This window comes from Alosa pseudoharengus, unplaced genomic scaffold (genome assembly GCF_046254945.1).
Source record: "Alosa pseudoharengus isolate Yale_2024_CS ecotype anadromous, Long Island Sound unplaced genomic scaffold, YU_APseudo_1.1 YU_APseudo_1.1_scf_16, whole genome shotgun sequence".
Classification (NCBI taxonomy): domain Eukaryota; kingdom Metazoa; phylum Chordata; class Actinopteri; order Clupeiformes; family Clupeidae; genus Alosa; species Alosa pseudoharengus.
Genome location: NW_027468630.1, coordinates 14,332,856 through 14,395,967, shown reverse-complemented (window position 1 = coordinate 14,395,967; position 63,112 = coordinate 14,332,856). Strand labels below are relative to the sequence as shown.

The following is a 63,112-nucleotide window of genomic DNA, read 5'->3' as shown; positions in this document are numbered from 1 at the left end:
GGCCCTTGAGACCAACATACCATAAAAGATTCTTCATCCTCGGTGCCACGGTTCAGGTAGTTATTTAGGAAAAACTGCTTTTTTTGCGGTTCGGGGAGCCCAGCACGGGGGGGGGGGGGAGTGGACCCCGGGGACGAAACAAAATTTTTCCGTAAAAGTCTAGTGGGGCTACATACCCACCAAATTTCATGTGTCCCGGTGGTTCGGTGTCCCGGGTATCGTTGACCAAAAATTCAGGAAGTAGATGACGGGGAAAAAAAAAAAAAACTTTGACAATCCCTATATGACCGCTTCGCTAGCTTCGCTAGCGGCGGTCATAATAAACACAGAACTAAATACATGTAAGTAACGAAACAACAAACAGAAACAGACTGTGTGCACTCAGAACTGTAACTGATGTGTAAAACGTAACTATGTAAAATGTGTGACGTTAAATAAACTTTAATAAACTTTAAGAACTGTTGAATGAAAATAAATGTGTTGTGTATTAATTGTATGAACTGAAAAGAGAGTATGTGTGTATGTATGTATGTGCAATGTCGGGTGTGCGTGAGAACTGTTTGAACTTGCCGCTGTTAAGACGGTCTACATGTGCGGCTGCGGAGCCGGCCGTCACAATCAGTACAGACTGATGTTTAAGGTTAAAAATAAATATAGTGCAAGGCAGTTCAGTGCAATGATAATTTATTAAAGCAACACCAAAGAGTTTTTTGTACCTTAAAATAATGTTTCCAAAATCGTTTCAGTGGTTAATCAACTCGTAACAGGGTGAACGGCACTTCTGCATTCACTTCGCGGCCCTCTATCAGCTAACCTCACTATGTAAGTTTGCCAGATCGGGTAGCGGATCTGTAGTTCGGTGGAATGAGACATAAGAAACTACAAATTTGACTTGCATCTGATGTTGCAATACATCGTACTTTCGTAAAATCATGCAACATATTCTACCTTGTCTGACATTGTTATTTGCAAAGCCGGTGCTGGATAAACAAATAGCGTGCGTGCGACAGAGAAAAAGTTATTTGGTGTTGCTTTAATAATACTATTCTAACTGTAAGGTTGAAGTACACATGAGGTAGATGAGCAAAACCCGGCTGAAAAGTTAACTTTTACTGACAAGAGTCAGACTGTCAATAGACAATAGCCTCTTTCATTATTTATAGTACTCTAAAGTTAAACTAGCATCTCCGACTGGAGAGAAATATTTGCAGACGAAAACAATTGTTTAAACGTAAATAAATGTTTGACCACTAGATGCCAATTTTGTTTCTCAGATAACAGAAGCTAAGCATATCTTAAATTTGCCCAGATTATATATATATACAGCGGGGAAAATAAGTATTGAACGCGTCAACATTTTTTTCAGTAAGTATACTTCCAGTGAGGCTATTCGCATGAAATTTTCACCGGACATTAGTATTAACTTAGGTAATCCACACATATATAAAAACCCAAACATTACTAAAAGTAGTGTTATTAGTAAAAAAAGTGGAATGGCACAGGGAAAAAGTATTGAACACGCTAAGAAAAAGCAGTACACAAAGGCGAGGAATGACAAGGAACAAACTGGAATCTATAAGTAGTTAGAGAAATTATCCCTCCTGTCTGTGAAATTGATATAAGCTGGGTTAGTATACTGGTGGGCTATAAAAAGGTTTTTTGTTACCAAGGTGTCACACAAGAAAGATTTCATGATGGGTAAAGGCAAAGAGCTCCCAAGACCTTTGCAACCTTATTGTTGCAAAACATATCAATTGAACTGGTTACAGATGCACTTCAAAACTTCAGAATCATCCAGCAAGCAGTATTGGAGCCATTATCTGCAAGTGGAAGAAACATCACTGCATCATCAACTGGCCATGCACAGAATCTCCTTGCAAGATTTCTGACCAGGAAGTCAGAAGGATAGTCAGAAGAGCCAAGGACCACTCTGAGAAAGCTCCAGAAAGATTTGGAGGCAGCAGGTACAATTGTTAAAGCGAAAATCATAGGTAATGCACTCCACCGCCATGGCCTCTATGCACGCTCATCCCGCATGACTCTATTGCTGAAGAAAAATATATCAAAGCTTGTTGAAAGTTTGCTACACAACATTTGAACAATCCTATGAAATACTGAGAGAATGTATTCTGGTCAGGGAAGAGCAAAATTGAACTTTTCAGATGTCATACTACACACCATATTTGGAGGAGAAATGGATCACTATGCATCACCCTAAAAATACCATACCAACAGTGAGGTTTGGAGGTGGTGGCATCAGTGCCGGTTCAGACCTCCATGGGGCCCTAAGCAAAATCCTGCTAAGGGGCCCTCCAACCTGAACTCTGAGGGCCAAATTGTAACCATTTTTTTAACAGTCGCATCTGACACCAGTGCTCCCAATACAATCATCCCACCCCATTTAGGATTTCTACGGAAATTACCAAATATAGTGTTTTTCCCCTTAAAGGACTAGGAGAAATATTTAGGTTCTTAATATTTAGGTTTTTAGGTTCTGGGCTGCTTGCTTTTGATGCTTGCTGTACATATCCCATTACAAAAAATAACTGCAGTTTCAGTTATACTCCAGTAGGCTATAGTGCAGTAGCCTAGTATTTTCATGTCAAAAATATTTCTGTAGTAAAATACAGTACTATATGCAGTACAATGCCGTTTTGTTGTGTCCAAAATACATTTCCTGCATAAGAACTGCAAATATTTCCTCCAAAACTGCAGTTTTGATACTCAGAAATCTGCAGTTTGACACTTGAAGTAAGCTATAGTTATTTTTTTTGAAAGGGTCTGGTTGCTTGTAGCCTACTGGCTGAGGGCTGACTGTTCTTCACCTGTGTCTGTAGTAGGCTACTTGCCAAAGACATAGGATAGGCTACTGAGCTGGCTCCCCCTGATTCCCTTCAATATTTTTTCAAACGTAGACTATTTTAAATAATCATTTAGGCCTAATTTACGTTGTGCATCTATTGTCCAGTATGCACAGCAAATCAATACATTAGGCTACTTTCCATAGGCTGCGTTCAGTTGTAGGCTATCTAAACCAACTAAAGCTTGACTGAAATTATGGTAAAACCATTTACTTTTTTAAAAATGTATTGGAAGAGTGAAATCACTGATTAGTTTCGACGGGTCCTGTGTTTCTGCTGAAAAACCGCTAGTTTCATCCCCAGTTGCACGTTATTATGAACGCATTTAAAGACGCCGTTATATATAAATGTAGCAGTCGCCCGCATTTAAAAAAACGGAATATGCGATTATATTTCACAACTTTGCGATGTACTGTGACTGGGAAAGGCTGGCAAGCAAGCCGCAGACAGATCAGGGGATTCACTGCCGTGTATAGGCCTAAGCTAGGACAGCAACACGCGCTGGAGAGATATAGGCTACTGTATGCTGACATCAAACCATGGAACGAACACAATTTTACCCGACTGTAGTTCCCGCTGTTCATTTTTGTGAAGTTTCTTCTTCCGTTTCTCATGCCCTGAATGGTAATGGTCATGTTTATCTTCTTAATGTAGCCTATGAGACACTGTCGCTATAACTGTATACCTGTCTGTCACTAGCTTGACTGACTGTTCGAAGGGGAGACGGGGGAGGGGGCCTTCATTACTTGTGGGGCCCTACGCAACTTGCGTAGTGTGCGTATACGGAGAACCGGCCCTGGGTGGCATCATGGTGTGGGCTGTTTTGCATCTCATGGTACTAAGAGATTTCATACAGTTGAAGGAATGATGAATGGAGTCATTTTGTTCTGGGAGAATCTTTACATCCACCAGGATGATGAGGATGAGACATGGCTAGACCTTCCAGCAGGACAATGATCCAAACCATTCAGCAAAGGAAGCTCTCAATTGGTTTCAGAGAAAGGAAATCAAGGCCCTGACTTCAATTCAATTGAACAGTTTTGGTAGTTAACTAAAGATCAGGATTCACAAGAGGGACCCCTGAAATCTTCAATATTAAAGGACTATCTGTTTAAAAGAATGGGCCAAACTCACACCAGAATACTGTGACTGATTAGTTTCGTCATACAGGAAATGCCTTGAAGGTCCGTGTAACGCTTTGCAGTGCTATGTTCTATTTGCAGAATTCACATGAAAAAATATAAAAATAGGCTTAAAAATCCGTTATCCATTCTTTAGGACGGCACAGTAAATGGGTTATTGTTGCATATTTTGATTTTCAATTAAGCACAGTTACGGTTTTCTGTTCAGAAGTTAAAAATTGAAATGATGCATCAATTTTCTAATTTTCCTTTTTTGAGCTTTTGGTTGGACTGAACCACGAGCACCTGGGGGAGAACACCATCTAGCTGGGCCAGGCTAGATGGTGGAAGAGCGCCGCCTAAGTTGTGCGTGATTTTGACTCATTACTTTAGTGATTAATAACTAAAGATTTTTGGGAGATGGCACGTTAAACATAACTTTCAGCCTATGTTGAACATATCTACAGTATATTTGAATACCATGGCCATGCCATACCATAGCAAATAATTCCCCAAAGCAGAATTCTTTGCCATCGACGTCAGTCTAGGCTATAGAGGCTACCCCAAGCACTGTTTGACACGGGACATTTTTGCTTATTTAACACTTTACGCTAGACTATGTTTCATTAGGCTAAACGAAGACACAACAGTGAGTATATGCCTAATTTATCAGTTTATCTATTTATTAATTTCAACAGCAAATAGCCTACATTGCTATAGGCTACGGCTCAAGTCCATTGGATCATGTAGGTCTCCAAAGAGCTCCCAGAACATGAACATTCTACACACGTACTCATAGGTATCAGAATGCAGCAATGTCTCCCTCTGCATCTGAAGTTTTGATCTCGAACTGACATTATCAATCGCTTGGCACCTTGATGCAAGCTGAACTGTGTTTGATAGGCCTCCATCTCTACATCCGCTGATAAAATGTGATCACCAACACCGCGCGCCAATATGTATCAGGGCAACCCCCTACGCTTGTGGTTCACCCCAACAAAAACGGTAAAAAGGGCAAAAATCCAATATTAACTGAATTTTACTTTTGTTTCCAATCCAGTTTCTGTCTTTTTCTTTATCTTGCGTGACTAATGACACATTTAGAAAATAGCAGCAATTATCTATTTGCTGACCAGTTAAAAAAATTTGAGAATTGGATTATTGAACACATTTTTTATTTGGATCAGATGGATGGAGCAAATAGAACAAAGCACTGCAAAGCGTTACACGGACCCTTGAAGCTGTGATTACGAATAATGGCTTTTCCACAAAGTATTTAAGAAATTTCAGCAGGCGTGTTCAATACTTTTTTCCTGTGTCATTCCACTTTATTACACATAACTCTACCTATGGACATTAATGTTTGGAATTTTTTTATATGAGTGGATTATCTGAGTTAATACTAATGTCTGGTGAAAATGTCATGCAAATAGCCTCATTGGAAGTATACTTACTGAAAAAAATGTTGACGTGTCCAATACTTATTTTCCCCGCTGTATATATGTATATGTATCTTAATGCCTTAAGTGAAAAATGAGGAAATATCTAACCTTTAAGGACACCAATTTTCTTAGTGAATGAATAATGTATCATACACAAATACATGTTCTTCCTTAAAATACAGGGGTCATAAGTATTCCCACCCCTATGTTAAATTCCCATAGAGACAGGCAGATTTTTTTTTTAAAAGGCCAGTTATTTCATTGATCCAGAATACTGTGCATCCTGATAAAGTTACCTTGGCCTTTGGAATTAAAATAGCCCCACATCATCACATACCCCCTTACCATACCTAGAGATTGGCATGGTGTTATTTCAGTTAGTCTATTAGCTGGTTTGATTTGCATTGAGCTCAATGCAAATCAAACCAGCTATAGGCTAACTGAAATAACTTTTCCCTTCAGCATACATACAAACCCCTTTTATTAAGAAAGGGGACATACAAAGCTTTTTCATAAAGCAGAGTGTAAGTAAGCAAAATAACTAGCCACACAAGCTAGCAGTGGTAGTGACCAGGCTTTCAAATTATGCAGATTCTATTATGTGGAAAAATAGTATTAACTGGTGATAGCATGTTACCCAGGATATTGTTAAAGATAAACCTAGCTTCTGTAATCTTTCAACCAAGGTCAGGAGTTGTCCAGTTGTAAGCCCAGATACTTGTAGGTGTTTACCACCTCCACATTGACAGTGAGTGTGGAGTATTATGGGATGTGTGTGTGAGAGAGTGTGGAGTATTATGGGATGTGTGTGTGTGGAGTATTATGGGCTGGAAGTTCCCTGTGTCAGACTGGCAGGAGATGACAAGAATTTCTGCAGAAAGAGGAAGACAGGAAGACACTCTTTTTCTTTCACTCCTTTTCTTTCACACACACACACACACACACACACACACTCACACACACACACACACACACACTCACACACTCACACACTCACACACATAAGCACACACACACATACATACACAAACACACACACACACACACACACAGAGTCTATCTGTATCCATCTCTTAGTCAGCCCTGCCCCTCCCCTCTTCCTTTTTATTCTATTCCTCTATTCTGCTCCTCTGTCTCTCTTTTCTCTATCTCTCTGTTCCTTCTCTCTCTTTTTAGCAGTTAGCAAAACCTTACACATCCCATATTGATGATGTATCTACTGTATGTGGTGGAATATGCTGCTCTTTGTGCCATTTACAGTAATTGCCCCCTGGGGATGAATAAAGTGATTTGAATTTAATTTAATTTAATTTTCTCTATCTCTCTCATCCTTCTCTCTCTTTCTCTCTCTCCCACTCTCTATCTCTCTTTTTCTCTCTCTCTGCTTGTGTGTAGTGAGTGAGTGAGTCAGTTAATGTGTTTGCATAGACATCTGTGTGAGAGTGCGTGTGAGAGTGTGTGTTTGATGCCTTGACATGTGAGTGTGTGTGTGTGTTTCCACAGATGTGTGTGTGTGTGTGTGTGTGTTTCCACAGATGTGTGTGTGTGTGTTTGTGTGTGTGTGTTTCTATTGAAGTTCCTCTTTCTCATCTCTATCAACAGGCAAGCTCCATCCTGCTCCGAATATTGCGCAGTCGGGCTGTTAGTTCCTCTCAAAGTGCCACACACACACACACACATCCGAGTCATCTCAGGGGCTCAGCAGGTTGTGTGTGTCAGAGAGTGTGTGTTCATCTGCATGTGTGTGTGTGAGGGAACTGGACTCATCAAGACACTGTGTTCCAGACCAGGATGAAAACTGTGTTGGGACTTCTAGTGCTGCTGGCAGCATCTACTCATGGTAAGGGTGTGTGTGTGTGCGTGTGTGTGTCTGTGTGTGTGTGTGTGTGTGTGTCGAGAGTGTGTGTGGACAGAGGCCATAGTATAGTTGGATGGATATGGAGATATTATATGTCTGAACGGATATGATGAAGTTTTATACGTACATGTAATCATCAACTTTTGAGACTAAACTAACAGGGCTGTATTTTGGGTCACCAGCGCATGGCGTAAAGTTCGTTATTCACCGGCGCGAAGTTGAATTCGTTATTTTGCACCTTTATTTTTTAAGCATTGCGCCCAGGGGTGTGGCAATTAACAACCTAGGGAGGGACCTGGCGCATTGTCTAAAAATCGCTATCATACACCACCTAAACCTGGTCAGAAGTCAATGGCGAGTTGTTCATATGCTATTTTAAGAGCGCATGTCAACAGTCATATTGGCAGGTGCACGCACCATCCTTCTATCATTCATGAATCCACACCAGCGCACGTCCATGCAAAGCATTACAAATTGCACGATTACAATGGTAAACATAATTAGAATAAAGATATTACGAAATACTGTACATCTCATGATGAGTAGTTATTCACCATCATTTGCAAAGTGATTAGGGGAGAGGCGAGAGACATGTATGGAGCACAGCTGAAGACGCACTGTCACGAGATATAAGCAACTCCTCTGCAGGATAAATGTTGTTTTATTCAGTCATTTGAGCAACATTAGGGTAAGTGTTGCATTTTCCAGCCTATGTTTTCGATGGTAACCCATTGTCAGTCAATAGTGAAAGTAACTGCATATAACTGTCTTGTCGTTGACTGACTCCTTGGTGAAGTTAGTTTCACTTTGCCAATGAGTTCAAATAATAGACGAGTGCAAATGCGTGAAGGCTATGCTAGGCTTTAGTAAAGCATGGTTTAAGAATGACTATTCCATACGGTCTCGCAAGCAGCCTCCTTCAAATGCGCCGTTGAATGCCAAAATACCGATGCATTTATTTGACATATCGCGCGTTGCGCCGTTAAAGGGAATGACAGATGTCATTCTCATTGGTTTAAAATGATGTTACGCCCCAAACACACCCATATGACTGATTAAAAGACCTAGGAACACCTTGTTACGCCATGCGCTCCACTTTTGAGAACGAAACCCCTCCCAATGTGAACTGAACATCCTACTAAATTTGAATAGACTTTTGACGAGTGACGATGCACTTTAGAATGTCATGATAGGGCCCACAGAGTTACAGGCTTTTGCAGGTGTGGTACTGTATGTAGACATTTTTAGAAATGCGCTGTGTTTAAAATCTTTATGATGATTTGGTAAATGTAAGTGATTTAAAAAGCTGTCATTGTGTGTATTCTGGGTAGAGCTGCACTATCAGGGTCATTGTGTATATTACTCAGAAGTGACAATAACACTTACGATACCTTAACATTCGTCTAGGCCAGTGGTCCTCAAACTTTTTTCCGTCATTGTCAAGCCTCACCTGACACCATCAAGTTCAAGATCAAGTTTATTGTCATATGTATTAGTAGGCCTCCAATACAATGAAATGCATTTTGTTCCATCACTCACATGCAGTATAACAGACAAGGAAACATACAACAGACAAAAACAGACATAAAGTGCATAGTGTAAGACAGAAAGCGCATCAGTTATTCAACAATCTGACCGCCTGTGGAAAAAAACTATTACTGAGACGGTGGTGCTGGACTTAATGCTCCAGTAACGTCTCCCGGATGGTAGGGGAGAGAACAGAGCATGAGCGGGATGATTGGGGTCTTTAAATAATACAATCAGCTTTTCTCTTGCAGCGGGAAGTGTAAATGTCGTGGAGATCAGATCAGCGTCAATAATCCTGGCTGCTGACTTGACGACTCTTTGCAAATGTTTACGGTCATGGGAGGTTGTGCTCCCATACCACACTGTGATGCAAAAAGAAAGAACGCTCTCAATGGTGCATCGGTAGAAATTCTCAAGTGCTCTGGTACTTAGGCCAAACTTTTTAAGATGCCTCAGAAAATAAAGGTGTTGTTGTGCCTTCTTGAGGGTGCACTTGGTGTTCAATGACCATGTTAGAGTGTCTGAGATGTTTACGCCTAGAAATCTGAAGCTGTCAACAATCTCTACAGATGCTCCGTTGATGGTAATGGGAGTGTGATCTACTCTGGCCTTCCTAAAGTCAACAATGATTTCCTTAGTCTTATTGACATTAAGGAAGAGGTTGCCCCAGCAATATTGGCCCTTTTAAATAAGGGACTGTTCTAGGGCTGCACGATATTAGGAAAACATGCGATATGCGATACCATTATTGAGTACTGCGATAACGATATAATTTGCGATATTTAAATATACTGCTCAATAAAGGTTTTCCACACATATTTTGAAACCTTCCACCCTTTTCTCCATTCTCAAACTACATTCACAGAATGTCTGACAGTTCTTGCAAAATAAAACACTCGCCTCAAAAGTTTTACTTGTGCTCAGAACCAAACAGTGACAGAGTGATTCAGTGTATGATTGAAGTGTTCCCTTAATTTTTTTGAGCAGTATATTTAATGTTTTTTTCATTCTGCTTGCTGCAAACATACACTGTTATAGGCTAATTACAGAAATAAATGTATAATTTTTAAATAATATAAAATATAATGTAGCCTATATGGCCTGATGAAAGTGGACAGCTAAGAGACCTACTGACTAGGCTATCGAAGTTGTGTGGAAGATCTGCTCCTAATCCTCATAAAAGACGGGTGGACAGCCAATCTGAACACTTGTGCACCAACCAGCGGAATATTCCACATTGCCAGCCTTCGATGGGCCTAGCAAAGAAGCTAGGCCTACTTAAGCTATATCGCGGCAATCATCTCAGTCTGTAACCTCATACAGTACGCTGCGCATCCCACGTTATTAGGCTACCGGCATGCCGACTACGAGGGCAGCGGAAAGTGAAAGTAATTGGGCTGCAATCGCACAGTCCAGAAGTAGGTTAAACAACTTTTACAAATAACGAATCCTGATTACCTCTGTGCTGCTGTCTGGGGCTTTTGCTAAATGCAAATCATGAAATACAAGCCTTACCGACAGTGAAAGACAACTTCTGATATAACGATAACGAAAGAAATTGTTTATTTTAACACGGTGGAGAAGGACGCATTTGCGCTGTGTTTGTAACACGGCATCCTTCATAAAACCAAAATATTCCCATATAACAGACGTGCTTTTCCTTTTAGTCACTAATTCCTCTTCACCCAAGTGTAGCCTACCTCGCTCGACTCACTATTTTCAGCCATCACGACTTAGCTCCTGCTTTAACACCTAAAACACCACACACCTAAACTGGTAGGGGACGGGCTTCTTGGGCTGCATGACCGCATCAGTTTGGTAAAATATGTTGACATTCAGAATGTGAATACACCATAGACTGTATGGAATGCGCACGGCTCAGAAAATGTATCGAAAATTAAGTAATCTTTGCGGTATGTCCATCGCAAGTGTTGATATCGCGATAACGATAGATTTTAGATATATCGTGCAGCCCTAGACTGTTCGTTATTTATTTAAGTTAAGGGGCTACCGGAGGAATTTTGGGAGCGTTAGTCAAAAAAGACGTGACCCTCCCTCGGCAGCAAGAAATTTGTCTATGACCCTCCAAAGTGATTGAGAAAAAACGCATGACCCTCCCCAACAATTTATTGATGCCTTCTGTACTGGGTAAATTTGGGAGCTTGCATGCTACCACTCCTTCCTTGAAATGCCTTGAAAGGGCTGTCGTTTGCACAATTTCACAAATAATCACCAGGACCGAAACATAACCTACAGTACCTGTCAACTTTTTCCGGGTTTATCACGTATTTTAACTTTTTTCCCCGCTGTCTTGGAGTTGGAGCTGTAGGGCCGTCGCAAGGGGGTGTAGCTACCTCTACTGAAAGATGGCTCGAAGACTGTGTTGCACGAAGTTCACTTTGGTTTATTAACCTACACAGAAGTTGAGTAAAGCCGTGTAACAATGTAATACGTAGACTAATAACTTCCATAAACTCTTTAACCACTTGTAAACACCTGCAAACACCGTAAGAGCTTGTCAACTCTCCAGTAAAGGAGCAAACTTTTCTTTAAACTACAAAATATCTTAACATGCATCCGTTCCAGCTTCACATCCATTCAGCTTCACTGTACTGTTTGTTCTGACACAGGCAGCTTCCTTCCATAGAAGTGCATGGTAGGATCATGTCAAAATAAAAGTCCTTTGAAGTGAAGTGCTCAATAAAAGTCCTTTGTTCAAGTTTTAACATTACTCTGCATAAACAAGCTATAAAAGTATAAAACACATAGTATGAAAACACACTTATTTAACAGGGTTATCTACACTCCACTACCACCAAATCATGAGTTCACGTTTACAACTGGTACGAATGATTTCCATAGAAAATAACCCTGGCTAAACATTCAATATAATCAAAACATCAGTGAATACATTTGAAGGGTATATACATTAACACACTGAGAAATCATGTATTGACCTTAAACACATTTCAACACACTAAAATCATGAATTGACTTTACACGTCAAACACACTGAAATCATGAATTGACACCTTTTAAATCATGAGTGAAATCACTGTGAACCAAACCCTTTTTTAAATCATGAACTGAATTTTCAACACAAAGCATATTCAGTAGGCAGAATTAGTAAAACATTCTAACCTCAGTCTCCATTAATAAAACTAGCTTTTGTATGGGACGTTCAACTACTGATGGCTTGCTGATACGCTCACCCTTCTCATTCAGATTTTTGTCTCCTAACTGTACCTTAACCTTTCTAACTAGCCCATCCCTATTTGCAGTAGTCTCCAACACTCTTCCAAGCCGCCACTCATTTCTAGGTAAGTCTTCATCTTTCATCATCACTATGTCGCCTATTTGCAGTTTTCTTTTTGGGACATGCCAGCGTTGTCTTGTGGCGATATTGGCAAGATATTCCTTACGCCAGCGGCTCCAAAACTGCTCAGCTAGAAATTGTACCTGTCGCCACCTTTTGTGTGTGTACAGATCTTCTCTAGTAAACTTGCCTGGTGGTGGTAGCGCTACTGTGGATTTAAGTGTAAGCAAGTGATTTGGCGTGAGGGGCTCTAGACTGTTTGGATCACTTAAATTTGCGACAGTGAGGGGCCTGTTGTTTACTATTGCCATTACTTCATAAAAGAAGGCACGAAGAGCAGAATCATCCATCCTTCCTGGGGAAAGTGAAAGAGTGGTGTTGAGTACAGCCCTTATTGTCCTGATCTGTCGCTCCCACACTCCTCCAGCATGACTCGAATGCGGTGCATTCATACTGAAGTCGCACTGTTTGTTTGACAGAAATGCGGCTACTCGTTCTGGGTCAACTTCCTTTAACGCTTCACGTAGTTCATTTCGAGCTCCAATGAAATGACTTCCTTGATCTGACTTTATCTGTCTGACCGTACCACGTATGGAGATGAAACAGCGCAACCCATTGATGAAGGTGTCTGTGGACAGGTCGGTCAGCATCTCAATGTGTATTGCACGAGAAGAGAAACATGTGAAAAGGAGGCCATATCGTTTGTAAGTGTTTCGTCCCTGTTTAACTATAAATGGACCAAAACAATCCATACCGCAATAACTGAATGGCGGGGAGGGGTCTACTCTTTCTGAAGGAAGATCAGCCATTCTCTGTTCTTCAGTGGGTCTCCTATGTTTTCGGCAGATGACGCACTGTTGAATGTAGGATGCCACAACCCTATTCATGCCTGGTATCCAAAATCCATTTGATCTTATTTCATTCATTGTGAAACCTTTCCCTTGATGTTTAACCTTCTCATGACAGTCAGAGATGATCATTTTCGTTATGTGGTGACTCTTGGGAATGACCATGGGGTGTTTAAAGGCATATGATGACGCGGAGTTGCCGAGCCTCCCTCCCACCTTAAGCACACCATCTTCTCCTATGAAGGGATCAAGAGTGTACAATTCATTGTTCTGTTGCAAAGTTTTTCCTTGTCTTATTGTGTTTATTTCATCTTTGTACATCTCACTTTGTAGAGCCTTAACTATGACACATTCTGCTTTCTTCCTTTCTGTTAGAGTAGCTAGGTGGTTTGATTTATCTTTCTTTATCCATCTTAATATGCGAGCGACAGCTTTGGTTGCGCTAGACCAAGAGGAAAAGTTGGACAGACGGTCTGTTAGACCCGGCTGTTCTGTGCTTACTGTGTTTAGGACTCGAGCTACTTTTACCTCTGGATCTCCTACCAACAGCTCTAGTGAGATTTCCATGGAGAGATCAATATTCTTTTCCCAAGAACTTGGGTCCGGTAAACCAATTGGAGGTCAGCATCTCTCTAACAGTCAATCCTCTCGACGCGTGATCTGCCGGATTTTCTTCTGTGGCGATGTAATTCCATTGTTGAGGTGTTGAACTCTGGTGTATTCTCTGCATTCTGTTTGCAACAAACACGTGGAAGCGGCGTGCCTCATTGTTGACATCCAAGTACGACTTTGGAATCTGTCCAGAAAAATTCATCAATATTTTCATATTCCAGTTCACCTTTAAGCACGCTGCTTGCCTTCACAGAGGTGACTGCGGCTGTCAGTTCTAATCTGGGAATGGTAGTCAATTTCATGGGGGCCACTCTTGATTTTGCCATCACCAGAGCACAGTGGATGTTTCCCCTTTGATTGCAGAGTCTTACGTATGAGCACTGGCCATAGCCCACAGTACTTGCATCGGAGAAATGGTGCAATTCTGCCTTGATGACTTCTCCAAAACTAGCAGGTGCATAGCAGCGGGGTATACTTAGTTCCTTTAGATTGGCAAGATCCTCTTTCCAGCACTCCCACCGTGGCTTGAGTACAGGCGGCAAAGGCTCATCCCAGCCAGCGCCCTGTTTACACATTTCTGGCAGAATTCTTTTTCCACCTAGTAGCACAGGTGCAATGAACCCAAGGGGGTCGTACACCGAAGTGACTGTGGATAATATGTTACGTCTTGTGGCAGGTTGATCTTGGAGTTGGATTCTGAACTTGAAGCAGTCAGATTCTCTATGCCACTGGATGCCTAGTGTTCTTTCTAATGGGACATCATCAAAGGTGTACTCAACATCCTTGAACTCTGCTTGTTCTGATGCAGGGATGCTTTCCATTACGGTTCTATCATTGGACATGAATTTATGCAACCGAAGGCCGCCCTTTGCACAAAGCATTCTCGCCTCTGTGGCTAGTCTTATTGCATCCTCTGTGTTGAGCACACTGGCAACGCCATCATCAACATAAAAGTTCTTCATTATGAACTGAGCCCCAAGAGGGTATTCATCACTGTATTCTTGAGCTAGGTGTTTCAATCCGTAGTTTGCGCATGCGGGTGACGACGTGGCACCAAAGAGATGGACTTTCATGCGGAACACGTCTGGTTTTCTGTCTAGGTCACCCTCCCTCCACCAAAGGAAGCGTAGGTAATTTCTGTCAGGCTCATTGACATGAAACTGGTGGAACATTTTTTCCACATTGCACTTCAGTGCTATGGGGTGTTGACGAAATCTGATGAGAATGCCATTCAGATTGTTGATCAAATCTGGCCCTTGGAGTAGGTGATCATTTAGGCATGTACCCTGATATTTTGCCGAACAGTCAAAGACCACGCGCAGCTTTCCTGGCTTTTTTGAGTGATAATACTCCGTGATGAGGTAAGTACCAGGTCTCTCCCTTAATGCCATCTTCTATAGTTTCCTCAGCATCTCCCCTGTCTATGATTTCCTTCATGAAGTCGGTATAATGTTTGTGGAATGTCTGATCTCTGGATAGCCTTCTTTTTAAGTGGTTGAGTCTGATAATGGCTAGCTGTGTATTGTCAGGTAATGCAGGTCTTCCTTTGAATGGCAGGGGCATTTCTTAATGACCATGACTGTTTTTTCTTTATGTTGTCTTTCATTTTGTTTAGGAACAGGATGTCATCTTGTGACACTTTCTTACTGTCTTCACTGGTGTCTTTAAAGTCACTTTCTAAGATACGAATGACATCTGCTGGAGTGATCAGGGGGAGCTCTTTAACAGCTACTCGGTGAAATAGACTGCTTGTTTGGGACATATCAAGGCGTGCTGGTGAATATCCCACTATACTCCATCCGAGATCTGTCTGTATGCCGTAAGGTTCTTCATCACCACCCACGATTACCTTTCTGGGAGCCATAGCCCTTGAACAGTTATAGCCTATCAGCAGACCAATCTCGCAGTCTTGAAGAGGTGGAATTTCTTTAGAGATAGCCACAAGGTGTCTCCAACTCTTGGCGGTCTCACAGGTGGGTATATGAGTCCGATTTACTGGTATGCATTCTCTTGTGTAGGCAGGTGGGAGATCAATGTGATTAGCTGAACTGTAGCTTCTCACTTGAAGGCCTGTTACTCTACTACTTTGCAAAACTGTGCCTTTATCTAACATGGTGGTCAGCTTCAATCTAACATGATAGGAGTCAGCTTGGAGAGCATCACTTACTGCTTGATCAATAAATGTGGTGTCACTTTGAGTGTCAAGTAGTGCGTATACTAATTTTTCATTGTTTGGATTGTTTTTTGTAGACACCCATACTGGCACAATCATAGAGGTATTAGTAGTCTGACCTGAAGCTACATTTAGAGCTGTGGCGCTTGCATCATTAGGCACTTTATGTGGATGAACTGATGGAGTAGGCCTTGTATGCTTCACAAAATTGTGGTCGTGTAGACTAGTAGGATGCTTGCCTTTGCAACTGTTGCATGTGTGTCGATGGCGACAGTCTTTAGAATTATGCCCTGGTCGTAGACAACCATAGCAAAGCTTTCTTTCCTGCACAAATTTCTTACGCTATTCCAGGTCTTTAGCTGTGAATTTAGTAATTGTAATTGTAAATCTGATGTGTACTGTCTTGGCAGAATGTGCATGGTGGCTTTGCATGTGGCCTTTCTGTTTTACTTTGGTCCGCATTGTTTGTTTGTGTGTTTAACACTCTAACTTTCCCACCGTTGTTTTCTTTCAGGTGTCTTTTCTCCATAACTGTGTCTGAGGACCGGAGAGCATAGAAGGAAGTTACAGGGTTACATGCGATTTCTGCTTCCGTTGCCACAAATGCGGAAAACTCTTGAAATGTTGGGAATTCTTGATTTCGACTCAAGGTCTGTGTGACCTGCCGATTCCATCTAGAGATGATCCAGTCAGGTAGTTTCTGTACTAGTTTTTGGTTCTCTTGACAGTCGTTCAAGATATTGAGACCCTTTACATGAGACATTGCGTCTTGGCAGGCATTCAGAAAGTCAGAGTATTCTCTAAGATTGACTGCATCCTTCGAGTTGATTCTAGGCCAGTTAGCAAGTCTTTCTCTGAAAGCTTTCTGTATAATGAATGGCTGTCCATCACGACGCTCCAGGCATCGTGATAAGCCTCATCATCGTTTCTGTAGAAGGCTCGCTCTAGAGTTTTACGGGCTGGTCCACTCACATATTTCTTTAGATAAAAGAGTTTGTCTGCAGCAGAGATGTTCTTTTTGTCAATAAGGGCCATTAAGGAGGCTTTCCATTCTATAAACTGAATCGGATCACCAGTGAACACTGATGGCTCTGGTGTTGGGAGTCTGCTTAGGGCTATGCTATCCTGAAGTGCTTGTGCGAAAGAGGGCATATCACGGTTTTGTTGGGCTGTATTTTGTTCAATTTTCGGTTTAACTTCAAAATCATAATCAAAGTGTAAGGCGTTTATTTCTCTTTCTGTTTCCTGGGTGTAGACTTTTTAATTTAGCTTGAGCTGCTTTTAAGTCCTTCTCTGCTTGCAATCTTTCTAGTTCTAATTTTTGAGATTCAAGGGCCTTCTTATGTTGTTCTTCTAACTGTTGTATTTTGTCTTTGTGCTCCCTTTCCTTTAAGAGCACTTCATATACCGCTTCTTTAGCTGCAACCTCTGCTGCAGCGTCTGCACGTTTACCTGCTAAGCAAGACACAGAGTGTTGGCTATTTTCATGGCTCACTTTGGAGACAGTGGACCCATAGATAGAACGAGCGTAATCACAGTCAAGTAGCGTGCGGAGGCGGTTTCTCTCCCTTTCAGCATCAAAGTCATCAATACCTGCTATTCTCTCATATGTAATTTTGTTAATGTCTGCGGTTACAGCCTCACATGCATCTACACATCGCCTTATATCAGATGAAGGTGTGACAAGTTGTCTTATTTCATCATATAACTTCATCACATTATTTTTGACTTCTTCTAGTGTATCAACGAGGATGGCTAGCTCAGTTGTTGTAATATCAGATTTTAGTTGTTCACGTGTATTGCGGACCTCAGCTTTCCAATTCTGATATGCAGTGAGAAATTTCTTCTCTTTTTTTCTGTGCTTCTTCTCTTTAATAAGCTAGCATTTTTTCAGTTGGAACACGAGAGCGTTCAGAGTGTTGTGTGCCTTGGTTATCTTTATCGCCATTCTGTTTTTGCACTTGAAGGCTACTTAGCGCTTGCTCTTTGTTTTGAATTTTCCCTTCTAATATTTGTCTTTTCTCTGCATCAGTTTCACTTTCTAAGGTGACATTAAGTTCTTTGATTTTCGCTTGGAGACCTTGTATCTGCTCGTCTAACTCATTAGACTCTAAATCCAATGCATCTAACTGTGACATTTTAACTTATTTAACATGCACATCAAAACAACTTTACTACTCTCGATTAAATTTGTCAAATTATATGAAATTGCAAAATGTCAAAATATCAAAAGTTAAACCATGAAAGGTCAACGACATCCACATCAATATCAACACAACCATTAACCTTAATGTTGCATAGGCTATATTGAAAGAGTCCATAGAACGCAAAACAGGTCAATTTAAATGTTCATGCATGTGTGGCATGGAGGTGAGAGCAATTGTTTATACCCGACTACGCCACCTGAGGACTTACACCACAGGAATATTCTACCAATTTTAGGTCTAGTAGTGAAGGGGTTTTAATAACCACCTAAAGCTCTACTAGGCAACACAGGTTCGTGACCACGAAGCAAACCAGAGACGTGAGTCCAAAAATACCAATATTTTATTACGCACAAGAATTGATACACAGCAAAATGTATGCACACAATCCCAAAACAAAGGGCAACCAAAAACCACAGCAAATCATAAACCAGGCAGACATGAGCCAGCACACATAACAAAGACCATGTTCATTAGCCACACAGTGACCTTTGGGCTGCGCACCACGCCGTATGGCTCGAGTGGCCCACTAAACCAGATAGAGGCGCTAGGAGCAGGGCTGGAGCTTACCGGGGTGCGAGGGGTTATCAGAGGAGAGAAGGCCCGGAAGATCCACACCACACGTGATTACTTCAATACTTCAATCCAAAAGACAAACACCCAGTGTACTACAGCAGGAAAAGTGATGGGACTCCACCACCTTGGGACCACCACGCAACCACTTGGGCTCACAGCTCCTGTCCAGCGAGAGAGGAGAGAGAGAGAGAGAGAGAGAGAGATTAATCAAGAGTCCACAATGCACAGCTTACAGGACAGGTACACTGTTTTAGTGGTTTTGGTGTATCAGAACAGGACTTAGCTTAAATAGGGCGGCCGACAATATCTCCCCTCTTCGCAGCGCGATATACTGGGCTAGGTGGACAACCCGGGTCACTGAGAAGAGAAGTAAATTAGCATGCACGCACACACACACTCACTAACACAGACAAGCACATTCACCACACACCAGCGTACATATAGGTAGGCTAACCCCACATACACCAGCATGCACCAGTACACACACGCATGCACAAACTCACACGCAGGCACACACACACACCAACATAAACGCACACAGGACTTGCACTAACCAGGGCCCAGTTAACACTCCACATGCATACATGCATAGACATGCACAGATCATGCAACACGATAATCGTTAGGCTATTAATAGAGCCGAGAACCCAACGTTACAAACACAAGCCCGGTCATGCACTGCGAGGAGATACAGATGAAGAGGCGGCGAATGGTCGTCAGACTGACAGGCCCCCTCGGAAGTTAAATGAACATAAATTAAATAAACAAACAGTGGAGACAATGCAGCAAACTCATCGGTTGCGGAAACAGGCCAAAGGCCAGCACGAACACCGCCGATGCTTCTGCCAATCTGTAGATGTAGTAAAAGCTACAGTTACAATATTGTTTGTTCTAAAAATAGACACAATACAAACTTTACGTTTACGTACCGATTGCTGATGGTTCCGTCTCCCACTACCGGTGGCGAGATAACGCCTGTGCGGCTAACACTGCTCACGACAAGCTAAATAAGACAGAGGGATCAGGATAGCTAATCGGGCAAAGGAAGAGATAGAAATACCATACAGAGGTAGCCTACCTGAGCCGATAAGGTTCTCACACCCAAATCCGGATGGCAACATTCACTATGAATCCACACCGGGTTAAAGCACAACGGAGCTGCTAACAACAACAAACACACAAACAAACAGTCACGGCTCCGCGTAGACAGGCATACCACGCGAGAGAACAACAATCGCTTACCTGCTGGCAGTAATGGTACACACACAGGACCCACGTCCAACAACACTGACCAGGAAGTCCCTCCTCCAGGGAAAGGTGGAAGACATACAATCAGGGGGGCTGACTTCCTTAAATAGCACTGGGCCTATAATTACCCACCTGTCCATTCAACGGATAATATTAGGAAAACACCACCAGAGGGGGGTGTATCCTGCTACACATGCAAATACGTTCAGTGAATTGAGCGCCAAAAACTGTTTCTTCTCTTTGTTTAAGTGAGCGCCAAAAGTCTCTTCTTCCTTTGTTCGATTTAGCGCCAAAAATAGTCTCTTCTGTCGTTGTTCAGGTTAGCAATTCGTGTCTACTCATACCTGTTAGCCATTGTGTGTTGTGTTCGCTCGAACCCGTTAGCCATATCTCGCATCCACCGAGACCCTCTGCTCGCTGCCCGTGGTATTACAGCGCTCCCCGTTGACTGCAGATCCGGTAACGTCGCCCTTTGCGTCGGTCTCGGTCCGTGCAGGAGATGGAGCTCTGTCGTCTGGACGATGTGGAGAACGTAGGGTGAATCAGGACCGTGGAATCCCTCCGTTTTCCTCACTCGTCTTCGCGGCGTCAGAGCACTCGATGAAGTTGAAGCTCTTACTGTAGCTACCTCTACTGAAAGATGGCTCGAAGACTGATGTTGCACGAAGTTCACTTTGGTTTATTAGCCTACACAGAAGTTGAGTAAAGCCGTGTAACAATGTAATACGTAGACTAATAACTTCCATAAACTCTTTAACCACTTGTAAACACCTGCAAACACCGTAAGAGCTTGTCAACTCTCCAGTAAAGGAGCAAACTTTTCTTTAAACTACAAAATATCTTAACATGCATCCGTTCCAGCTTCACATCCATTCAGCTTCACTGTACTGTTTGTTCTGACACAGGCAGCTTCCTTCCATAGAAGTGCATGGTAGGATCATGTCAAAATAAAAGTCCTTTGAAGTGAAGTGCTCAATAAAAGTTCTTTGTTCAAGTTTTAACATTACTCTGCATAAACAAGCTATAAAAGTATAAAACACATAGTATGAAAACACACTTATTTAACAGGGTTATCTACAGGGGGTGCGAGGTCCTGTGCGAACTTGACAGGTGCGAGGCCCTTTTCACTTACGTGCATAACATTATAGCCTACTTTACACGTAGCCTACTGTCGGTGCATTTTAATAGTAGGCTAATAGGCTACACCAGCTTGTCTTTAAGAGGGGAAATTGTATAGCCTACAGTATAACATTAGCTGAGTCACATATTTGGGCAGAAACATACACGACATTCAAACTATTGATAAGATGTGCACTATGGTCGTAATGTAGGCTAACATTGGACAAATAAATTACATTGACTCGTCATATCCTGACTCAGAAAAAAAATATTTTCTTGCTTACCTTGCTTCAAACTCAGCAATGAATTGATAGGCCAGCTTGCAGGTAGCCTAATGTCGAAGGGCGACCCCTGTGACATACTGTAGAGATGCGCAAATAGTTTTTAATAGCCTATTCAACTTCGAAAAACTTTGTTCACCCGATGCCAGTCACTGATCGCAATTTCAAAGATTGGGAAGGTTTGTTCAATCTTTTTAAGTTTTAAATGCAGTATCTGTCCCCTTTGGAATTATATCTCAGCGTATTATAAGGTCCAGTGCGTTATGTCCTGGGAATCGGACGTGCCGGGTGGTTATGAGGAGCAATATGAGAGAGAAATTTGATGATCATTGATAGTTGTTTTGGGACGTTTAGCCTCGATAAGCTTTAGGATACAATAAAGAATAAACGCTTTGGCCAGGTGCGAGGGCTATCAGACGCGAGGCCCTGGGCAACGGCCCAAATTTTGCTGTTTTCATGAATACAAAAGTTGGGTGACCCTCCCCTCAACAAAGAATAAAAAGACATGACCCTCCCCTATTTTCCTCCGGTGGTCCATTCCATAAATACCGAACGGTCCCTAAACTGTTTTTTATGCTCGGAATAGGTTTAGGTTCTTCCTGATGGTAATGACAAGGCCAGCATTAATCACTTTTGCTTTAAATTAGAGAAAAGTAGACAGACATTTCAATGCTATCGTTTTTATAACGTATTACACGTTGCCACTGTTTCCACCAATGATATGTATCGCTGCATCATCAACAACGTTGTTGGAACTACGGTGTTTGAACGCCGGAAGTAGCAAATTGCGACACAGGTGCGACTTTTCACCCTTGTTTGCAATTGAGAGTTCAAACTACCCTTTCTAGAAACACCAAATCCAAGAACGATGGTTCGCACTACAAAGGTTGCGACGGACGTTAGCCAACTATGCTTTCTAGAAACGCACCGCTGAGCAGCACAGAACCTTATTATCCCAGATGACAACACACCTCTCAACAGGAGGCAGAAGGATGAATACAGAAGCCTGGTGGAGAACTTTGTGCAGTGGTGCAAACTCAACCACCTCCAACTCAACACCTCAAAGACTAAGGAGATGGTGGTGGATTTCCGCAGGTCTAAGCCCGCTCTGCTACCAGTCTCCATTGATGGGGTCAATGTGGAGGTGGTTAATACCTACAAGTATCTGGGTTTACAACTGGACAATAAACTGCCGAATAAACGGCAAATACCGAAGCGCTCTACAAGAAAGGGCAGAGCAGGCTGTACTTCCTGAGGAGGCTGCGGTCCTTCAATGTCTGCAGTAAGCTCCTCAGGGTGTTTTACCAGTCTGTTGTTGCCAGCGTCCTTCTCTATGCTGTAGTATGATGGGGAGGAAGCACAAAGAAGAAGGATGCTGGGCAACTAGACAGGCTTGTAAGGAAAGCTGGCTCTGTCGTGGGAGCTGAACTGGAGTGCATCACTTCAATATCAGATAAAAGGACCCTGAGCAAACTGATCAACATCTTGGACAATGAATGTCATCCACTCTACAGCACTATTAAAAAAAAGCTTGATCAGCTGGAGACTTCGCTCACTGCCATGCACAACTGAAAGGCTGAGGAAGTAATTTGTCCCCAGGGCCATTGAACTGTTCAATGCTTCACTAAAGGGAAGAGGAGAGATAGACTTCTCTGCATAGTCTGTCTGCCTCTCCACCCTCTCCATGTTTGAGTACTGACTGCCCACTACTGTTTTACTACTGTTTTACTACTGTCCACAGCCAAATGTTTTTACTACTGTTTTACTGCTACACTGTTTTTCATGCTATATTATCACACATGACCAATGGCTTCTGCTACAATACTGAATGGCTGTAACCCTATTACCTCAACCTCTTCTTGCACTGACATAATGTTTTATATTACCTTATCTACATTATACTCTACTCTCTTATTTGTCCATATTATTTATGCTGGTCTCTAGACCTTATTCTTGCACTGTTGGACTACTGTTGGACTACTTTTAGCACCTTCACCATGACACTCACTCTCTTGAGCACCTTACCATGCACACAGAACTACTGTTGGACTACTTCACCTTCACCATGACACCCACTCTCTTGAGCACCTTACCATGCACACAGAACTACAGGCCAGTCCCGGCCATGTCACTGCAAGCGTCTCATGCTTGATCACCCTCAAGCACACTGGATTTTTTTTATTTAATTTATATAGTATATTTAATATTTAGTTTTGTTAGTTTTTCTTATCTTCTACTGTCTCTATTGTACAGTGGAGTTTTGTTATATGTTTATACTTTACTTGACCATTTCTACTGTAAATGCATGTTGTGTGTCTGTATGCTACTGAGACCTTGAATTTCCCCTTGGGGATCAATAAAGTATCTATCTATCTATCCAACACACCTCTCCTCACACCTCTTAACACACCTCTCCTCACACCTCTCTCTCCTCTCAACACACCTCTCCTCCACACCTCTCTCTCCTCTTAACACACCTCTCCTCACACCTCTCTCTCCTCTTCTCTCATCTCAACACACCTCTCCTCTCCTCACACTTCTCCTCTCCTCTCAACACACCTCTACTGTCCTCACACCTGATCTCTTGTCTGTCCTGTACAGCTACACCATGTGAGGAGTGTATGTGTGTGATGTAGTAGAGATGTGAGGAGTGTATGTGTGTGATGTTGTAGGTAGATATGTGAGGAGTGTGTGTGTGTTGTACTGTAGGTAGAGATGTGAGGAGTGTGTGTGTGTGTTGTAGGTACAGATGTGAGGAGAGTGTGTGTGTGATGATGTAGAGATGTGAGGAGCGTGTGTGATGTAGAGATGTGAGGAGTGTATGTGTGTGATGTAGAGATGTGAGGAGTGTGTGTGTGTGTGTGTGATGTAGAGATGTGATGAGTGTATGTGTTTGTGTGTGTGTGATGTAGAGATGTGAGGAGTGTGTGTGTGATGTAGAGATGTGAGGAGTGTGTGTGTGTGATGTAGAGATGTGAGGAGTGTATGTGTGTGTGTGTGTGTGTGATGTAGAGATGTGATGAGTGTATGTGTGTGTGTGTGTGTGATGTAGAGATGTGAGGAGTGTGTGTGTGTGTGATGTACAGATGTGAGGAGTGTGTGTGTGTGTGATGTAGAGATGTGAGGAGTGTGTGTATGTGTGTGTGATGTAGAGATGTAAGTGTGTGTGTGTGGGATGTAGAGATGTGAGGAGTGTGTGTGTGTGTGTGATGTAGAGATGTGAGGAGTGTGTGTATGTGTGTGTGTGATGTAGAGATGTAAGTCTGTAGTGTGTATGTCTGTGTGTGTAGCTGTGTACAGTATGTGTGTGTGTTGTTGTTGTTGTAGGTAGAGGCCTGTTGTCTGTGTGATGTAGTAGGTTGTAGGTAGAGGCCTGGTCATCTCCTCCTCCACTCTCTCCCTCCTGCTCACACTGGTTCCACGCATGCAGAGTTCTCTGTGCAGTATTGTAGGTAGAAGAGGCCTGGTCCTCATCTGGGTTGACTTCCTCTTCCTCTTCCTCCTGCTCTCTCTGCCTCCATTTTTGTAAAGTTCTCAAAACGCCCACCTGAGGTCGATCTGAAGTGATATAAGCTTCCATACTTACATACATACTACTTACATACTATTTGAATACCTGTGTGTATACACGTTTGCAAATTCTCTGCATACTGAAGAAACAAAAGCCACAAACACAAAAGTGTTCTCCCTCTATACTCTGTGTGTGTGGTTGGTGCCTTGTGTGCTTATTCACATGGTGGATATGTGGAATGTTTTGAAAGAACACATTTTTTAAAAGACTTTTGAAAGATTTTGCAAAAATTATGCGCCTTTGCAGGACATTTATAATGCAACACACAGCTACACACATACAAACAAACACACATACACACGAACACACATACACAGTTACACACAGAGACACACATAGACATACAGAGACACACACACACACACACACACACACACACACAGCTACACACACAGACACAGAAACACTAATATCCAAATGTGTCATCTCTGCACACCCTGATTCACCCCAACGCATCAGTGATTAGTGATACAGCAACTGAACTGGTCTGTTCATCTGTATCAGTGCTGATCAGTTACATCAGTCAGTAAAGGGTATAGGTCTGCTCAACAATCAGCCTCCATCGGCCTTTCTCTCACACACACACACAAACACACATGCGCGCACACACACACACACACACATGCGCACACACACACACACACACACACCCATGCACACACACACACACACCCATGCACACACACACACATGCACACAGACACACACACATGCACACACACACACACACACACACATACACACCCATACACACACACACACACACACACACATGCACACAGACACACCCATACACACACACACAAACACACACTCACCCATGCACACTTACACATACACATACTCACACACATACACACACACACACACACACACACACATACATGCACACACACACCCACATGCACACACAAACACACACACCCACACACCCATTTAGGGGCAGCCGTGGCCTCCTGGTTAGCACTTCGGACTTGTGACCGGAGGGTTGCCGATTCGAACCCCGACCAGTAGGCACGGCTGAAGTGCCCTTGAGCAAAGGCACCTAACCCCTCACTGCTCCCTGAGCACCGCTGTTGTTGCAGGCACTGCGCCGGGATTAGTGTGTGCTTCACCTCACTGTGTGTTGAGTGTGTTTCACTAATTCACGGATTGGGATAAATGCAGAGACCAAATTTCCCTCACGGGATCAAAAGAGTATATACTGTACTTATATTATACACACACACATGCACACACACAAATACAGACACTGGCGTCTTGCACCTGCCTTCGCATTTGTCATCTCTCCACACCCTGATTCAGCCCAACGCATTAGTGATTAGTTTACAGCATCTGTGTTAATAATGGCTATTTACATCATCCTCAGTGCACATTAATGCAGAAGATTTCTCATCTATTTAGTGCCAGTAAAGGGTTTCTATCTGGTCAGCTCTGGATTCATTCTTACTGATGTGTTCATGTGATGAGAATGAATCTCCTCTCTTAATGCAGGTCTGGACTCATTCATACTGATGTGTTTATGTGATGAGAAATCTCCTCTCTTAAAGCAGGTCTGGACTCCATGTGTAATGCTACTCAGAGTGCTACATGTTATGGGGCTCTGGGAGGACCTGTGTACCTGCAGCTGATGAAGAACGTCAGTGGACATGACCTGAGCCTCCAGTTATACAATAACATTATCTTCAAAATGAGAAAATTAATATCGGTGTTCACTAATCAATCATTCAGCGTGACATGGCAGTTTGTTCCTGATAATGGGACCATGATTATCAACCCTGTAGAGACGACAGACGCAAGAACATACAGAGTCCTGATCTATGAGGCAACAGGGAGAGGAGTGGGAAATCACACAGTACAGCTGACCATAGAAGGTAAATCACTTCATCTCACCTCTGAAGCTTAAAGAAGTTCAATAATCTTCCTCAGTGTCACACTGATCTACAGCGAGGTTTAGTAAGTTCATACCTTTACTAAATTTTTACATAATCTTATATTTATCATTATCCCCTCAGCCCCTGTGTCTGGTGTGGACCTGTCAATCAGCTGCTCAGCCAATGGGGAGAGGAGTGTAAGGTGCTCCTCCAATGGGGACAGTCCTCAGTACAGCTGGTCTCTGGATGGGAGGCCCCTGGGTGAAGCTGATGCTGATCTCAGTTCAGATAACCAGACTCTCCTGCTGAGGGGGAATGTGACCGGACAACTCACCTGCAGCGTCAGGAACCACGTCAGCAGCACACACACCACCAGACTGATGGAGCTCTGCTATGGTCAGTGACTTCACACCTGAGTGATTTACAGTAATCATGATTACCTCTGTAATCTGTAATACAGACATCAGGCAGGTCAATAATGATTCTGCTCTGGGGCAAACTCATGTAAATGCCACGATGTCTACAACGCTGATTGGTAATTAGAGAATGGAATACTAACAGGTGATGCACATAAGTATCTATGTTTGAGCGGTTGATCAAATGAGGTGAAATGAAAACATTTGATCTGCAGTGATGATTTCAAAACACTGGATTATAAATGTGTTATTGGATTGCCTGTTGCATCTACCATGTGTTGGTATTATAACGTGTTTATCATCTATTAGACATATTACTGTAAACCCATGCATCCTGTTTGTAAGATGTTTGCGCCCTCTGCTGGAGGGAGTGTTTCAGTCACATATGGTGCTACAGGTGCTGTTTCCTTTCAGGTGCCTCCACCACTGTGTCTGTCACACCAGCTAACCACACCCTCCCCTCTGACCACACAGAGCGCCCATTCTCAGGTAAGACGGTCGTCTCACTGTGCGGCTATTACCGTCATCAGTATCTTTAGGCGCCAAGGTTTAAAGAAAACAACACTGGATTTTGACATCAACATTTCAAAAGGCTTGAATTTGGTCAGAGATAAAGTCCAACTGTAAATGTGAAAAATCAGAGTATGATCAAAAGTTTATGGGGGTATGTATTCATCTAATTTGCATATCATGACATCACTGGCCTATATACTAGCCTATACCATAAAATATACTATAACCACAATACCTATATACTAGCCTATACCATAACCACAAGGCCTATATACTAGCCTATACCATAAAATAGTCTAATGTAGTCAAATCTGTTCCTATCTTGGGTAACTTTGTAGTTCTTCAGAGCCCTATTTTTACTCCTCCTGCTGTCTGTCTGTACATCATCACGTTTCCCACTGCCACCTCCAGCTATGTTGGACAAAGGGTCGAAATACACATTGTATGCTTAGAGACACTGTCGTACACACACAAAGACGCACCTCCATTCACAGACACACCGTGACTATCAGTCTATAAACGATCAATTGTCATCTCCAAAAGGCAGAAATTCTCCTTCAGAATCTGAATAGGTGAATAACAAATCCAAGACTTCATTACACTTGAACATTTTATTCACCATTTGGTGTATTTCTGCTTTAATTTGTGCAAAAACTATGACAGAATCACTTCCGTGTCAATACAAACAAATTTACTTATTCTCCGTCTGTTTCATGAGTGATTCACAGAGATGGGGACTCGAGTCACAAAAACAGTGACTTCAGACTTGACTTGCAACTCACCTCAAAAGACTTTAGACTTGACTCGGACTCAAGCTTCGATACTTGTGAACAACCTGTATTTCATGCAAATATTGTTTTTTTATTTAAATTATTTAATGTACTTTATTTTATTGGTGCATATACTTTGGGAAACGCATGACGAGCTGCATGTCCCCTTTGCCATAATGTGCAACATAACGCATGCGCTATGTGACACGGTGCCCGAGCCATTCTGTGCATGTGCAACATGTTCCCGCATGTGCAGATGATAATCCTGTTTTTGCGACAATTTACGACACTGCCCATCTGTTCCACGCTTGCGCCTGTGCCACTTTATTTGCTTAGCCACGCCGCTTAGCAAGACGCTTAAGACAAAAATGTTGTGGTGTATGGCTATTTTAACAGAAAAAGGAAATGATTGAATAGTAATTGGGCCTATTTTGTGATCATAGGCCTTTCAGTCTTTTATTACAGCGCAGTGTTGGTGAGAAAAACAGCCCGTGAGAATAGGCGACTCTCTCAAACGTTACAAATGTTACAAGTGTGAACTTGAACATGATTTTGAGGAGGGATATCTCTCTGACTAGGATAGTTGTAGTCAAAATTTCATGTGCATGGTTTCAATTAGTAAAACAAGTTGAATCTATGTGTTGGTTTTTTGCCAATCAATTATTTAAAAATACATAAATAAATATAAAATAAATAAATACATAAATAAATAAATACATATTTTGATGTTTTTCGCTCATGTTTGTATATATAGCTGGTTAAAATGAAATGCCAATGCTTATCATATTGCTTAGGTTGTGCTGACAAAAGGATATCAGATAGTATTTCACTTCCTGAGACCCCTATAAAGGATATCAGATAGTCAGTATTGCACTTTCCTGAGACCCCTATAAAGATTATAAGATAGTCAGTATTGCACTTTTCTGAGACACCTATAAAGATTATAAGATAGTCAGTATTGCCCTTTCCTGAGACCCCTATAAAGATTTTAAGATAGTCAGTATTGCACTGAGACCCCTATATATACACTCTGTGCATGTTAAATGCGCTATACAAATAAATCTGACTTGACTTGACTTGACTATAAGGATTATAAGATAGTCAGTATTGCACTGAGACCCCTATAAGGGTTATAAGATAGTCAGTATTGCACTTTCCTGAGACCCCTATAAAGATTATAAGATAGTCAGTATTGCACTGAGACCCCTATAAGGATTATCAGATAGTCAGTATTGCACTGAGACCCCTATAAGGATTATCAGATAGTCAGTATTGCACTGAGACCCCTATAAGGATTATAAGATAGTCAGTATTGCACTGAGACCCCTATAAGGATTATAAGATAGTCAGTATTGCACTTTCCTGAGAAATTAGTAATATTACTCTTGGCTGCCCATTTGACATTTTATTTCCGGAAAAAAAAAAAAAAAAACATTGCAGTAGAACACTACCCATGACAGTTGTATCATGCAGATTTTGTAACTGGCAGGCAAAATAAATTATTGGAAAACTACTGGAATTGCATTTATTCAGATTGCATACATTATGTTATCCTAGTCAAATCTGTTAAATACTTTATCTGTTAAAGTTTTCTCTGTTGTCCCCATTCCCTATGTGTTGTGGCTCAGAGCAGGTTGTAACAGTGTGTGTGTGTGTGTGTGTGTGTGTGTGTGTGCGTGTGTGTGTGCCTTCTCTCAGAAACTGCAGTGATTTATGTGTCGTCCTTCCTGGTGTTCATCCTGGTGTGTCTGTGTGTTGCTGCGTGGATGTTCTACGTCTGGAAGAAAAGGAGAAATACAAACACACCAGGTCAGAAAGCCTTCCACACACACACACACACATACATTTTTATTCATTTGCATGTTGGAGCTGCAGCTGAGACATACATGGATGCTCAACCTTAGAGTCTTATGCTTGAGTTCAACCTGTTTACATGCTGCAGTAATCAACACACAGGACTAAAGGTGTGTGTGTGTGTGTGTGTCTGCAGTAAAGGAAGACCCTGATGATGTAGTGTATGTCGAGGTGACTAGCAACACCAGAGGAAGAAGATCAGACATGCAAGGTAATATAACAACAAACACACCTTCGCAGGATGGCACGTACACACACACACACACACATACACACACACACACATACACACACACACACATGCGCAGTGCGCACACACACACACACACACATGCGCACACACACACACACACACATGCGCACACACACACACACACACACACATACAGGCACACACACTTTCCATGTTGTGTGTTGTCTGCATGCGTCTCTTCATCAGGTGTGGAAGCCCAGGAGGTGGTGTATTCTGATGTTGCCACGGCGAACAGGAGGAGCAGATGCAAGAGCAGGAAGCCTCCAGCAGGTGAGTTTATCAAGGAGGAACATCTTACACACACACACACACACACTCACACACACATACTCACACACATACACACACACACACTTACACACACACACGCACACACACACACACTCACATACTGTACTTACACACACACACACACAAACTCACACACATACACACACACACACACACTCACACTCACACACACACACAAATTGAGCTTGTTCAATAGTTTAATGTGTCCCCTCTCTCTCTCCATCCCTCCCTCTCTCTCCCTCTCTCCATCCCTCTCTCCCTCCCTCTCTCTCTATCCCCCCAGCGGAGGCATATGAGTTGGAGTATGCGGAGGTGTCGGCTTATAAGCGTCGAGCTCCTGGTGACACACACACACCAGCAGAGACGGTGGAGTACGGGGAAGTGCGAGTACACACACACACACCTGCACAGCAGGACAACAGTGTGTATGCTCACATGGACCCATGACAGTGAGGGCTGTGCCAATGTGTGTGTGTGTGGGTATGTGTGTGTGTATACAGTTGTATTATCAGGTTATGGTCCAGATAAATGCTTGACCATAACTGACATAGCTATGAAGTGACATACTTGACTTGGGATTTTATCTAGAGAAGATAACATACTCTTATATTGAATTTGGTAGGACAGCCAGGCTGTTGTTCAGGGTTCCCATGGGTCATGGAATTTCTGGAATATCATGGATTTTAGAAAGACTATTCCAGACATGGAAAGACAGGGAATTTGATCATTCTTGGGACAAAGGCATGGAATATCAGGGATTTTTATTGTAGCAGTTTAAAATTGACTTGCCGAAATACATTAATACAGATATATTTCCCTGCAGAATTGGTGTATATCTGGTTATTAGCTTTACTGCTTGTTTGAGTAGTTGTGATTAGCCCAACTTTGTTTATTCAATGCCCATTTAATCATCTCCCTAAAAAAAGTAAAAGATTCTTGAATGCTCTGTAGCTGCTCTGAATTCTTTGGTCGGTATATTGTACCATTCATTATAGTAGGTCATGGAGTTTCAGTTTACTTGTCAGGGAAAGTCAGGGAAAAGTCATGGAATTTTACATTAGACTTAGAGTGGGAACCCTGGTTGTTGTACTGTAACCATAGTGATGGAACTCCGCCACACTGCCCACCCCCACATATGGCACTCCGCCACACTGCCCACTCTACAGGGAACATGCCCATGAGCATATAAACACACACATGCATTAGTGAACGTGCCCATGGCCATATAAAAACACACATGCATTAGTGAACGTGCCCATGGGCATATAAACACACACATGCATTAGTGAACGTGCCCATGGGCAAATAAACACACACATGCATTAGTGAACGTTCCCATGGGCAAATAAACACACACATGCATTAGTGAACGTGCCCATGGGCATATAAACACACACATGCATTAGTGAACGTTCCCATGGGCAAATAAACACACACATGCATTAGTGAACGTGCCCATGGGCATATAAACACACACATGCATTAGTGAACGTTCCCATGGGCAAATAAACACACACATGCATTAGTGAACGTGCCCATGGGCATATAAACACACACATGTATTAGTGAACGTGCCCATGGGCATATAAACACACACATGACACACACATGCATTAGTGAACGTGCCCATGGGCACATAAACACACACATGACACACATGCATTAGGGAATGTGCCCATGGGCACATAAACACACACATGCATTACATTTACATTTAATCATTTAGCAGACACTTTTAATCCAAAATAGATTACATTGTCCCCGATGCAACTTGGGGTTTAGTGCTGAAGGGGGGAAGCCACGATTTGAACCCACACACTCAGGCCCCACAGAGGAGACACACATACACACACACATACTCAGGGCCCACAGAGGAGACACACACACACACACGCACACACATACACACACACATACTCAGGGCCCACAGAGGAGACACACACACACACACGCACACACATATACACACACACACACTCAGGGCGCACAGAGGAGACACACACACACACATACACAGGGCCCAAAGAGTGGACACACACACACACACAGAGGCACACACAGACTCAGGCCCCATAGAGGACACATATGGCGACAGAAAAGTGCCATAAAGCACTCGAGCAATAAAACATGCATACGGGCGTATTATATTATTTCACACTCGTAGATATTAACTGCGAGCGTGCAAATACTCTCTGCGCGCACGCACTCAGAGGTACGACGGAGTATTAGGGCCACACATGAAGGAAAAAATATTTTTGCCATGACGAGATTAAACTCGCCATGTCGACTTTAAAGTCTTGACGTGTCAAAATGTGGGCAAACTGCACCATTGCATGGGCAAAATGCACCATTGACATCAATATGTTTGGTATAGAGCTACCACAGGTGGCAGTGTGGTGACTCTATATAAAACATATTGATGTCAATGGGGCATTTTGCCCATGTTCAGGGTGGAAAATAAAAAAGAAAGATTTGCATAAGACAAGTCAAATTGGTGTTTTCAAAATAAAGGGATCATGGAGAATAAGGAAAAACATATTTTAAAAATCTTTGTATATTCCCACAAGGTGTTTGGGTGCTCTGAAAATGATAACCAAAATGATTTTTCAGACTTGTGAGGTCTGCTGTTCAGACCCTGAAGTGATTTATTTTCTGTTCATTGCTTTTTGTGTGAGTGTTTCTACTTATCTCCAGTGTTGGGAAAGTTCACTTTCTACGTGAACTAGTTCAAAGTTCAGTTCACAAATTTTAAAATGAACTAGTTCAGTTCATAGTTCATAATTCAAAATTTTGAACTAAGTTCACACTTTCCAAAAATGAACTAGTTCATAGTTCTTTTTTTTTTTCATATGTTGCTGCCAGCTATTATTTTTCAAAATTATTGCCACAGCCCATATAGAATGCAGTTAATTTGGGTTGAGGATCTGTCTTGACAGTCTTTTGATTTTGTATTGGCTTGCACATACCTTGAAAGGCTAGCCAGGTGTTTCAGTTCAATGTGCCGTTTCAGGTTTGCTGTGGATGTGACTGAAGTGCGGGCAAAGTTTGCACAGAAATGTAAGATTTTTCCCATCCTCACCGACCTTGTCATAAAACTTGTTTAAATGATCATACGACGCCTCCTTGCTGCTTTGTCATCTACATCAGCCTTTCTCAAACTTCTTTGACCTGAGGCCCAGTCAAGGCATACTTTGGGGTCATAGGGCCCACCTACATGAACCCACCCCCTCCTCCCACCCCCCATCAAATTATAATGATATCACAATTATTATTATTTTTATACTATATTGCTATACATGCACTTCAAAACAGTCAATGTTTAAAGTGCTAAGATTGTTCACAAAAGTTTGTGAAAACATGCACATCAGAGTACTGCTTTACTACTGTAAAATATAATTAGGCCTGCAATGTTTTTGCATTGTTGGATGATGCTTGCATGAGAAATACTTCTCAAAACAAAAGCAATTATATGGGTGCCGTTGTTTTGGGATCTTTCCCTCATGCAAGCATCATACACTGATAGAATATTTATATGCTATTTAAATACATTTCATTTGAATGCCTGATTGTAAGGATTCAGGAAACACAACCAGCTTTTGTGAATGGTAAATGGCGGATCAGATCATGCGTAAATCACTGATCTGGAGATCTTTAGCTATCTTTAACTAAGACTAATTAATAGCTTTTGGCTGACTTTAATACTTAATGCTAGACAGTGTTTTATATAGTCTGTGCTCTGTTTTTATGGAAGTTGCGTAAATCCACGTCGTTCTATTAAATGTCGTTTCATAATTAAATAGCCTTCCAATAGGTTGAGCTTAGCTTTGCTACCAACGTGCACACGCATGCATTGAATAAACGCTCATACCACGACTTAATTCTATGCCTCTATGTTTGATGACATCAAATTAACAAGTATTTCCTACTAATTGCAGAAACGTTTGTTTTCTTTTTCTGTCCGCGGTTCCTTGATCAATTGCGCAGCAAATTATCAGACGATGCCCCGGGAATAATTTCACTCTGCAGACCAGCATTGTCCACGTTGCGGACCGCGGCCCATAGTTTGAGAAATGGTGACCTGCATGCTGCCATATTAAGGCCTTTTTACGGTGTGTTTTAGCCGGGTTTTCATGTGGAAGGCTGTGTAGAAATCTGGCACCCTATTGAACGAAGTTAAACTGAAAGAGCGTGCCGTTCACAGACACCAGAATGAACGAGTTCACAGTAACGTTCATCAGGCAGTAATGCAGGACGTTCAGTTCAAGTTCGGTCAAAATATGAACGAGTTCATGAACTTTCGTTCAATGAACGCGTTCAGGCACAACACTGCTTATCTCAGTAAGGAAAATAAATCAAGAGCCTATGTTGAGTACAAATATGTCTTCTGAAGTCTTAAACAGAGCCCAGCCAAAAACTCCAATAAAATTTGTATCAACTTTGAGGGACAGCTATGACCATGCAGGATTATCCAGACCAAACGTGACGATTTTGCTACATACTATTCCTATTTATGTACCAGCATGCAAAATTTGAGCCTCCTAAATGGTTTAGTTCTTGCGCTGTGGGCTTGTGAACTTTGACAAAAAAAAGAGGCTGGACAAAATCGACACCCCCTCCCCCTGTAAAACTGCCTGTATCTTGGAAAGTAGTGATCTTACATAAGAGTAATTTTACAGTGTGTCTCCTGGGTAACATAGGTACACCTGGTAATTTTTTCAGAATTTTTTGAGACCTAAGTGCGTGGGCCCTGGTTGAATTGACGTGGAATAACCCAATATGTTACATGAATATGGCCTTCAAATCAAGTAGGTGTTATTTCAGATAGTTTGTTAGATTGCAGATATTCAGATAGATTGCGTCTTGTTTGTTAACTACTCATTGCCGTCATCGTGAAGTGCTGTATCTCGCGGTTGGAAATACCATGCACTATGCTGTTTAGGCTATATAGCTAGAATAATACATGTATCCAATGATATAATGTTTCTATACAAAATGCTATTTCACTCTGTTTTACGTGGGTAAGGCCACCGCACATTCAAATAACTGCCCTTCATGAACCACAGGCCGTCACTCTCCATACAGTAGGTTAACTAATTTCTCTAAAACTGCTTTTCCATGTCTCACCTGCAATAAACATAGGAGGCTATAAACACAGGTATAGCCTAAGCATATATATTATTTTGATCCGTGGGGGAATATGCTACATGGGGTGGTCGGGAGGAGGACAGCTTCATTCGTCCCTAGATTCAGCAATAGGCTGTTTTGCATCCATTATAAACAAGCAATGTAAAATTCTAGGATTGGGGAGAGCGCCTAGTATGCCTAGTCTAGTGCATAAGCATGAAGTTGAACCTTTCGATGAAAAACACTCTTTAATAATAGGCCTACAATAAATAAATAAACCGTTAATGACGTTTAGGCTACTTTTGACCATCGCATTTATCGCCTGTAACTCCGTGATAAGGACCTACAGGAAAGTATTTGGCTGAGCAACAGAGGTTAATGTTTTATGTTTTGTTCACATGATAGGCCCTATAGTAGTCTGGTGTTACCATCCTACGTACTTCCGGCCAAAATTTGATTTCAGCCTCGCACGTAGTCTGGCCCAACGTACAGTACTTGTAGGAGCCAAATTGAGCTTCATGTTAATTCTTATATTTTCTTTGTTTATTAGCCGGAGTAAGTATGTGTGTGCATGTCTGTGTGCGTATGTATGTGAGAGTGGTTGATTGGATTGAGTATGGGCACAGGTCTGTCTGTCCCACCTACAGGATCCTGGAGGAGGTTGCTGAAGGTGGAGCCCCAGGGAGATGACCTTAAGAGCTGTAGGCCGCAGCATGTGGGCGTGGCTGAGAAGGGCATACAGTCTTTTGACCGTGCTGCTGTGCTGACAAAAGCTTGGACATTAATAGAAGGCCTTATAGTGTATTTACTTGTTTTTCTTTACAACAAACTGTCAACAATAAATGGTCAGAAGGGACCGACTTGGAACAAAACCACTACTCCTCATCATTTAACACGCGTCAAGACTAGGATCCACTCAGCCACAAGTAGTAGACAAAATTGGAAAAACTTAAACGCTACTACAGTACTATACGGCTCGCGTGCGGCCGCGCCAATCAGCGAACAGTTGAGTGATGACGCGGAACTTGCCTGCCAAGTTGCTTGTAGTCCAGCGAAGCTTGTAGTTCAACAGCATAGCAACAATGGCGACGGAGGAAGAGACACTAGAAGCTATCCGCGAAGTTGTCTCAACTCTCGAGGGCATCACGCAATTAAAGCAGGAACAAGAGGCTTGTCTTGTCAATTTTATAAATGGCAAGGACGTCTTATAACTCTCCTTCCAACTGGCTTTGGGAAAAGTTTGATTTATCAGATGGTGATAGCTAAACCTAAACGCACAAGTGTACTACATGCATCACTACTTATCATGTTTTCAAATAAATGTTTGCTGCTCGTTATTCTCCCCCCTACTCTCAAATTACCTTAACAAAATCAATGCGGCATAGGCCTACTTAAGGAATGGAATGTTAGCTACTAGCTACCCTACCGAGCGGGGCTCAAGGCGAGGCGGTGTGTCTTGACGTGAGCTAGCCGGTTACTGAGCGGAGCTCAAGGCAAGGCTGCTGTGATTGTGCTTGACTGGGACTAGCGGTTACCAAGCTGGGCTCAAGGTAAACCGCTCCGTGTTTGTGTTTGACAGAGGCTAGCCTGTGGCCGAGCTGGGCTCCAGGCGAGGCTACCGTGCTTGTGGACAGTAACGTTAGCCAGTCACCGAGCGTGGCTGCGTTGTTTTATGCCAAACTGAGCAAGCTCCAGGTTAAATAACACGTAGGTCGTCAGTACAATCCAACTTATCCGAGAGTGTAGTCTGAACAAGCTATGGAGAACGAAGTAAGCTCCGACGAAGTCACCGGGCTGCGTAGAACAACAATCTTCTGATAAGCGGCGAGAAGAGACAAGAGGGAAAACTGACGTGTGACAAGAGCTGATATAATCTCGGTGACGTGACGCTTTTGGTATACAACTCTCGGTCTGTGGCTGGCGCAAATTAGAGATATATCCACTACGAAGAGACTGCCCTGGCGGTCAGGTAGCCTGCATACTAGCCAGCGGTCTGTTTACTACTGAGAGCAGAAGTGGGAAGCGTAAGAGCCTGAAGCGGAAGTGGGAAGCGTAAAAGCCTGAACTCCGGCGCACAGCATACGTCATTACCAAACGTTGCTGATTGGTTAAGGGAACTCCAATGATTTTAAACCTCAAAATAAGCATCCGCCCATTACGGAGACAGATTATTATTACTTTGTTCCAGACTGTATGACGAAGAGAAACGTAGTCACAGGCGGTAAGGACCAGGCTAGCCCTATAGGCCTATGTCTAATCATTGTTGCAGTCGAAGAAAACTGGAATGGTTAATTCGTCCTCCCTTTCAATCGTCCCGAGCGGTCGTTCTCTCTCCAAACTAACTTAATTCTCAGAATGTTGAGTTTAATGTCGACACGTCGAGATTAAAGTCGACATGATATTTCAACTTTATTCTCAAAATGTTGAGTTTAATGTCGACATGGCGACTTTAAAGTCGATACATTGAGATTAAAGTCGACATTACATTTCAACTTTATTCTCGAAATGTCGAGTTTAATGTCAACATGGCGAGTTTAATCTCGTCATGGCAAAAATATTTTTTCCTTCATGTGTGGCCCTAATACTCCGTCGTACAGAGGAAACTGCTCCCCGAGCGAGGAAAAATATGCTGCGAGCGAGGAGGAATCTGAACAGCGCTCACTCGAAAATCACTCAGCTCTCTCGAAGTTGATGTCTGCTCGCGCGTAGTGAATTTCTGCTCTACTTGGTCATCTTGATTAACGGCTGGCGTCGAGGCAGCAGACGATGTCACTAGCTGAGTGGAGGAAACTCCGAAATTTGATGTCTCGGCTGTGATCCTACACACCACATTCTTTCTGAAAATGCAAACACACACAGTCAGGCCCCACAGAGTGGAGGGACACACACACACACAGGGCCCACGGAGTGGACCCACACACACACACACACTCAGGCCCCCTAGAGAGGACACACACACACTCAGGGCCCACAGAATGGACACACACACACACACTCAAGGCCCACAGAATGGATACACACACACACACACACACTCAAGGCCCACACAGTGGACACACACACACACACAATACACACACACACGGTTACTTTTTCTAATTGATATCTGCTTGATGATTGTTCATTGACTTAAGTTTGTAATAATAAATAATGAATACTTGATACTACAGCTTTAAGAAGTGCTTTGTTGTTTTTGTTGGGGGACCTGAGTGTTTATGTCTGTATTTGAAGAGCTTTTTCTGGTTTGTCTCTCTGGCATACACATAATCTTCACTACACAGGTCACACACACACACACACACACACACACAGACAGACACACAAACGCACACACACAGACACACACACACACACACACACAAACGCACACACGCACATAACCTTGATGGGATACAACGGGGCTCCATACCTAAGTTTTATTTAAGGATATTTTGGGGCAAGTCCTCTAAAAATAATTTTGGTGCAGTTTTGACATTCATGTATGTCATATCAAACTCATTCATGTATGTTCTATCAAACTCATTTAGATGCTACACAGACTGACAAAACAGACAATGGGGTCTGGGGTCTGTTTTGGACACCTCGGGTACCCCCTTAGTGCTAAATGCATGCATTGGGTAGCCTACCCCCTTAGTGCTAAATGCATGCTTTGTGTAGCCTACCCCCTTTAGCACTAAATGCTATATTGGTTTTAGATGCTTTGGGTAGCCTACCCCCTTAGCACTAAATGCTATATTGGTTTTAGATGCTTTGGGTAGCCTACCCTCTTAGTGCTAAATGCATGCTTTGTGTAGCCTACCCCCTTAGCGCTAAATGCTATATTGGTTTTGGATGCTTTGGGTATATATAAGTATAAGTATATATACTCTTTTGATCCCGTGAGGGAAATTTGGTCCCAATCCATGAATTAGTGAAACACACACAGCACACAGTGTACACACAGTGAGGTGAAGCACACACTAATCCCGGTGCAGTGAGCTGCCTGCATCAACAGCGGTGCTCAGGGAGCAGTGAGGTTAGGTGCCTTGCTCAAGGGCACTTCAGCCATGCATACTGGTCGGGGTTTGAACCGACAACCCTCCGGTTACAGGTCCGAAGTGCTAACCAGTAGGCCACGGCTGCCCTAGGGGGTAGCCTACCCCCTTAGCGCTACATGTGTAACGGATGCCAGCTAGCTTAGCTGTGCTTGTGGAACGTTGGTAAACCTCACTCCCCGACGCCTCGAGAGTGCTGCTGGCATGCGAGCTAGTAGCCTGGGCTTTTAGCTCAACTGCCACCACGCTCGCCTCCCGATCTGAGGTGGTGCTGTTCGCGGGTTCAAGTCTGGGTGTGTGCAGGGCTGAATCGCGCAGGTTCAACACAACACAACGGTTACACATGGATGCTTTGGGTAGCCTACCCCCTTAGCGCTAAATGCTATATTGGTTTTAGAGGCTTTGGGTAGCCTACCCCCTTAGCGCTAAATGCTATATTGGTTTTAGAGGCTTTGGGTAGCCTACCCCCTTAGTGCTAAATGGATGCTTTGGGTAGCCTACCCCCTTAGTGCTAAATGCATGCTTTGGGTAGCCTATACCCGCTGAGTGCTAAATGCATACCCAGGACATTGACAAATGCTGAAAAAGGTCATTCCTACATTGTGTGGATAAATTTAGGGCTGTATTTTGGGTCACCAGCGCATGGCGTAATACTCGTTATTCACCCGCGGAAAGTTGAATTCGGTATTTTGCACGTTTATTTTTTAAGCATTGCGCCCAGGGGTGTGGCAATTAACAACCTAGGGAGGGGACTCGCGCATTGTCTAAAAATCGCTATCATACACGACCTAAACCTGATCAGAAGTCAATGGCGAGTTGTTCATATGCTATTTTAATAGCGCATGTCAACAGTCATATTGACAGGTGCACGCACCATCCTTCTATCATTCATGAACGCACACCAGCGCATGTCCATGCAAAGCATTAAATTGCACGATTACAATGGGAAACATAATTAGAATAAAGATATTACGAAATACTGTACATCTCATGATGAGTAGTTATTCACCATCATTTGCAAATTGGTAATGACGGTTAAAAGTGATTAGGGGAGAGGCGAGAGACACGTATGGAGCACAGCTGAAGACGCACTGTCACGAGATATAAGCAATTCCTCTGCAGGATAAATGTTGTTTTATTCAGTCATTTGAGCAACATTAGGGTAAGTGTTGCTTTTTCCAGCCTATGTTTTCGATGATAACCCATTGTCAGTCAATAGTGAAAGTAACTGCATATAACTGTCTTGTCGTTGACTGACTCCTTGGTGAAGTTAGTTTCACTTTGCCAATGAGTTCAAATAATAGACGAGTGCAAATGCGTAAAGGCTATGCTAGGTTTTAGTAAAGCATGGTTTAAGAATGACTATTCCATACGGTCTCGCAAGCAGCCTCCTTCAAATGCGCCGTTGAATGCCAAAATACCGATGCATTTATTTGACATATCGCGCGTTGCGCCGTTAAAGGGAATGACAGATGTCATTCTCATTGGTTTAAAATGATGTCACGCCCCAAACATACCCATATGACTGATTAAAAGACCTAGGAACACCTTGTTACGCCATGCGCTCCACTTTTGAGAACGAAACCCCTCCCAATGTGAACTGGACATCCTACTAAATTTGAATAGACTTTTGACGAGTGACGATGCACTTTAGAATGTCATGATAGGGCCTTTAGTCTAATATTCTCTCAATTGCTCACACAAAATGCAAAATGCCTTAAATCTCACACATCTCTAGAGCAAACATCCGCTTCACATTATAAACATGTTTGTCATAATATGACATTTTAGATACATCATGTACACACTGTTGTTCAAAACCTAAAGCTGTTCTGTCTTTAATGGGATTCTATGTATATTTCCATACAAGAGTGAAAGTCATCTACAGAGAGAAGTTGACATACACAGTAAACATGTACACAATACTGAAAACAAAAATAGTGATTTTCTCCCAAATAATTTGCTGTTGTGAATACAGTATTTTACAGCCAACAAGAAAAAAAGGAAGCAAAATACAATGACCACCAGATGTATGTGACCAAAGACAGAAATTACTGTCTGTGTGTGTGTGTTTTTTTGTGTGTGTGTGTGTGCATGAGTGTGTGTGTGTGTGTGAAAGCGTGTGTGTGAGGAGTGTGTGTGTGTGAGTGTGTGTGCGTGTGTGTGTATGTGAGGTGTGAGTGTGTGTGTGAGAGAGGTGTATGTGTGTTTGTGGGTTTGTGTGTGTGTGAACTAAACCTGGTTGCAGATAGACACAATCATGATAATTAGCTTTCAATGCTAAAACACAGAATCACAAAAAATGAAAAGAGTCTGAAAACATGCAGACATTGTATCCAGACCAGCCGTGTTGTATCCAGAGCAGCCCAGCAAGGGGGGGGGGGGGGGGGCAGGGGGGCAAATCCAGGGATTACGGGACGCAGAACAAAATGTGGTTATGAATGACAGCAACCTTAAAATAGGCACATGGTCGAGACTCAGGAGTGAGAATACCAAGATCTCACGTTCACAGAGCTGGAGAATAGCGAGAACTTAGATCTCACGTTCACACAGGTGGAGGAAGACGGCAGGAGAACTCAACAAGAAACACAAGTATACCAGTATAAAATACAGTATATACTTTCAATTTTGTGTGTGTGTGTGTGTGTGTGTGTGTGTGTGTGGGGGGGGTGTCTGTGTGTCTGTTTCCACAGATGTGTGTGTGTTTCTATGTATGTTCCTCTTTCTCATCTCTATAAAAAGAACAACTTCACCAACTCGACACATTTCCCATTCAGACTGCATACACCTGCCTGTCTAAGTGTCATCATCACACACACTCACTCACACACACACATCCGAGTCTCAGGGGCTCAGCAGGTTGTGTGTCTGAGAGAGTGTGTGTTCATCTGCACATGTGTGTGTGAGGGAACTAGACTCATCAAGACACTGTGTTCCAGACCAGGATGAAAACTGTGTTGGGACTTCTAGTGCTGCTGGCTGCATCTACTCATGGTAAGGGTGTTTGTGCGTGTGTGTGTGCGCATGTGTGTGTGTGTGTGTGTGTGTGTGTGCGTGCGTGCGTGGGTGTTTGTGCAGAACAAGTGTGTGTGCATTTGAAAATCACCAAAGAATAATCAATTCAGCAATAAAAGGTTATGGGTTTTAGAAGCCACACAGACAGATATGAACACGTTTTACCTCGATGGTTTTACCATGTAGGAATGGATATGTTGAGATTTTATCATATTTTTACCATGTAGGAATGGATATGTTGAGATTTTATCATATTTTTACCTGGTAGGAATGGATATGTTGAGAATTTATCATATTTTTACATATGAAGACATGTTATACATAATTATTCACTTTTCAGAACAAAGTGGTTAAGTTGTGTGTTAGAGCCTTTAGGCAGCGCTGCATGGAAGACACTAGGGGAAGGCTAGGGTTAGGGTTAGGTGCCTTGAAGTTGACGGTCGCAGCGCTGCCTTGAAGTCGACGGTGGGGGCTTAAAACACCATCGAGCTGTGGTAGATCTCTATTTGTAGAAATGATTTATTTTAAGAAATGCACTTACTTACTGATATTTTATTTATTTGGCAATGATAGATACATAAATAGATGAAAATACATAGATTAATAAATAATAAATCATCAGCTCTCTCTCACTCACTTACACACTCACATTCATACACACATCAACATAACATATTCACTCTTCAGCCAGGACATAAAACGACCATCATTGCCGTCGTCCATGGTACACAGGGGGTACTGGTCGTCATGGTACACAGGGGGCAATGATCGTCATGGTACACAGGGGGTACTGGTCATCATGGTACACAGGGGGCAATGATCGTCATGGTACACGGGGTACTGGTCGTCATGGTACACAGGGGGCAGTGGCCGTCATGCTACACAGGGGGCACTGGTCGTCATGGTAATACTATTTTACCGTTATCTTCTGCCTTGGCTGTTTTTTTGCCCCCTCCAGCTGACTGCCTTTTCCCTTCTGACCTGCAAGAAATGCAAATTTAAAATGTGAATTTTTAGATAGATATTAATAGTCACTGAAACTCCATGTCGGTGCTGGAGCCCTCCTTTGGATGAGGAGGTGGATGCGGAAAGGTTGGAGGAGGAGGCAGGAGCTGAGGGGCCCCACCTGGCTTAGGAGGAGACGGCGAGCAGAGCAGTGGTGGTATCTGGTGGGGCTGAGAGCAGGAGCCACGGTGGGTGTGGTGGGCGGATGGTGGGTGAGTGGTCCCTGGGCCAATGTTGTTGGCTCACTGCCTTCGCTGTTAGGCCCTCTGCTCCTTTGCCTCAGACTGCTGTTCCTTCTCTCATAGCAGTCTCTCGTACTCTCTCTAGTGGTCAAAGTAGCGCATCGCTGTCTCTAGTGGTCAAAGTAGCGCATCGCTGTCTCTAGTGGTCAAAGTAGCGCATCGCTGTCTCTAGTGGTCAAAGTAGCGCATCGCTGTCTCTAGTGGTCAAAGTAGCGCATCGCTGTCTCTAGTGGTCAAAGTAGCGCATCACTGTCTCTAGTGGTTAAAGTAGCGCATCGCTGTCTCCAGTGTTGCACAGGTGGATCTCTGGTCGATGTTCTCTGGGGTCCTCATGCTTAATACAGATGTGTGGGGGCATACGCCAGCAGCCAGGCCTTGGTGAGCTGGAACGCATGGTCTGCACAGTACAGGCAGTACTCCACTAAAGCGTCCTCACCCTTCACAGTGCAGGCAGTACTCCACTAAAGCATCCTCATTCTTCACAGTGCAGGCAGTACTCCACTAAAGCATCCTCATCCTTCACAGTGCAGGCAGTACTTCACTAAAGCATCCTCATTCTTCACAGTGCAGGCAGTACTCCACTAAAGCGTCCTCATCCTTCACTGAGAGGTTTTGGTTTGAGCATGTACAGCAGCCAAGAGACACCCGGCCACTCACTCACTCGGCCCTTGAAGGGACACTGAAGACCCAACATGCACTGACATGCTGGAGCCACCTCCTCCAATTTCATTGCACCATGCGCTCATCTCTCATCTCGCTTTTTGTGCCATTTTCTATAGTTATGACCAGAAAAGGAAAAGAAAACTAACCTTGCAATACAAACACTTTAGATAATTTATTATTATTATTATTATTGTTATTGTTATTATTATTATTATTGTGGTTATTATTATTATTATTATTATTATTATTATTAATATTATTGCGATTATTATTATTATTATCATTATTATTATTATAACTGTTGTTTATGATTCGTATTGCTGCGTGAACAGCACATGAGACATGTGGTGGGGAATTCAGAGCCCAGTAACTGTACATATGAAGCCAAATTCAGACTACATTTCATGTGTTATACTTCACTTCGTAATCGGCGCATTAGCTTTGACCAGTGGCCAGTGAAAGACCATTAAAAACGGGCAAAAAACTAAAGAGTTGAACATTAAACCGACTCGTTCTTGTTGCAAAATCCAAATTCCACCAATTACTTCATGCTGCTTTGTCATCTTACGTATGCAATCAAATCAGAGAAAAAACTTCCAAGGGCGTAACCTGTAGTGAGAGTAAGCTGAAATAGGTCATTTAAACTCTTACCAAATCATTTCAGTTGTGTCCTGAACCTTCCTCCATGAATCTCCTCTCTTAAAGCAGGTCTGGACTCCATGTGTAATGCTACTCAGAATGCTACATGTTATGGGGCTCTGGGAGGACCTGTGTACCTGCAGCTGATGAAGAACACCACAGGACGTGAACTGACCCTCCGTAATGGCAGTGACATTATTTTTAGATTCAGAAGATCCAAGCCAGTGTTCTATAATGAGTTCAACACCACATCAGTCCTCCAGAGGTGGCAGTTTGTTCCTGATAACGGGACCATGATTATCAACCCTGCAGAGAGGAGAGATGCAGGAACATACAGAATGGAGATCATTGAGAGGTTCTCAGGGAGAGGAGTGGGAAATCACACAGTACAGCTGACCATAGAAGGTAAATCACTTCATCTCTCCTCTGATGTGATAACAGCATCATGTAAATCAGTGTGACGAAATCAGTGTGACAGTAGATCATTGAAGTTAATTTGGGGCCTAGGCTATTCTAAAGTAATTATACTACTTTTAAGCTCTTGATTATTCTAAGGTCATTAAAAGCATTTGCATAATTCCTCCTCCCCTCCAGCCCCTGTGTCTGATGTGGACCTGTCAATCAGCTGTTCAGACAATGGGGAGAGGACTGTGATGTGCTCCTCCAATGGGAACAGTCCTCAGTACAGCTGGTCTCTGGATGGGAGGCCTCTGGGTGAAGCTGATGCTGATCTCAGTTCAGATAACCAGACTCTCCGGCTGAGGGGGGATGTGACTGGACAACTCACCTGCAGCGTCAGGAACCACATCAGCAGCACACACACCACCAGACTGATGGAGCTCTGCTCTGGTCAGTGACTTCACACCTGAGTGATTTACAGTAATCATGATTACCTCTGTAATCTGTAATACAGACATCAGGCAGGTCAATAATGATTCTGCTCTGGGGCACTCATATAAATGCCATGATGTCTACAACTCTGATTGGTAATTCGAGAATGAAATACTAACAAAACTATTATGCTTGAAATATTGATCAGAGGAGGTTAAATCAAAACCTTTAGCATCATACATGATGCATTGTTTATTTGATCATCTGTCGTTCACTGTCGTGTTCATGTAATACCATCTATTAAGCACATGCAGCATGTTTGTAAGATGTTTGCGTCCTCTGCTGGAGGTAGCGTTTCAGTCACATATGGTGCTACAGGTGCTGTTTCCTTTCAGATGCCTCCACCACTGTGTCTGTCACACCAGCTAACCACACCCTCCCCTCTGACCACACAGAGCGTCCAGTCTCAGGTAAGATGGTCATCTCACTGTGCTGCTATTACCGTCATTGTTTTCTTCGTTTTCTTAATGGGCGCTCCATGTTCTTAATAATGTGTGTGTGTGTGTGGGGGGTGTGTGTGTGTGTTTGTATGTGTGCGCCCAAATGTGTGTGTTTGTGTGTGTGCCTTCTCTCATACACTGCAGTGATTTATGTGTCGTCCTTCCTGGTGTTCATCCTGGTGTGTCTGTGTGTTGCTGTGTGGATGTTCTACGTCTGGAGGAAAAGGAGAAATACACACACACCAGGTCAAAAAGCCTTACACACACACACACACAGTTGTCTTTCCCATCGTGGCTTAACTCCACATGTTAACCTCAAACTAGCTACCATATGGCACGAAACCAGAATTTCATGGATTTTTTTTTTAAATGAGCGATAGATTCACTCCAATACTACAATAACAGAGTTGAGGAATAATTAATCTACTGTTGGTGTATCCTAAACAGAGTTGAAAATAATTGATCTACTGTTGGTGTATCCTAAACATTTTGTGCAACTTAATGAGAGAAAAAGCAGTACATGCCGAAAGAGGAAGTGACATCATCTCTCGGTGCTGGCGTCAAACTCCATTTTAACAGAATTAACAAAAACATTGATACGGATAAAAATTATATATTTTTTTAATACTGAAATTTCACATAAAACATAAAATATACATTCTGTACAACTGATTTTATAAAAGTTAATGGATTAATCCCAAAAGAAAATACATTGTTAGATAGTAACATCATGTTTATTCAAGTTGAATGCATGATTCAGTAGTCAGAGACAGTCAATAATATGGGGTAATATAGGTAAATGAGTCATTTTAATATTTTATGAATAAATTGGGTCTAAAATATATAATTGCCATAATTGCATTATTGTTCAAAACTGACTCAATAAAGATGTTTGTTGTTTTAAAATAACAAGATGTTTACAGTATCTCGAAGAGGAGCCATGTGTGTGTCTTTGTGTGTATTTGTGACTGCAGTAAAGAAAGGCCCTGATGATGTGGTGTATGTCCAGTTGACTACAAATGGCAGAAGAAGATCAGACATGCGAGGTAATATAACAACACACACACACCAAACACACACACACACACACACACACACACATTCTCTCTCACACACACACACACACACACACACACATATACAGGCACACACACTTTCCTTGTTGTGTGTTGTCCGCATGCGTCTTTTCATCAGGTGTGGAAGCCCAGGAGGTGGTGTATTCTGATGTTGCCACAGCGAACAGGAGGAGCAGATGCAAGAGCAGGAAGCCTCCAGCAGGTGAGCTTATCAAGGAGGAGCATCTAACACACACACACACACAAACACACACACACACACACATATACACACACACACATATACACACACACATATACACAGAAAGTGAGCTTGTTTAAAAGTTTAATGTGGTGATGTAACCCCCCTCCTCTCTCTCAACCCTGTCTTTCTCCCTCTCTCTCTCCATCCCTCCCCCTTTATGCATCTCTCTCTCTCTCATTCCTCTATCTCCTCCCTCCCTCACTCTCTTTCTCTCTCTCCCCCTCTCTCCATCCCTCTCTATCTCCCTTTCTCTTTCTCTCCCCCTCTCTCTATCTCTCTCTTTCTCTCTCTATCTCCTTCTCTCCATCCCTCTCTCTCCCCCTCTCTTCCTCCCTCTCTCTCTATCTTTCTCCAGAGGCGTATGAGTTGGAGTATGCTGAGGTGTTGGCTTATAAGCGTCGAGCTCCAGTTGACACACACCACACACACACACCAGCAGAGTCGGTGGAGTACGGGGAAGTGCGAGTACACACACACACTACACCCAGCGCTGACACACACACACCTACTCAGCACGACAACAGTGTGTATGCTCACGTGCACCCAGGACAGTGAGGGCTGTGCCAGTGTGTGTGTGTGCGTGTGTGGGTGTGTGTGTGTGGGTGTGTTTGTATTGACAGTTTATGGGTCCAGTTAAATGCCTGACCATTACTGACATAGCTATGAAGAGACATATTTGACCTGGGATTTTATCTAGAGAAGATAACACCTATATTGAAGATATTGAGTTCAACACTCCGTCACTTGTCCCTCACACAGAGGTCAATCTATCCTGGCGGTCCCTCACACAGAGATCAATCTATCCTGGCGGTCCCTCACACAGTGGTCAATCTATCCTGGCGTCCCACACACAGAGGTCAACCAATCCTGGGGGTCCCTCACACAGGGGTCAACCTATCCTGGGGGTCCCTAATACATCTCAAACATTGGGCATGCCTCTGATGGCATGAAATCCCAGACACACTGAGGCCCCACAGAGTCTACACACTAGAGATGCGCGGTTCGCGGTTACAGCCGCGGACTCCGCGGTTAAACCGCGGATCGGGCGGATGACGTGAAGAAATATAATATTTTAATTAAATTCGGGCAGGTGGTGGTTGAACCAATCAAATGAAAAAAATATAGCCTATACATTGTTAAATTGTGTTACCTACATCCGAAAAAAACGAGCACACTTTGAAATAGTCACATTTTTATCAGGCAGTTTGGCCTAGTTGCTTCTATGCATGCTGCTTTGTTTATCTATCAGAGACGGTGTTGCGGAATTGGTGTATTCCGATGTTTCACTGAGCAACCCCTCACGCACGCACACACACACACACACACACACACACTATAGGTAACAAAGTTTAAATTAAGTAGCCTATCGTAGCCTAACAGCATGTTTTTCTCTCCAGTGTGCAATAAGAAAGTAGAATAGGCTACAGTGCAAGTTGACCGATGATTCATCTCCCATGTCGCGTCTCGTTGCAGAGCCTTGGTAGGCCACTAAGCAAATCTGCAACCTATGAGCCCAGCTGCCAGTATTGGAGGAGGCCTAAACATCTCGTAGATGAGACTGACTGGGTTATTTTGTTTCGATATTATATATAAAACACATAGTCATTTTAGCCTACCATTCAGGGAATAGGCATTTAAAAGGGAGACAGATTATGGTGTGATATGACTCAGAACTGACATCGGGCAATGGCAGTGCGAGATGTTCAGAATGTAAGAGCTAAAACTTCTACAAACTCAGTAACATCCACAGCGGAAAAAAGAAGGTAAGAAAAATAGTCGGAAAACTTAGATGTGTAAGGCAAGCAAGCAAGTTGTTACTAAAAATGTAAACATGCACGTTGCACTGCTGTGCGGTGGGTTACAGTGCGTAAAGTAGCCTATAATGTGAATGACTTATTTTAAAGGATTTCTTCCTTTTTGCAAAAAATAAAGTACAATAGGCATTAATTAGTAGGCTAAATAGCAGCATGTTGAAATGATGTGCTAAATTGCGTTTTTTATTACAAAGATACAATTGTAGGCTACAGGCTGCGTTTTATTTGGAGACTTTTGCGAGACAGAGACTGAGTTTGCTGCTGATATTCTGGGGATAGGCTACAACATAGCAAATGTAAGACTTTAGCCTTTTAATATATTTGCTGCATTGGATCAGTCTTTCTAGAACAGGCAAGAGCTTTCTAGCCTCACGTCAGCAGCACCGCATCACCCATATACATTAAAACAACCAGCGGGTGCGGATTTGAAAATTGGTCAAAAAAAATTTTGGTGCGGATGGATGGCGGATGGATAATAAGTTTTGCTATGCGGTTACGGTTGAAATAATAGCCCATCCGCGCATCTCTACTACACACACACACACACACACACACACACACTGAGGCCCCACAGAGTCTACACACACACACATACTGAGGCCCCACAGAGTCTACACACACACACACACACACACACACACACTGAGGCCCCACAGAGTCTACACACACACACACACACACACACACATCCTGAGGCCCCACAGAGTCTACACACACACACACACACACACATACTGAGGCCCCACAGAGCACAGAGTCTACACACACACACACACTGAGGCCCCACGGAGTCTACACACACACACACACAGGCCCCACGGAGAGCTGTGGGATAGTGAACGTGAACGACTCCTCACAGCCGACACACACATATGCTAAGTGAGTTAGCCCTCAGACTCATACATACACACACAGCAGCAGACCAGACCTCTAATGGTGACGGCTGTGTGAGGTTAACACCCCGAGGGTCACGTATCTGCTTACGAGTGTGAGCAGAACTCACACACACACAACATGAAACTATGGATACAACTGTAACTATAGATACAACTGTAACCATGGAGGCTCTGTGTTGATCAGGGAATGTTATGTTATGTAATGTTCATTTGTATCTAACACCATTGTTCATTAGAGTGATGACCATCACATGTGTATCTAAAACCACTGTTCATTAGAGTGATGACCATCACATGTGTGTCTAACACCACTGTTCATTAGAGTGATGACCATCACATGTGTATCTAACACCACTGTTCATTAGAGTGATGACCATCACATGTCTCCATTGTTCAATAGAGTGATGACCATCACATGTGTGTCTAACACCACAGTTCATTAGAGTGATGACCATCACATGTCTTAAAGTTAAAACGTTTATTTTCTATCTGTGGAATGTTATTTTGTCTCTTATTCACAAACGGTATTTTGTCCAATTAAAACTTGATTAGTGTGTGGGAAAATGTCCAGTAATTAGACTACACTTTATCCAACTGGCTACACTTTAAAGAAATGTAGACATTACAAGATGACTTTTGTCCGTGACCTCCCTGAGGGAGTCCGGAGTAATACGTTTTTACTTTATCATGACAGCTTTTTTATTTTCATTTGATGTAATCCATCAAGACTATCCTGTTTAGTCCTATAAATAACGATGAGACCTGTTGCTCTCATGCTCACTAGGATGCTTGTGTGTGTAACCTGTCTCCGGCGTTGTGAATAAAGTTTTATACTCTGCCGTATTGTCGCTTGCCTGTGCGTTATTTTTGCCTCTTTGTGGATTAATACTTATTTTTTACCACAGGTGACTGATTGTTGATTGTGATCAAGTTTATAAAAATAAATAATGAATACTTGATACTACAGCTTTGTTGGGGGATGTGTGTGTTATTTGTATTTGAATGGTGTGTCTCTCTGTGTCAGACATATGCATTATCTTCACTACACCGGTCACACACACACACACACACACACACACACACACACTCAGTTGTTTGATTAATGGTGCTGGTAGTGTGTCATAGCAAAAAGGATGTTTGGGTCCCACCCTCTTCTCCAGTCATGGTTGGGAGACTTCATTTACTTATCTCTTCTAAGTTCTTTGACTAGTTTTTTGAACATTTATTTTATCCAATGAGAAAACATGATGAATTGAATCCACATATCCTTGCACTATGCACAACTAAATCCACTAGCCTAAAGCCATGAGACTGAAAGCTAATTACGTTCACATTCTTCTTTCTATAAGTAATTATGCAGATCATAAAATACCATTAATTATTAACAAAATATATTCCAAAATATTTAAATTGAAACCTATGATATAAACCATCACTTTCTGTGTGTGTGTGTGTGTGTGTGGAGGATCGCCACTGATGTGAATGATCACACAATACGTTCACCATGGGGCGATAAGCTATTCATACATTAACCATGTGGCAGTACGACCTCCATATGGGGCAATAACATCTCCATACAGTGAAGTTCTTCCATTTTGTCTCATTCCCCAGAAATGTAAAAGAGCTCAACACAAAACATCACATCACATGTACAGTACATGTGTGTATGTGTGCATGAACTGAACCCAGTTGCAGACAGACGCAGTAACAACAAATAGTTCACTCCCGAACTCCCTGCACATGAGCTCCAGAATCAGACTCCCAGAAAAGACAAATAATCAAAACATGCAGACAAGCACACACACACACACACACACACACACACACAGTACAGGAGAAACATGCAGACAAGTCGTGCAGGATAAAATGCAGACACTGTATCCAGACGGCCTGTGTGGTGGTGTATAACATGCAGACACTGTATCCAGACAAGTCGTCCAGGGGGGAGGAAGCAGAACAGAAAAGTGGTTTCAGAAAACACCTAAAAATAGGAACCCAGTCAAAACTTGGGAGCGAGAATAGCAAGAACTTAGAGCTGACGCTCACACAGGTGGAGGAAGACGGCTGGAGAACTCAGCAAGGAGCACAAGGCAAGACACAATACAGTATATACCTTCAATTGTGTGTGTACAGTATGTGTGCGTGTGTTTGTGTGTATGTATGTGGGTGTGTGTGTGTGGATGTTGCCTTGACTTGTGTTTGTGTGTTTCTATTAAGGTTTGTCTTTCTCATCTCTATAAACAGGCCATCTGATCCCCTCATCTGGTTGTGTGTGTGAGAGAGTGTGTGTTCATCTGCACGTGTGTGTGAGGGAACTGGACTCATCAAGACACTGTTCCAGACCAGGATGAAAACTGTGTTGGGACTTCTAGTGCTGCTGGCTGCATCTACTCATGGTAAGGGTGTGTGTGTGTTTGTGTGTGTGTGCATTTGAAAATCAGAGAATCATCAGATCAGCCATAGGCCGGGGCTGAGATGTCACAGATGGATTTGAAGAAGTGATGTCATGTGTGTTGAGGTTTTACATTATGTGTGAAACATGTTGTATCATGATTTTTATTATATGTAAACTTTTTATACTTAATTATTCACATTTGAGACCTGAGTGAATTAGGCATTTCCAAATGATCTTGTGTGGTACTATTTGCAGAAGTTGCTTGTTGAAGTTGTAGTTGTGAGAAGTTGTGGAAGAGGAATGCACTTGTTAGGCCTACTGTGTTTAAAATCTTGATGATGATTTGGTAAATGTAAGTGATTTAAAAAGCTGTCATTGTGTGTATTCTGGGTAGAGCTGCACTATCAGGGTCATTGTGTGTATTCTGGGTAGATCTGTACTATCAGGGTCATGCTTTACTGGATCCCTGTAGATTTGTACCATTAGCATGAGAGATGTTGTTCCAGCTGAAGTGTTGCATTAGCATCTGTGCTACTACTCACTAGCATCTGTGCTACTCAGGGACGGATCATGGCTTGTGCCAAGTGTGCACGTGCACAGGGGCCCTGAGCCAATGGGTGCCCTCGGATTTAAAAAAAAAAAAGAAATTGCCATTAATGTAGGCTAGAATCTAGATTATGCCCGGTGCGTCTGTCTGTTAATTTGCGGCACAACTGAATGATGTTATGGAACCGCGGACCGAAAAGAAAAATAAACTAAATGTTTTCCTGATCAATAAATACTTTTTAATTCATAAAATGTAGAGGCATAACATTAGGTGGAAGTGGTAGGCTATGAGTGCACATTCAATGCGTGTTTGCGAAAGTGAAACTAACAAACTGAACCACTCGTACAGTAGGTGAATGAAGTGGATTCCTGCAATGTTCATGAAAACAGCATAGCGATTGGATAGCCTAATAATTCATGACTTGTTGTAGGCCTAACAGTAGCTTATATCGTAGCAAATAGCCTACACTGTAAAAAATTTACCGTAAAATTCACAGTAACTTACTGGCAACAATTGGCCAGTAAGTTACTGTGAATACGTTTTACAGTAAAGGTACTGTACTTCTATTTACAGTAGTTTATGTATTTACTGTAAATGGAAGTACAGTGCGTTTACTGTAAAACATATTCACAGTAAAGGTACTGTACTTTTTTAGCTGTGTTTTTTAGCTATTAATTATCATTAATAGAATCACCCATATTCTAAAATATTACAATTAACTGCAGACAACAAGAACATTGTTATTTAAACAGTTATTTAAAAAAACAGAAAAACAGTTATTTAAAAAAACAGTTATTTATTTAAGACATTTGGTGAACAGCAACATGACAAAACAGGTACAACATATAAGTTAGGGATAATGGACGACACGCCATTAGACTATCCAAAATGAACATGATGGAACAATAATGTGAATTGATACAATATGGTCAAAAAAATAACCAACCTTATTTGCACGTTCTAAAGAGCAATGATTAACACAATGGCAATATTGAAATTGAACAATAATGAACATGTGCATGAACATTTAAAACAGAAATGAAAAGAAACTTCTTACAAATCTCATTCCCCTGCCACTTGATATAAAGGTCTATGGCCTCCTGACCTTGGAGACCCAGAATCCCAGTTGTCCTGAAAATTAAATAAGAAAAAACATTAACAATTACATGGATTACAATTACTTTATATTGCACCACATGTGATGAAGGTCTAAGATGGTGATGTCGGAGTTCTGTCAAGGTACTTATGCTATTATTATTATTATTATTATTATTATTATTATTATTATTATTATCAAATTATGATTAATTATAGTATACCCATATATACCTATATTATTAATTATATTATTATTATTAAAGCTATTATCAGAACCTCACCTGCATCTAGTCAGTTAGCAAATAGAACTCAGTGAGGTCCCTGATGAAGGAGATTACATGTAGTCGTCTTGCTCATCTGCTCCTTGGCAGTGCACTTGGAGTCAGGATTAATCCTGACTAAAAACCTATGAACATGAGTATAGGAGTTAGGGGGTGGGGCAATATGTACATGTTAATGAGTAACTGTAAGAGCAATGAGCGATGTAGAATCATACATGAAGACCAGCTGACATTTCACATCACAACAGGAGTTAGACAAGGCTGTTTACTTTCTCCATTACTATTCCTCTTAGTGGTCGACTGGATCATGCGGCAAGCCACTGACAACAGGTGCCCAATGGACCCTGTTTACACAACTGGACAACCTAGACTTTGCAGATGATCTCACATTACTGTCCCAAAACCACCAAAAATGCAAGAGAAATTGAGAGAGGTAGAACAGAAGGCAGCTGAGACAGGTCTCTACATTAGCACACAAAAGACCAAAGTGCTCAAGGCCAATGCAAAGATGCTAGCCAGCTTGATGGTTAGCCACCAACCACTAGAGGAAGTGAGCTCCTTCATTTACCTGGGAAGTGAGGTAGCGAGTGATGGCGGATCAGAAGGGGATGTAAAGAGGAGAATAGGGAAGGCAAGAGCTGCATTTGGCATGGTGGGGCCATATGGAGAGCATGTAACATCACACTCAAGACTAAGGGTGCGTTCCTAAATTCAATCTGACACTCTGAAAATAAAATAACGCTCTGAAGTTTGAAAAAGATGAGCGTTCTAACTCCCTGTGAATTTATTTAGGATTACAGACAGTATGGTTTACAACAGGCCTATTCAATTAGCGGCCCGCGGGCCGCATGCGGCCCAGACGCAGCCTCCGAGTGGCCCAGCCGATGGTCCAGACAGAAAAGCAAAACACCGTTCACAATCAGAGGCTTCGCTACGCACTGAAAATCCTACGGACAGGCGAGGGCCCTTTCCGAAGCTAGTTACTTCGATCTAGCCCTACTCACTTCCACTGGATTCATGTATTCTGGCTATGGGCAAACGCGAGGGGAAATGAATAAGGGAGGGCCAAGTAGCTAGTTTGGGAAAGCCCCAAAGCTCTGCGCGTCGCCTGGCAACGACCCATAATGCTGCGCATAGTTCAGAGCAGAGCCTGAGTTGGTGTTTGCAGTTTGCGCCTAAAATAAAATGTCTCTTTTAACCCCAGAACCTAAAATTACATGAAAACCGTCGATTCAACCCAACATTATTTTACCATCCGCTGCAAACTTAAAGCCAATGTGTTTGATTTGCAATGAGTGCATTAGGCTACTGTTCAAATGCAAATGTTAGGCCTCTTGTAGGCTCTGTTTTTATGCACTTTGATATATACCAGGGTAATTTTTTTCTTCGGTTTGTTAAAAAGTGTAAAAAAAAGTATTGCTACTAGGCTACCTCAATTGGTTGGTTAACTATTTTTTTGTTGAAGTGACATTATTCATTGTTGCCAAGTTGAAAGGTCAATCAAATAATAAACATTGCTTGCTAGACATTACACGATTTTGTGTTGGTTTGAATAAATACCTCCTGCTTTCTGGTCGCTGAAAATGTGTGGCCCGGCTCAAGTCTATGGTTTTAAAATGTGGCCCAAATTAATTTGTAATTGAATAGCCCTGGTTTACAATATGGACGCCACTACAGCACTTGTGGAACAGGGTTTATGTGTTATTCAGAACTCAATTCCACTAATGCAAGAGCTTCTTGACAGTGATGATGAGGACTGTGTAAGCAATTGTTTTAACCTACTAAATAACAACAGTTAGCTTGTAATGTCAACTCGAAAGCATTCTAGCACTAGCCTGCAACCTACTGTGTGACTTCACGCTCTGCCACTCCGTCCCTTCATCAGGAGTAACCAGAATACGCTCCGAAAGTGTGACGCTCTTAATAAACAAACGATAATGTGTCTGTGGCAGCCGTGGCCTACTGGTTAGCGCTTCGGACTTGTAACCGGAGGGTTGCCGGTTCGAACCCCGACCAGTAGGCGCGGCTGAAGTGCCCTTGAGCAAGGCACCTAACCTCTCACTGTGAGTGCAGCTGTTGTTGCAGGCCGCTCACTGCACTGGGATTAGTGTGGGCTTTACCTCACTGTGTGTTCACTGTGTGCTGAGTGTGTTTCACGAATTGGGATAAATGCAGAGACCAAATTTCCCTCACGGGATCAAAAGAGTATATATACTTATACTTAATTTCATCCACGCTCCGAATTTACGAACGGTTAAAAAGTTTCAGAGTGTGCTCGGAGCGCTCAGAGTGCCAATTTACGAACACACCCTAATTTAATAAATGCAATACGTGTAGCTTAATATTATTATTTTTTAAATACCACCACTATACTACAAAAAAGGTGTGTAAACTTACATAGCTGTTGGATCCTTCTGGAAAGGTACTTCATTGTTAGCACTTATTCTTCCCATATTCTGCATTGGAGGGACCCCTGTGAGAAGGTTAAACATTAATGTTAGATTTATGAATACAGCTGTATTATACAAACATACCTCTGACAAGCTAAGTTTCTCTGCATGACAAACTGGTCAACATAGGCAGCTCAACTAATTAAGCTTATTATTTTTTTTAAAGATATTAACGTTAATGCTTACAGGATTCTTTCATCTGTACTAAGGGGACTTTCAATTAGGACACAGAGCTAACTAGTTATGGCTTAAAGTGCTAACGTTAGGCTATGGCAAAGATCCTTTAACGTTAGCGTTATCAACTGTCTAGTTGGAAGCTAAATAATAGGCTAACGTTAGCGTTAGCTAGTTGGTCTACAGTACCAACTTAAAAATAAGACGGGAACAGATAGGTACACACAACAAATTCCTCCTCCTTAATTTCTATCTCTATAATGACAGTCATGCATTATTGAAGGTATGTCGAAGAGTATAGAAGTGTCAGAATTTGTGGTTAGCTTAGGCTAGGTTGCTAACGTTAGCAACAGCTAATGTTTACCTTTTAGCTAATAATTTGGCTCAGTTAACAGTATTTACCACCCGAATTTCCTTACATTTAAACTAAACCTTACCTCTGAATAGCTGTGCCTCCTCTTCCACAAAGATTATTCCATCCTACAAACGTGTTTTCTCTCACACTTCAGAAGCTCCTCTGTTGAAACTTGCTGCATCACTTGGTGAGTGAGTGAGGACTGAAGTTGACGGAAAAAGTAACGGTTGCTCCAAAATCCCCTCCCCCAACAACATTTGAGTGACACGTTACTGTTTAGGCCTTTTTGTGAGTTTATTTATAAAAGGTAGGCCTACATAAATGTTCCAGAAAGGGTAAGCCTACATGTTTCTATGTGTGGGGCTAAAGTTATTTTTAACCAATATGTTTTTAAGAGTGTAAGATAAGATAAAAAAGGAAAATACAGTAGTTTACTTTAGTATTTACAGTACTACAGTGGCTATATTGTGATTTTTTTACAGTAATGCTTTGACTACTGTGATTTCTACGATAATACTCAGACTACTGCGATTTTGTCATGTGGACACGGGTTTACTGTAAATTTTACAACAGTCTACTGTAAAAATCATATACAGTAATGGTACTGTGAAATCCACAGTAAATAACTGTAGATTTCACAGCCATTTTTTACAGTGTATGGCAATGCCGATGACACTTTAAAATAGGCCTAGATTTATTTCACTCGCCTCGCTGGAGTGAGCGCATAATGTGGTGCTGTTGTGCAAAGAAATTGTTTAGGGAGATGATCTGCATCTCCATTTACCAAACGCTATAGTTTTGCTAACATCTCCACTGTTAACGTGAAATATGTCTCCATGCAAGGTAGTGTCAAGCAGCAGTGAAGTCAAAACCTTATCATGCAGATAGCCAATGTTCACGTCACCTGAGTCAGACAGAAAACGGGCCCTGCTTGATCTGTTAGTATAAAGTTTGTATGCCCCTTCCAAACTGCGTTAAAAGAGTGTATTTTACAGACAGAATTTAGAAATTTTCCTGGGGGGGGGGGGGGACACACCCTCGAACCCCCCGTAATATGATCAGCACCACCTCTCACAAAATACTATCAACATCCCTGCTACCGGTCCGTCAGAAATATGACAACTGTTGTCCGGTCCGTTTAATGAAAAAATGTTGGGAACCCCTGCTGTAGACTGTTTGGACAGCAAAGGGAGATTACAGCCTAATAATAAAAACAGCTGCTGGAATTCATTTCTGTGTGGGCCTGAGTTATAATATATGACATAATGTACTACATTTTCATTGTGTGAAATTGTGCACCAGCCTGCACAGCGACAGCAAATATAGACGCGCTGGCTGCACATACACATCACGCGCAAACACGCACGTTGCAGTAAATCGGGGGAATTATCTGTTCAATCCGTCCCTGGTGCTACTGCTCATTAGCATCTGTGATACTAATTAGCAGCTGTGCTGGTGGTCATTAACATCTGTGCTATTGCTCACAGTGGCGCAAAAAGTGGGTATGCGCTATATGCGGCGCAGCACCATGGGGGCGCCAAAGCGATGGTAAAAATAAATAAATAATATATTTGGTATTTTCTATATGTAGCTACTGCTGTCCGTTTCTAAATCATTTCAACATTTTCTCAATGTTCTATAACATTTTAGAGGACTAACAGGCTAGACTAGGCGCCCTATCTCATAAGATTCCATCACAGAATTTTGACATAGAAGAGGGAGTGGGGGCGCCGTCAGCGCTGAGCGAGCAGGTAGGCCTACGAGTAGTGAGTTGCCGTCTATGGAAAAAGATGGATACAGCAAAAAAAGCTGTTGGCAGCTAAAAATAGAAAAAGAAAGAGAGAAAAGGAGATGGCATGTCAAGGGATGCAACAGCAGTTAAATACGTCTGTGCTTGGAGGCTTGCAAATATGAATGTTACAGTAACAGTAACAGACTAACTAGCGTTTGTTAAGCATAATGCCGATTGAAACAGCCTATTCCATTCAGATAGCTAGGTATCTACCATGCTCATACTGCACTTTTAATGGCCAACTGCAAACAGAAATGTCACGCTAGCAGCAACTCATTACATGTTTCCATATCCTAACAATGAAGGCTCCTTGTAATAACTTAATATTGCGTTGTCAATGTGGTGCAAACAAACAAGGCTAGAGTTGGATCAGCCTTATCCATTGTGAACAATTAGGGGTTTGCACAGACGTCACATTCTGGCCGGTAACCATGGTAACCCAGCACGCGTGGCCATATAGAGCATCACAGTCCCGCCCACAGGAGTTTCCGGAAGTAAGAATTCAATGCAATTTCTCCATTGACAATTCGGGTATAAGCCATAAAAACTTAACTGCACATGGTAGACTCAAAACCAGCTACGGCTGTACTAAGCGATTGTGTATGCTCATATAGACTGAGACAGAATTTTGACATAGAAGAGGGAGTGGGGGCGCCGTCAGCGCTGAGCGAGCAGGTAGGCCTACGAGTAGTGAGTTGCCGTCTATGGAAAAAGACAATTGACAATTCGGGTATAAGCCATAAAAACTTAACTGCACATGGTAGACTCAAAACCAGCTACGGCTGTACTAAGCGATTGTGTATGCTCATATAGACGCCAAAAGTTCACGGGGCACTAACCTTGTTTTGAGATAAATGTCTTTTATTCGCGATGTCTTGGATAAGTACTTCATTACCCACAATCCTGAACAATCCCACAATCCCACAGTGATGCCTCTGATTGGTGGAAAGGCCGTTAAGGTCATAGTTTGAAACTTTATCAGCGAAAATTATTGACAAAGATGGCGGAGTCTTTTACTGCCTATGGCGAAATTCTTAATGTGAATAAAAACTTTCTAGACGAACATTGGTACTTGTATCAACAAGGATTGTGGTTTATATATCACACAAACTTAGTCAGGGCCAATACACCATCAAATAGAACACTGGAAATGCTAGTTTGAACACTTAACTTTTCAGTTAGCCGATAGGCTAATCATTAGCCTTTCAGACATTAGAATGTCATTATAATGCTGCTAGCATTAGCCTACATGCTGCAACACAGGTATGAAATATATTATGTTTTAGTGACCTTGTTGTTTCTATGAATATGAATTGTTGTTTATATGAAACATCAACTTAGTCGAGGCATAAAAAGCCCTGTATATCCCCATTAAGTACTTAAACCTTTGAACTAGCTAGCTAGCTGATAGCACAGGCTGGATGCTACCACCGGCTAGACACTGCAGTAAAATGGTTAGCAAACCGTCCATGCCCCCGTGAATATTTCACTGTTTCAAGGACGAAATCAAGAGTGTCCAAAGGGGTAAAAACCACTTTAAATCGGGTCACATTATTGACTGTTGTGTGTCGAGGGTCAGCTTGTGGGTTTTGTAAGGGCCAGCATGAGGGACAAGACCTATCAAACCTACGAAGTTGTGTGGTGAGTTTTGCAGAGGTTGTAATGCTAGTTAACATTAGCTAGGCTACTGTAGCCTTCATACTGTACGAGCCATCAATCATTTACCTAGAAATACTTCTTCGTACATTTAATGAACATTTTGTGTAATAATTCACAGCAAGTTAATAAACTGAATATGGTGGAGCAGACCATGCACCGGTCCATGCATCAGGATGGCAGTCAGATATGAAGCACTGCACAATGTTGCTAACGTTAACGTTAACCGGTTTCACACACACGATATAAAATACACGATGGTAAATATAACATTCAATACCAAAACACTATTATTTACACAATTACTCCTGAAATAACTGCTATTAACTATATAAAAATCATTGTTTGGAGGAAAGGGTTCGCGTGCTGTCGCCAGTTGGAAACATGGTTGGAAATGATTTTGCACTGGTTCGTGCTGCTTATATATTTTTCAGTGAGGCGCGGTGGTTTATGGGATGAGTAGTTCCTTCGCTCTGAAATAAAAATATGTACACAGTCTTGTACGTTTGACTTTTTTTGGACTTTCTCTTCGTTTTTTCACTCGAAATGATATGTTGTATGCTTATGAGTGACGCCGTAGCTGATTAGCCTAAGACTAGCCTAAGCTCTAAAACTCTTTAGATGCGGATTTTTCCAAAACGTCAATGGGAGAAATGAATGGGAAATTTACTTCCGGAAACTAAGCTCTCTCGGAGGAGGGGCGGGACTGTGATGCTCTATTGGCGATACTCGGTGAATGAAGTACAATGGAGTATTCATACTTTGCAGTCACGTGATTACCATGGATACCTGGCGGGCAAGAAACGCTAACAAAATGGCGACGAACAGTGGCCAGCCAGGGGAATTGCAGATTTCCAATACTACAATCAATTAACTATTTAAACCATATGTCACCAAATGTTCAAATAGATATCAAGAAAAGATGAACATACTCGGAACATGTGATCCATAACGTTACACAGCACCCGCTGATGTTTTCATTGCTTTGAAGCTGGCAAAGTCTCTACCAGACTTTAGAGATATTTAGATCTAGCTGCTACATATTTTATAGAGAATCCGTCACCTTACACCGCACAAAATATGAAAGCCTACAAAAGTACAGATGGCTATCTTTTTATCAAGAGGGGATGGGTTAACAACGCTGTCATATGGGAGGTGAAAAACAGGAATATCTTCATAAAAGGTGAGTGTTACTAGTTAGCTAGCTAACATTACCCGTTTGCTAATGTTTGCATGTTTGTAACGTTAGCTATAAGTTACACAAAGTGACATCTGTTTCATCGTGTGATGAAGTCTTCATCTGAATATGTACACCCTGCCTGCCGGCGAATGACAGCTTGATAAGTATTTTTTTTTAAAAACGTATGCCAACTGTATGATATATGGCTAGCAGGATGTCAACATTGTAGCCTACCTGCTTATCCACTCCACATAGCATCAGACAACAGACAAGAGCAGTTGGGGCAGCGAAATGCGTATAATCCTGTTAGCAATCTGTTAGGTTGTAATGTAGTAGTGATAAGTGTACGATAGTATGCATGCAAAGTAACTGT

General features: G+C 42.3%; 2 protein-coding genes across 16 annotated transcripts; both read left to right on the top strand.

The window, feature by feature from the left end:
• Nucleotides 1-7,091: 7,091 nt before the first annotated feature.
• On the top strand, nt 7,092-36,724 carry LOC143125578 (uncharacterized). 11 transcript variants are annotated; one of them, XR_012987286.1, is made up of 10 exons: nt 7,092-7,264; nt 26,308-26,631; nt 26,773-27,027; nt 27,462-27,536; nt 30,029-30,139; nt 30,321-30,395; nt 30,624-30,707; nt 31,012-31,208; nt 33,739-33,785; nt 36,500-36,724. XR_012987286.1 is itself a non-coding variant. In XM_076287184.1 (9 exons), the coding sequence occupies exons 2-9, from the start codon at nt 26,348-26,350 to the stop codon at nt 31,173-31,175; spliced, it is 903 nt and encodes a 300-aa protein (XP_076143299.1). In that variant the 5' UTR covers nt 7,092-7,264; nt 26,311-26,347; the 3' UTR covers nt 31,176-34,601. The 11 variants fall into 11 exon arrangements, 7 of the variants coding, with proteins under 7 accessions (XP_076143299.1, XP_076143300.1, XP_076143301.1 ...); XR_012987285.1 differs by having other exon boundaries at nt 36,479-36,724; XR_012987284.1 differs by having other exon boundaries at nt 31,012-33,785.
• Nucleotides 36,725-42,673: 5,949 nt separating this feature from the next.
• LOC143125576 (uncharacterized) lies at nt 42,674-51,654 on the top strand. 5 transcript variants are annotated; one of them, XM_076287179.1, is made up of 8 exons: nt 42,674-42,880; nt 45,520-45,855; nt 46,045-46,299; nt 46,677-46,751; nt 46,926-47,027; nt 47,756-47,827; nt 47,976-48,059; nt 48,457-51,654. In XM_076287179.1, exons 1-8 carry the CDS (start codon nt 42,832-42,834, stop codon nt 48,654-48,656), a joined length of 1,173 nt encoding a protein of 390 aa, XP_076143294.1. In that variant the 5' UTR covers nt 42,674-42,831; the 3' UTR covers nt 48,657-51,654. The 5 variants fall into 5 exon arrangements, 2 of the variants coding, with proteins under 2 accessions (XP_076143294.1, XP_076143293.1); XM_076287178.1 differs by having other exon boundaries at nt 45,517-45,855; XR_012987280.1 differs by having other exon boundaries at nt 45,517-45,855; nt 47,756-48,059; nt 48,457-48,472.
• Nucleotides 51,655-63,112: the final 11,458 nt, after the last annotated feature.

Coding starts and splice junctions, on each gene's coding strand:
- LOC143125578 (XM_076287180.1), top strand. CDS start 7,216: ATGAAAACTGTGTTGGGACTTCTAGTGCTGCTGGCAGCATCTACTCAT. Junction 27,537..30,028: donor CACAGAGCGCCCATTCTCAG/GTAAGACGGTCG, acceptor GCCTTCTCTCAG/AAACTGCAGTGATTTATGTG. Junction 30,708..31,011: donor GAGCAGGAAGCCTCCAGCAG/GTGAGTTTATCA, acceptor CTATCCCCCCAG/CGGAGGCATATGAGTTGGAG.
- LOC143125576 (XM_076287178.1), top strand. CDS start 42,832: ATGAAAACTGTGTTGGGACTTCTAGTGCTGCTGGCTGCATCTACTCAT. Junction 45,856..46,044: donor AGTACAGCTGACCATAGAAG/GTAAATCACTTC, acceptor CCTCCCCTCCAG/CCCCTGTGTCTGATGTGGAC. Junction 46,752..46,925: donor CACAGAGCGTCCAGTCTCAG/GTAAGATGGTCA, acceptor CATACACTGCAG/TGATTTATGTGTCGTCCTTC.